We start from the raw sequence: 66,066 nt of genomic DNA, 5'->3' as shown, positions 1-66,066 counted from the left end.
CATATAAATATATTTCATATATTAACATAACATATTTTTCTTATATATATATATATATATATATATGGATGTGTTAGCATTTATATATATATATATACAAAATAAATAAATACACAGTATACACACATGTGTATGTATACATAAACCCTCTTTGGGAAGTCGTGGTTAGAGAGTTTGACTCCTAACACTAGGGTTGTGGGTTTGAGTCTTGGACCGGCAATACCACGACTTAGGTGCCCTTGAGCAAGGCACTGAACCCCCAACTGCTCCCCGGGCGCCGCAGCATAAATGGCAGCCCACTGCTCTGCGTGTGTGTTCACAGTGTGTGTGTGGAGTTTGGATGGGTTAAATGCAGAGCACGAATTCTGAGTATGGGTCACCATACTTGGCTGAATGTCACATCGCTTTCACTTTTTTTTCCCCAGGGTTGCCAAGTCTGTGGTTCTCTTACGAGAGCTCTCTCGTACTGCGTCTTAGCTAAGACGCTACGGGAAAAGTCTCTTTTCACGAAATACTGAAGCAAAAAATTATCCTTAATTTTGTATTTTTGTAAAGCGCATTTGCAGCAGTACACAGCCATAGGCGAGACGGCTCGTTCGCTCATTGGCTTGTTCTGCGGCAACTGCACAGCCTATCGAGCGCGGGCTGATGCAACATCAGACCAATAAGGGCGCTTCGCGCCCTTCTTGCCACTTCCCGCCGAAACGGGTGTGGCCCAACCTATAAAAGGAGCTCGAAAAGGCTGACTCACCTGATTTTTCATCTCTTCAGCGAAGCTCACGCATCGCTGGATCACGGAGGAAGCAAGCGCCGTCTGAGAAAGCACATCAGCAGGACGAGCCATTCTGAAGCTGCTGGCATCGCCGCCTTCCATTGCCGTTCCTGCTGCGCTATCCGGCGCCTATATCCTTTCAATCCTGTTATATACAAGCTGTTCTTTATGTGTGTGTGTGTGTTCGCCCTGCGACACACACTCGTAAAAGAGCTCGCGTCTTTTTTAAGATGCCTTCCTGCGGCTCGTCAGAGCCCCACTCAGCGAGGGAGACCGGTACGTCATCTGTGTCTCCTGCCTGGGTGAAGATCATGCAGCGCTCGCTCGCTGACGGCGGATGCCCCCACTGCGAGCTGTTGCCATGGTGACTCTGAGGACTCGCCTGGCCTTTTTCTCTGAGCCTGCATTCTCCGCTGCGCTGAGGCGCCGTAAAAGCATCGCTTCCAGCGGATTCCGGAACCGTCTGCAGCTCAACCGAGCTCGCCGGTTCGCCCTGCTTCACCGGCCCCCCCTGCATCGCTTCCCGGTGGGCAGCGCCCGCTGTTTGCCGGCGCGTCGTCCGAGGAAGTCGATCTCAGGGCCGCGTCGGGGGAAGAGGACACGCGCTCTCTGCTAGCTTCGGGCAGTGAGGGCTGGGCGAGCTCCGAGGATCTCGCGCCTTCTGCTCAGAAGCCCAGCAGACGAGCTGACATCGAGAAGGAGCCGGGGCGAATGATCGTGTTGGCCGCGATGAGTCTCGGCCGCGAGTGGTTTGCACCAGCGCCCCCCCCTCTCGTTCCCGGCTGGATGGTATTTCCCTTTTCGGATGAGCGTACTTCTCAAAGCCCGCCTCATTTCTTCCTGAGCTTCACGAAGAGGTGGCGAAGGCTTGGAACGCTCCATATTCAGCACGAACTCGTTCGTCTGTCTCACTAGCATTCTCCACACTGATGATGCTAAAAACAGGAACTACCACTCACTTCCGCCGGTGGAACAGGCGATAGCGACGCACCTTTGTCCGCCCTCTGCTGGACGGCGGCAAAAGCGGTGTTGCCATCTAAAGCCTCCTGTGTGACGCTGCGTCGGCGCTACTAACGATGGGTGCTTCATCGAAGCGCAGGTGTACGAGTTCCGCTGTGGCCGAGCTCTCACCCAAGCGCGCCGCTGTTTCAGTTCCAGGAATTGTGACTGTCTCAGCGTTTTCTGCAATGCGCAAGCCTGCACAGTTGCCCGCTTGCCTGCACACAAAAGCCGTTATCACAACAGCTTCAGCAACGCAGCTCGAAACCCCCGTTCTCGCTCTACTGGCCGTCGCCCCGCGCCGCGGGGACCGCGGCAGAGGATTACGGTGAGGCCGGGAGCCCCGAAGCCATCCTGGGAAAGCCATCTACGCATGCTGCATGACGCTGCGTCGGCACTACACACGATGGCTGCTTCATCGAAGCGCCGGTGTACGAGTTCCGCTGCGGCCGGGCTCTCACCTAAGCGCGCCGCTGTTTCAGTTTCCAGAGATTGTGATTATTTCAGTGTTGTTTGCAATGCGCAAGCCTGTACGGTTGCCCGCTTGCCTGCACACGAAAACCGTTATCACGGCTACCCAGATATTTCCCGAAAAAGGTGTAATTTCTGGTGTCCCGGCCACGGCCGATGGTGCTATAAATGTAGTGACGATGCCCACTGCTCAGTGCCCATCTCCGCATATAAGCACAGCCCTTCACACAGGGCTCGCGCCTATAAAAGCGACTCAAGTCGATCACGCGCACTACATAGTAGACGTGCCCACTCCTCAGTGCCCACAATCACTATGTCACACGCGTCATGTGGTTTCTGTAAAAACGAAACCCGTGCACGTTCGTCCGGCCACGGCCGATGGTGCTATAAATGTAGTGACGATGCCCACTCCTCAGTGCCCATCTCCACATGTAAGCACAGCCCTGCACACAGGGCCTGCGCCCATAATGTCGACTCAAGTCGGTCGCGCACACTGCATAGTAAACGTGCCCACCCCTCAGTGCCCACAATTACTATGTCACACGCGTCATGTGGTTTCTGTAAAAACGGAACCCGTGCATGCTCGTCCGGCCACGGCCGATGGTGCTATAAATGCAGTGACGATGCCCACTACCCAGTGCCCATCTCCACATATAAGCACAGCCCTGCACACAGGGCTAGCGCACATAAGATCGACACAGATCGGTCGAGCGCGCCGCATAGTAAACGTGCCCACTTCCCAGTGCCCACATACACTATGTCACATACGGCTCGGGGCTTCTGTAAAAACGAGGCCCGTGCACGTACATTCTGCACAGGCAGACAGCGAGTTTAAAGTGGTAAAAGTGCACACATGCAGCCCACGGTTACTCGCAGATATATCGAGTCCCACGGGACCCGCTCAGCCTCCCTCCAGTCGGTTAAGCGCCGGAACGGGGTCGAGGAAGAGCGATCTGCCCGCTGTGATCAGCGCGCTCCCCGCCTCAGATGCGCAGCACACTCGAGCGCCGCCGTTGCCCAGTCAACAGAGCGCGTTTCGCATCCAGCCCTTAGCCATTCATGCAAATGCATGGTCAGTGCTTCCAGGGGTTTCGGATTGGGTGCTAGGCATTATAAAGAGAGGCTACATGCTACAGTTTTCTCGACGCCCACCGTGCTTTTCAGCGCGCGTCGAAACTACGGTCAAAACAGAAGTAGCACACATACTTCGGGCCGAAATATCAAAACTGTTGAGCAAAGGGGCTGTAGAGCCTGTGTCTCAAAGCGAGGGGGGGCTGTACAGCAGATACTTTCTGGTGCCCAAGAGAGACGGGGGTCTCCGGCCCATACTGGATCTAAGACAGCTGAACAGGCATTGATGAAACGCAGTTTCAAAATGCTCACGACCAGGAAGCTCCTCGCGCAGATTCGCAGAGGGGACTGGTTCATGTCAATAGATCTGAAGGACGCGTATTTTCAAATACAGATAGCGTCAAACCACAGGCGATATTTGAGATTCGCCTTCGAGGGCCAGGCATACCAGTTTGCAGTCCTGCCATTCGGCTTGTCCGTAGCTCCTCGTACGTTTACGAGGTGCATGGATGCAGCGCTCGCTCCTCTTAGACTCAGAGGCACACGAGTGCTGAATTATTTGGACGACTGGCTGGTTCTGGCCCGATCATGAGCGGAGCTCATGGACCACAGAGCCGTTTTACTCGATCACCTCGAGAAGCTCGGCCTCAGTGTCAATTGGGTGAAGAGTTCGCTGAACCCCAGTCAGACGATCCTGTTTCTGGGTATAGTTCTGAACTCGTGTTCCATGACGGCGCGGCTGTCACCACAGCGCGCGATGGGCATTCAGCGTGCAGCGAGTTCTTTCCGCTGTGGCGCGACTGTGTCGCTCAAACACTGTCAAAAGATGCTGGGTTTCATGGCCTCAGCATCTCCGGTTCTGCGGCTGGGCCTGCTCCGCATGCGCCCCCTGCAGTTCTGGCTGAAGGCTCGGGTGCCGCGCAGAGCGTGGGCGTCTGACCGGCTGCATTTCAAGGTTGATCAGAGCTGTGTTGCGGCTCTAGCATCTTGGACAGCGAACGGCTGGTACCGATCAGGTGTAAGCCTGGGGACTTCCCCGAGTGTGAAAATGGTGTCGACGGACGCCTCCACTTCGGGATGGGGAGCGCTGCTCGAAGGCAGACCGTCCTTTGGCCTATGGTCAGAATGGGAAAAGCTCCATCATATCAACTGCCTGGAAATGCTGGCAGTGGAGAAAGCGCTGACGCGCTTTTGTCCCCATATCAAGGATCACCACGTCATAGTCCGTTCGGACAACATGTCCGTGGTGTCCTACATAAATCGCCAGGTCGGTCTCGGGTCCCGAAACCTGTGCAGGCTGACGGAACGCCTCCTGATTTGGGCTCAGCGCAACGTGTGCTCGCTGAGAGCAGTGCATGTGCCTGGACTGCAGAATCTGGGTCCAGACAGGCTGTCCAGAGGCAATGTTCCTACGGGCGAATGGTCTCTACACCCGCAAACAGTCCGGCTGTTGTGGCAGAGATTTGGCATGGCGGAGGTGGACCTCTTTGCGTCCCACGAAGACGCTCACTGCCCCGCGTTCTTTTCCAAGAACGAAAGCGCGCTGTCACGGAAATGGCCGTGCTGCCCGCTTTATGAGTTCCCTCCCGTCTCCCTCCTTCCAGAGGTGATAGAACGGGTGAGAGAAACGAGATGTTCAATACTGCTTGTAGCACCTCTTTGGAAGAACCAACCATGGTTCCCAGATTTGATGCAGTTAGCAGATGTCGCCCCGTGGCCGGTACCATTGAGGAGAGACCTCCTCTCGCAGGCCAGGGGCTCGATTTGGCACCCTCAACCGGAGTTGTGGTCCCTCTATGTATGAGCACTCAATGGTTACCCGCTGATCTCGCAGTGAGAGTGCTAAATACCATCACTCAGGCTAGAGCTCCGTCGACACGACGTCTGTATGCCTCGAAGTGGTCGGTGTTCTCCAGCTGGTGCACAGCTCGAGGTTATTCACCCCTTAGTTGTGAGGTGACGGAGGTCCTCTCCTTCCTTCAGGAGCTGTTGGATAAGGGCAGAGCCCCATCCACGCTCAAAGTTTATGTGGCTGCCATCGCGGCGTTTTCTGAAACGGCGTCTGGTCAGTCAATAGGAAGGAATGATTTAGTCATCCGGTTCCTCAGAGGAGCTAGGAGGCTGAATCCTCCCAGACCTCCGTCAGTCCCTATGTGGGACCTCGCGGCGGTTTTGGAGGCCTTGAAAGGTCCCCCTTTCAAGCCTATCCAATCGATTAGCCTTCAGCATCTGTCGTTCAAGACAGTATTCTTGTTGGCTCTCGCTTCTGTGAAGTGTGTGGGTGATTTGCACGCGCTCTCGGTGAGCCAGTCGTGCTTGGAGTTTGGGCCCAATGACTCAAGAGTCATACTCAAACCTAGGCACGGTTATGTGCCGAAATCCCTCAACACACCGTTTCGGGCTCAGGTTATTGCCCTGTCTGCCCTGCCGGTGTCAGGGGAGGATGGAGACTCGAGTCTTCTTTGCCCTGTCAGGGTTTTAAGAGCTTATGTGTCTCGCTCTGCTGCCTTTCGGCAGACGGAGCAGCTATTTGTCTCGTTCGGTGGGCGTTCCAAGGGAATGGCTGTTTCGAGACAGACTCTATCCAGATGGATAGTTGACGCCATAGCGTTAGCTTACGCTTCCAGGGGCCTTCAGTGCCCGTTGGGCGTCAGAGCACACTCCACAAGAGGCATCGCCTCGTCGTGGGCGTGGTCTACTGGGATCTCCTTGCAGGATATATGTATGGCGGCAGGTTGGGCCTCGCCGTCTACATTTATCAGGTTCTATAACCTGGAGGTTCCCGCCTTGCAAGCAAGGCTGCTGTCGGTATAGGCGAATCAGGGCCCTGAGGGGAATTCTGAGTTCACGAGCGCTATGCGCTGCCGACTGTTATATGGGCAGTATTGCGTAAGACCCGCATTGCCACATTGGTCAGGCCTTGCCTCGGCTGTGTGACGTCATATTGCCGCATCTACGGATGCTGCTAGATATGGGACGGAGGGCTTTTTCCCTTTTCTGTCCTGGACTCTCTGTGAGTCCCTCAGGTGACTGTGCACTGTAAATCCTGGGCGTTGCTTCAGGTTTATTGGTGTGTGATCCCTGCGCGCACGGCGTTTTATATTGGGTTCCCGTAGCGTCTTAGCTAAGACGCAGTACGAGAGAGCTCTCGTAAGAGAACGTACTCGGTTACTAAACGTAACCTCGGTTCTCTCTAGAAGAGCGAACGAGTACTGCGTTCTCTGCCGTGCGCACGATTCACTCTGGTTCGCTTCGGCGATGAAATAAATCAGGTGAGTCAGCCTTTTCGAGCTCCTTTTATAGGTTGGGCCACACCCGTTTCGGCGGGAAGTGGCAAGAAGGGCGCGAAGCGCCCTTATTGGTCTGATGTTGCATCAGCCCGCGCTCGATAGGCTGTGCAGTTGCCGCAGAACAAGCCAATGAGCGAACGAGCCGTCTCGCCTATGGCTGTGTACTGCTGCAAATGCGCTTTACAAAAATACAAAATTAAGGATAATTTTTTGCTTCAGTATTTCGTGAAAAGAGACTTTTCCCGTAGCGTCTTAGCTAAGACGCAGTACTCGTTCGCTCTTCTAGAGAGAACCGAGGTTACGTTTAGTAACCGAGTACGTTTTCTTGTATAATTTTGCTGCTTTTGAAGTGTTGCTGTGGATTTATTTATTTATTAATTTTTTACCTATGGGTTTAAGGTTTGAAATGCTGCATGAATTATATTTGGCTGAAATGCCTGTATTGAACCAATGACAATACCGTTTAATATTATGTTAATAATTTATTTATTTATTTTTGGAAGAAGAGTTTCTGGTAGGGAGCCTTTAAGTTGTGTTTATGATCATAAGTGTTTTCAGCTTGCGCAATAGTGACTATTTAAATATGCACTTTAGGGATGGGAATTGCATTATTTTAAAATTTTGAATGGCCATCTTAGGGCTAGTTTTGCAGACCTGGCAACCCTGCGCATCTCCACCGCTTTGATCTAAGCACTGTCATTCATCTTACTAAGGCTCCTCTGTTAGAGCTCACTGTGAGGGGGTGTTTGAGTGTGTGGGTTGATTTGTTACCTGTTGATGTCCAACAGCCTGTCATGTCTTTCTGTTCTTTCATACCACAATTATTTTATTTCAGGGCGACCCGACCCAGAGCAGTCTGCCGCGGCAGCTAAATTTGGGCTCTCAGTCGCACATTCTTGATCTGTGAAGCCACTGTGTGGAAGATCCTGAGCTTTTAGGAAAATTAGTGCCATTCCTCATTAGCAAGCCTAGGCAGAGTCTGCTTATGTATGTCACTTTTGTTTCACAATTTTTTTTTTTTTTTTGTCTATACAATATACAAGTCAACTGGGTCAGCCAACAACTCTAGCACTCACTGACTTTCATTGTACATGGGGAAAAATAACCTTTAAAGCATTTTTAATTTAAAAAATTCTTTAAGCATTCTTAAGCAGATAAAAAAAAACAAGTCTCTTTAAGCAGTTTATGGTTAAGTTTAGTTCATTCTCCAGAAATTGGTTACTGGCAAAACATCTGCTTTATTACAGAGTGCAGCAGTCGGCTTCCTGAAGTGAAGTCTCATTTTCTCCATATAGAAATAGATTTTTAACGGAAACTTATAAAGCTTTAAAGACAGACCCCAGTACTGTGACTTCCAAGGTTCTTAATCAATGGTATATGCTTTTTATTTAAGCCACATTATTAATATTTTATTATTATTAAGATTGACTTAATATATTGTTTCTATAGACATAATCAACAACTTTGAATAGTTTTATATTTCTCAGTGGTTTTTAATTTGATTGTTATTTGTAATGCTTCATGGGATTGTAGTTTTTCCCTCACTGGGTGTTAAATACAATGTAAGGTGTAAAAGTGTGTAGTGTTGTGATTCACCTTTTAACTGGTTGCTTGGTTCATTGCTTTTAATGCTTTAACAAAGACAATTGAAAAAAAAAAAATGAGTGGAAACCAATGTCACTGCAAGTACAGGCGGGCACTAATGCATTCTTTAATAGAATAAATGTTCTTTAGATGTTATATTAATTTTTATTTTCTCTGAATATGTGGCTACTTTTGAATGGCTGTCAATGGAGAAAGAAGCTGTTGCCCTATATGCTGTAGCTGTGTAGTTACAACATCTACCAACAGGGACTAACTGGACCAAGCCAGCCGTCCAAACCTTGACCCTTTGGCTCATACAGCTATTACAGATTTGGACCAGTGAGTGCTTAGTCACTTTTAAAAGTGAATGAATGGCAAGAAATGTTCACCAGATGTGTCATTAAAGCTTCTTCGTCTTGCATTTGATTTCTGTCTTAATGCTTTTTAAATCTGGTCTGCCAAATACATCGAAATGTCAGTCTGTTCTCTTCTTTTAGAAGAAAACAGACATAAATAATTAAAACTGTTTATGTTAATAGAAAAGGAAATTTGAAAACTCTGAAAGACGTGGTTAGTCCCCTTCTCTAATTTAAAAGGATATGCCTCATACAGAATTTTCAAGAACTTCTTTGTGTTGTATGAAATTTGCATTTAGTTGTGGTTGAATAGAGTGATTTAACTGAATTCGCATTAGTCACATCATCTAATGCTGCTTTCAAGTCATGTTAGAATGATCATATTTACAAGTTGAGCGCATGAGCAATAATTACCAGTGGGAAACCGGGCTTGTCAATTATTTTGTCAGAAATTATGGCAGAAGCTGATTATTATTGATCATAATACGTTGTACTTCTGAATGCTGATGATACATTTTAGTTTGTAAAAAGCTTGTCAGAAAACAGTCAATTAGCCTAGGTTTACGGAGAAACCAAATTATTTCCACTTTAAAAAAAAAAAAAATATTTTTCTCTGGCAACACGAGAATGAGAAAGCATAATTTGTTCATCTAATGTGATTCTTTTGGTTTCCAATATATAACATTAGTGCAAAAAGCTCCCTGCTGCTGACGAGAAAAATAAAAAAGAGAGCAAAATATAAAATTGTACCATGACTCCATTTAATTTCAACCAAAATCACTTGATCACAACTGATGTTGTAATATAATTTGTAATGAGTATGAACTTAACAGGAGGACTTTATCTACACACAAGAGACAAACCAGATAATTTGTTAAAACTACTGTAATACGCTTTACTGCAAGTTTACATTCTTACTCATCAAGGGCCAGATTCACACTGTGGCAGAATATAGTCGTTTTGGTTATTTACAGAAGAGACAAACACACTTTAGGCTATAACTGAGCTCACACCGGCAAAGCCCTGATGTGCGGATGGAAGCGTACAGGACAACTATCTGTCACATTATGTAGTGCGAGAGAGCTCTGCACTGAACGTATGCATTTAGTGTGTGGTTTGGGTAACTTGCAGGACATTTAAAGATTCACACCTGTAAGTAAATGTGGTTGTCAATCCCAAACACTGACAGTGTGAACGCAGCCAAGGTCTTCAAAGATGTCCCTGCAGAGTTATTCTAGTTAACCAAACATGTTGAGTGCTGCATTCCATTTAACTCATCCATCAAGCTTCCTTTTTGGAAGATCACAATAAATTGACTTTTTAAATTGCAAAAGAATGGTTTATGATCAGGGGAGATAGATATTGAAGTTTAAAAATCCCACACCTGACTTTGTATGGAATGGAGAATACTATTCCCAGACAGCGACCAGTTTCAAATTGGGTGGTTCTCAGGGTGGTTTTCACGTGAGCCAGATATGGACCGCATCAGGGCCAACACTATGTTGCTCTCTGGGTTATAACTGGTAGTAGATCCTAATTGGCTAAACAGTATGGACCAGTCAAACACAGATCAACCACAGCAGCTAAAATGACAAAAGGACACTACAGGAAGTTCATATGGATCGTTTAATGACAGATAATAGTGCTACACTCTGGGGTTACTGAACAGGCTTATGGAATAATCACATTTCTCTTCTGCATGTACGTATACACACATTTACATGCTCTGAAACATCAGGATCTGAAAAAAACAAGCACGAGATCATGGTAGCTGTGACACCGAGTCATTACAAAGGCAAAAGACAGAAGACCAAAACCCCAAAGTTTATTTACAATCTTTCTGCTGCACTTCAGTTATGCTATTTTTGGCGTATGCTCTGTTCAACAAAGGTTTGTGCCAATTTTCTCTCAAGCTCTCAACGCTTTAGGGATAGTTCATCCAAAAATATGTCGTTTTCATAATCATTTACTTGGCTTTATCTCATTTAAAACCTGTATGACTTGATTTCTACTGAAGAATCAAATAGGTTATACAAAGAAAGTGAATGGGGTCACTCTGTCAAGCTTGAAACAAGACTCGAAGCTGTTGCATTCACATTGATTCACATTAAAAAATTTATTTTTTTTGAAGCCATACAGGTTTGGAACATCATGAAGCTGACTATAGAATGTTCATTTTGGGATGAACTATATCCCTTAAGAGTAGATTAACTGGACATCTTAACTGGTTCTTATGGACGCATAGAATAAAGCTAGGGTTGCATTCCTAAAGCATAAGTAGGTCAGATTTCATACAGTGCATATAAAGGAGCTCGTAATTTAAAATGTTCCTGCAATTGCACACAAAGGACAGGTTTTCGGGACACTGATTCATTCAGGCTCTCCACTTAAATGGATTTTCCCCAAACAATCATCTGGTACGTTGACAATACAGACCAGGATTTGACTTTAATCTGCATTTGGTCGACCATCCCTACAGGTTGGGTTACAGTGACATCATCAAGTTATCATGACAGCCTAAATTTAAAACAAAAACCAAAGAACACAAATTGCGTAAAATCCCTCCATTCAAATCCCAGTAGCCTGATGAAGTTTCATCCGACGAACCGTGAAATGGAGGTTAAAGTGTGCCCTCATCTAGGAGTTTGTTTACCCCATCGCAGATCTTCCTCAGGTTAAGTCTGTACTCTTCAGTTGGGCCGTACAGCTCGGTCAGGAAATCCACATCTGCGAAATGGTTGAAAACATGGTCGATCCGCGCATGAGAGCGTGCGGTCAAGTGGTGCTCTACCAGCTCATGGAGAAGGTCCCTACATTCCATCAGCAGCTCGGAGAGAATGCCACGGTCGAATGTGTACTCCACCTCGTAAAAGCTCACCACCGTCATGGCCGCCTGGTTCATCTTCTTTTTGAAGCGTTCGACGGTCTCCATCTCGTCAGGACTGAATTGGTGGTTTCGATAGAGAATGCCAATCTTCAGGGCAATCTTGATGACATCTTTGATGATCTTGTGAGCTTCCTTCTTGCTTTTGATGTATTCGCGACTGGCCTTGTAGAGTTCGTCCAGAATCTCGCTGCTGGTATCGTCTGTGAGGAGATTTGCCACGGCCATGGTGGCCATTTTACTCAAGATCTTCTTTTGGGCCTGAAGGGCCAAACTCTTGGAATTGAAGCTCTCCTGGCCTATACAAACAAAGAATAAAGTAAAATTAGCCACTCCAAGAATTATTTTTTTCTCTCTCTCTCAGAAACAGTACAGACCAAAAGTTTGGAAACATTACTATTTTTAATGTTTTTGAAAGAAGTTTCTTCTGCTCATCAAGCCTGCATTTATTTGATCAAAAATACAGAAATAAAATTTAATATTTTGATATATTATTACAATTTAAAATAATTGTTTTAAAATGTATTATACTTTAAATTATCATTTATTTCTGTGATGCAAAGCTGAATTTTTAGGATCATTATCACATGATCCTTTAGAAATCATTCTAATATGATGATTCATTATCAAAGTTGGAAACAGTTCTGCTGCTATGTTTTTAAAATATAAATATTTAGTTATAACAATATACACTACTGGTCAGTAATTTGGGGTCAGTAATTTTTTTTTCTTTCTTTTTTTTTTAATAAAATCAATACTTTTATTCAGCAAGGATGTGTTAAATTGATAAAAAAGTGATAGTAAAGAAAATATATTATTAGAATATATATTATTAGAAATTTTTTTATATTTTGAATAAATGCAGTTCTTTTTAACCTTTTATTCATCAAATATATTAGACAGCATAACTGTTTCCAACACTCATAATAAATCAGAATATTAGAATGATTTCTAAATGATCATGTGATCGACTGGATGTTACATGTGACACTGAAGGCTGGTGTAATGATACTGAAAATTCAGCTTTGCATCACAGGAATAAATTATTTTTTAAAAGTATATTCAAATAGAAAACTATTATTTAAGTTGTAATAATATTTCACAATATTACTGTTTTTTCTGTATTTTGATCAAATAAATGCAGGCTTGATGAGCAGAAGAAACTTCTTTCAAAAACATTAAAAATAGTAATGTTTCCAAACTGGTCTGTACTGTAAGTCAGTTTGAATGTCAACAACGTTCAGTTTTCAACAGCACATTTTTCTGTAAATAGGCTACAGCATTTTGAGTACCCAGGTCAAGGGCGGTCTAACAGACATCTCTTTCAATATAATACCATGCTGAAAGGCTTAAACATTCCATCTGTCTTTCAACATGTTTCGCTCAGATAAGTGTGGATGTTTTTTCTGAACCTTTATTATTGTGGAAACCTCAAATGAAATGTTCAAGCATTTTTAAAAGACTGATACATTCCTTTGATCTTGAATTCTGTATCTCCTCTATTTTCATTTCAAATCTGAATTGAATGATGAAAGAGATGTTTTCAAATAATACATTATTGACATTTTTATTTAATTTGTGCTGATTTACTACAGAAAAGGATGAAGAAAGGAGATGGAAAAATAAGAGTGGTTAGTGACATCAGCAAAAAAAAAATAAATAAATAAATAATTTCAGGCTGCATGAGTAAGTTTTGATGAAATATCAGAAAGACCATTTATTTATCTGTTTGCATAATTAGAAAATGAGTTAGAAAAGGTAGAGCATCATCGGCCAATACAACAGATTTTATGTAACATAATGACGTTTATAGTCTTTTTTTAAGAGGTACTTTATTGAGCCACTGTAGGTGTGTCATAACCGTATTGTGTGCAAATGGATGGCAGCAAAGCTGTTGATTTACTAATGATTTATACAGTGTCTAATGGACTGTGATAATATTAGTACAAGCTCCCTAACCAGACTAGACAGGCTGTATGTTCAATAACTCAATAAGAAGTTTTGGGCCAAAAATAGGAGAATGAAAAAAATGGACTGCATTCAGAGAAGGCTGAGGATTTATGAATCTCATGAGGGATTCCGTGACTTGAGAAAAAGATTGATGACGGTCTAGTTTTGGCAAGTTTCTCTCTCTCTCTCTCTCTTTTGTGAAATGTCCACTCTGGAAACAACTAACATGAATATGTTTACCAGTGTTTCCAGAGTTTTGTCACCCTTCACCATACACAATCTATGGATTTTAATCTATATGAAATTTAAACTGTCCAATTTTTTATTAACAGCATTAGTACAATTTATTATAAAACAATTGTGTTTTGGACAATTTTAAGTTGGTTTAAAACAGTTCTTGCTTCACTTTGTTTCAGACGTCACTGAAATTCAGTATGTTGGTTCAGTAATCACTCTGACAGAATCAGTGAGTTAATTTAATAAATTATATTTTCTGACTTATTCAAATCATTTTATTAAAAGAACCAGCTCATGTGAGTCATTTGTTGGTGAATCAGAATACACTGTTACTTTTTGCATGCAGCCCCTAAGGACAGCTCAATAAAAAGATGTTTTCTTGCCATTAAATAGTTTTTTTCTTTTTTGCATACAGCTCAGACTAAGCTAAAAACTCTTGTTATTTTTTGCCGTGGCACTGTAGATCAATCAGGGGTGAAGAGCAGTGCAGGAAACACTTGTGTACTGCACATTAATTTCTGGGGAAGTCCACACTCAAATGCCTCACAGAAGTACTTTTCAAGAGCTCTCATGTTAGCATGCTGCAGAAACTCTTTCTGTCTTGCCATGTTCCTCTTTTTGCACATTTTTGTGTTGTATTTTTGCATCATCTATAATAGTCCATGATAATGTGTAATATTTCTTGAGTTGAGTGTGTGGGTTTATCTTGGGCTGAGCTGGTGAGATGGCACAGGAAGGAGGGTTTTGTTTTGTCGTGTTTATCTGTAGGAGGCGTGGGCAATCTGAGAGCAAATTGTATTTGGATACCTCCTATAGTTCAAATTACACACTACAGACATGATTAACATCACACAAACAAATGCAGAGAATCTTTTCTTTCCTGGACTCCTCTGTAGAGAGCCGTCACTCTCGTTTATTGCCTCACACAAATCACTGTTATATGTCAGTGGGGTGGTCTGGAAAATACGTCATTTGAGAATGCCACTGAATGCCACAGAATGCCACACAAACGCCCGACCCAGGCTCCAGTCTCTTTTATTTCATGTAAAGAGAGCCAGAGTGAAGTTGACCTCTGTGCGCACACATCCGGCTTGCCAGGTGAGATGGTCTGACCTCGATCTGACCGAGGCATGACCTTTAGCTAGTGTCTCTGACAGGAATGATGATGTTCACTCTCAGTGACAAACTGGTTTAAGCTTACTGCTCTTGTAGCTCAGCTGGTAGTGCATGACACTAGCACCACTGAGGTCATGGGTTTAATTCTCTAGCGTACTTTAAAAAGAGTATTTATAACAGATATAATATACTTCAAAGGGATACAATTAAGTGCATAATAAATGTGTTTTTGGACACTTAATTGCAAGTTGTTTACAATTAAATTCAAATACATTATAGTTTAGTTTTAAATTAAATATTTTAAATGCTTCTATTAAATATATTTAATTTATATGAAATAAAATTGGTTGAAAGTACATCATAACTGCTTATAATACTTTTGAAATATGGTTTTCATTTGCATTTATGGTGAACTAAAATATACTTTAATGTCATTTCTGTTGAAGTTTGTACTGCATGTCATGTATTTATATATTTTTGTGACGACACATTTATTACCATTTAGCACATTTAGTATGTTTTAGTATGTAAGTCAAAATAAATGTACTTCTTTAAAGAACAACAAAACATTATTACAAGTAATAAAGTAATAATGTACTGTAAAATAATAATATAATTAAATAATAAAATGTACTTTTAAATAAAACTAGTTACTTTAAAATTGAAAACTGTAAAGAAAATTGTGAAAAAAGTGTCTTTTTATTGTATATAAAAATAAATTATATTGTATATAAAAAAAGTTTTGAAAAAAAGAGTATGATGCACTAGGTCATCATACTCTAAAACATTGTCCTAACCAGGCATGACATAATAAATGTTAGCGACAATTTAATTTATCTTTCCACAATGAAAGCAGAAATGGTGTGCGACCTAAAGCACAGCTGTTCAGAGTGTATTTGATGTTTAACATACAAGTGAATGAAGCAGGCTTTTTTCACAAATGAGATTTCTCTTTGGACAAGGCTACCAAATGCACCAGAAATAGAAAGCAGACCAAATGTTGTTGCTTTGCTTCAATTCAGATGAAAAGGAATTGCTTGTATTGCTCAATCACATCACACCTCGTCAGGATATGTCTTAACATTCCACACAATGTGAAGCTTTTTTCCCCAGTTCATTTATTAAAACTAAGTTGCAATGGCTTGTTCATAAATCAGCATTCAAGTGGCATCACAACCATTTACATAATCTAGCCCAGTGGTTCTCAACCTTTTTTTTTCCAGCGGGCCGCACTATGGTCCAAGTGCAAGTCTCTCCAAGAGGGTCTGGCTGCCGACTTGCACTCTCAGACTTGCCCTCTCAGACACTTGCACTTCTGCTATGACATCACTTGCAGTCTTTATTTTTTATTTTGTTGAATTTTTTGATTACTTTTTGTTTGAATTTCCCAACATTTTATAACAGTAGCCAGGTGACGAAGACAAGAAAAAAGAAACTAAATTACAATGTCACTTGTAATCGCTACTTGCACTCTCTGCTACCTGTGACGTCACTTGCAATCAACACAAATTGTGCATGTTGCCAATGGAGACAAGACGCTGTGGTGGTGATTAAAAAATTAAAACTAATTTAGTACTATAACGTACAGGGTCCTGCAGGGTTCTATTTGCCTGAACTTCTTCAAGTGAGTTGCGGGGCAAACCAAAAATCCAGCACTTCTCCTTCACTACTGATACTGCGACCAGGGGTGGATCTAGAAAAATATTGATGGGGTGGCGAGAAGGGGGCAGGAATTTTTGAGGGGTGGCAAAATATGGCAGACATATATATATACTGAAATTTAGTCAGTTATCAGTTTGATTATAAATAGTATATGTACACACTACAAAAGGCACAGGCTGCCATTTACAAACTTAATCTCATGCAATCAATGTCTTGCATTTGAAACAGTTCATAAAAGAAATAAGTGACCATACAATGTGATCTCACTTAATAGGAGATAGAAGTGTGACAGAAGTAAGGGGCATTATCACAGGAAAGACATTAAGGTTAAGAAATAGGTGATGAGTGGCAGATGTGTGAGAGGGGAAGCAAACTGTTTTTGACTGTGACTGTATACAAAATAAGAAACATAAAAAAAAAAAAAAAAAAAACACTGCTTCATATTCAGCAGGATTTACACCATTTACACCAGGGTCACATTTTAAACTTTGTTTCTCACTAATGCATACAGTATGCATCGACATGTAATTGAGAGCATTCTGAAAGATTAAGTGTTATCAACATGTCAATTTATTATAAAAAAACAAGACTTTAACAGCCAATGACATTTACAGCTGGGGGAACTCAACTGATTTTCTACTGTTAAGTGTTAATCACCATCTCACTCAACCAGTCAAGAGCTACATTTAGCATGATGTTATATGAATATGGCCCCTGAAGCATAGGTTTTATTAGCTGACAATAATAATAAATAAATAAACATTATAGGTACAAATACAAATGTACTTTTAGAAATTGTTTTTGAAAAATATGGTGTTATTGTTTTGGCAAGTTGAAATTAAAACATCCGTGAAAACGTGTGTGATATTCCTTTAAAAGAACGTTTTAGTAGATATTTTTTTAAGTATAATTTACTGTGCAATTTCTCACATAATTTCTTTGAGTTAGACCAAACTTTTATTTTGGTGGGTTGTAGACATTTGTGGTGGTGGGTTGTAGACAGCGTTTCTGTGTTTTTTAATATACTTTTATTATTATTAGCTATTAGGCCTACTTGAATTATATCATAAACTACTGTGCAATAGTACTATATTTCTGTTTAAATTTCTTGAAGTTATACCGAAATTTTATTTTGACAGGTTGTCGTAAAGACATTGCAGTTTATGTCTGCGTACGATACGAATGAATGACGATAGTTTTATCAAATGAAATGGTGAAATCCTCTCATAGCGCGCTGGCGTGCACATGTGAAGCCTACATCATGTGTCAATATAGTGAAGAGCTATATTACACATGCTTCAGTGTGTGTGTAGTAGTAGAGCACATGTAACCCAGAGACGTTTAGAACAACAATTACAGTCTCTTTGACCTTTAATATTCACAGACACTAGTCCATATCAATGTTTGATTAAATGTACAGCTCTACTTTTGATTTATTCATTCAAAAATGGCCGAATTCCACGACGTTCTGCTTTATACAGCAGCATGCTGCTGCATTCACTGCAGTCGGACATTGGAGATTCGCGCTCGTAAATTTTCAAATTGGCCATAACTTTTAATTCGTCGCTGCCAACTGGGGTGGCAGCTGGGGTGTCAAGGCTTTCTCTAAGGGTGGCATTTGCCACCCCATGCCACCCCGGTAGATCCGCCCCTGACTGCGACTATTCTTGTTTGTAGGCCTACGTGTTAATTCGCTGGCATTTTTCACATTTCTTTTTTTCTCCCTTAAAAACAAATTTGTCCATTCTGATGCTCAATTTTACCTTAACTAATGGCTGTTGATGACTATTTGAATTGAATTCTGCCAAAGTGCGCGCTTGTATGTGTTCATTAAATGCGTAAGGTTATGTGAGTAGGTCTGCTCATGTCTGAAAATAATATATGAAAAACAAAATAATTTCACATAAAAACATTAGGATATAGCTTATATTTCATTAGTATCTTAATTTTTTTAATTAATGTAAAAAATAAAATTAATTGTAAAACAGAAAGCCGGCGGGTTGAGAGAACCACTGATCTAGCCTATAGAAGTCTTAAGGGAACAGTAGCATATTTTTACACTGCGTTTAGGTCTGGTGTTGACACAGTACAAGGATCAGAGAGATGGTGGAAAAAGTTATTCAAAAAATAAATTAAGGTGCCCCTATTATGGATTTGTGAAAATGACCTTCATGCAGTATGTAACACAGCTCTAGGTGAAGGAAAACATCCTGCAAAGTTTTAAATCTGAAAGCAACGTGTATAAAATGATTGTCTCTCAAAAGAGTCGACTCTGAATCATTGAAAAAAAGTCAACTTGAAACATTAACATATTGCCTGCCCTCTTCATTCTTTGCCACTAGGTGCTGCTTTTGGACTGGTAAAAATATTGGTTTCCCCGGTAACGCTGTACACAAAGCAGTGCTCACAAATGCTGCTTTATTAGGCATTACAGGCATGATGAAATTAAAATGTGTTTTTTGACCTTGAATGCATGTCAACCTGTTGCTGGGGTTGCCCAAAACCAAAATATGAATCTTTTATTACCCATAACAGGCGAACTTTAATGACTAAATAATTTATTTTGATCTATTATTAAAAGCTGTAGCATGCCATCTGTCTGTGGTCTTTAATGTACTATTATTATTTGTCTTTTGGTCAGGGCTAGTTTATGACGTCACATTCAGAAATGAAAATTGTAAATAATTTATTGATTATTGTTCTAATTCTGATTCATCTTCACAATTTCACAATACCATATATTTTGTTTAGATATAATAGTAATAATAATAATAATAAACTATATAATAAAAATTTTTTGGTGACATGCTTTACTACAATATGAATTTGATTATTATAGTTTATCTTTAACCACATATTGCCCAATTATTATGTAATTTCAATATTAAAAATATAACAAACCTTAAGTATGTACAACATAATTAAGTTTGTTTTCATACATAATTTTATTGTGAGTCAGATATGACTGTGAGGAATGGCTTGTGGTTTGAGTCAAATGTTAATGGCGCAGCCATTTGATACTGATTTTGTCTGTGACTCATACAGTACTGTATGTGAGTTTTTTTTAATGATTCATTAAAAGAACCAGCTCATGTAAATCAATGGTTTGTAATTAAAACTACAATGAAGCCATTGTGTTTGATGTTTTGTGCAAACAGGGAGCACAAATCATGTTTTGTCTTTCTACATTTTCCACTGTATTATTTTGTGGTTCCATAATATTCAGATTGACCAATGCTGAGTTTTCCAAAGCCAATTTTTAAACTCTTAAGAACTGACTCTGACACCCCTGGCAGTTGGTTTAGCAGTGCAAAAGCTTTTGACTGTTTCTGCATCTGTGTCAGTGATGTCACAGTTGTTGTTGTGAATCGAGGCTTTGTTCAGCATCTCTCTCTGTGATGATGTAAAGTCAGTGAGTGACAGACACAACCTGTGGCATCAACACACACCAGACCAACCCGACACTGACCCGGCCACATAGAGTTTCTGCTCTTTTGGCCCATAAAACTGTCAGGGCTTTAGAAAATAGTGAAAAAAAAAAAAAACATGTTGTCTGATTGTGTGCATGAGGAGTTCTCTCATAATGCATTTCACTGACAGTGTCTATGTGCATGAACTTTCTGCGTTGTTTTCGAACAAATTCAATGAAGCCATTATGCAAATCAGGTAAAGGGATAAACAATTCCAAATAAATGTGTGCTGGAAATAGTTTGCCGACTAACAAAATATAGCATGTGACACTCTTCTCCATTATGCACTGAATAACGGCCCTTGAATTATTGATCATGTTATAATGTACATAAACTGTTCACCATTTGCATTCAATTGACAATGCTAAATTAATTGCTCCTCAAAGTATGATTTGAATGAAAAAGTTGCATTGTAACTGTAACTCGCTGATTAACTACCATAGTACAGTGTAATGTTGGAGAAACTGACCAACTACAGTAGACAGTACTGTTTCGAAAACCTGTAGTAGCTTGGTCACACCATAATGGTTCAACAATATAAAATTGTTGTTAATAACATCACATGCAGGAAGTCATTGCACCAGGCCCACATGTTTATGATGCTGTTTGCACGTTTGTTTGAATAATGGTGTCGGGAAACACTGAATTGTTGAAGTATGTTGTGATATCTGATTAATGATGCTTTGGGAAACAAACTCCTGATCGTACGAAAAAAAACACAAGTTATGCATCACTGTGAAAACTAACTAGTAAAACCTGACTCTAAACCACATTAAAACCTAAACTACAGTTTATATCTCATAATTATGGCTTAATAACATGCAATTGTGAGTTATAAAATCAGAATTGGGAGACATAAACTTGCAACTGAAAGACTTTTTTCTCAGAATTGAACTTTATATGTAACTTGCAATTGCAATTTAAATTCTCACAGCTGAGTTTATATCTTGCAATCCTAATTTTATAACTTGAAACTGTGAAATAACATCATGCAACTTTGAGGAAAAAAGTCAGAATAACCAGATGTAAACTCATTTATATCCAGCCATTTTGACTTCATAACTCACAATACTGACTTTATAACTCACAATTGTTAGAAGTAAACTTGCAATTATGAGAAAAAAGTCAGCAAGATAAAGATAATCACCAATACATTTTATTGTTGTAGAACTGTTGTATGTTTAAAAACTTCTGCTGTAATGAACATGGCATCTGATGACGACTTTACTTCGCTGTTGACAAGCTAAAATATATAAATTGAAGTTTACATGTCATAGTAACAAGAAACTATGCTTCTAAACAAAGGTTTAGAGCTGTAGTTACGATCACAAAATTTTGCTGTGCTGTTCGCAAATGTTCGTTTGAACCAAAGTTTCGGGAAATGGCAAATCACTGAACTCCGTTGAAGATGACTAGAACTTGAGACCATTGGCAAACAATGCTTATGAACCCCTGCATTTTGAGAAGGTTTAAAAACATAACATACAGAAATAATCCACGAAAAGTGGAACAAATGTTTAGTGAATTATCCCCTTAAAAGGGAATACACAAGAGATGTGGATATTTCGAACTTAATTAAATGGCAGTAGTTCAAATTCTATACTATTTTCCAAAACACAGGTACCAGATCTCTCAACAAGTGGCATGTGTATAGTGTTAGGTTTTCTGCAATCCTTATTGGGTGTTTGGAAGAACAATGAAGGCTCTTGGAGCCTACATGACCTCCACACACTCACCAAGAAAACCCACTTATGACTGATTTGTTTACATCCGACCAATTAAAACTAATACTCAGACTCTCTGTCCCTGTCTTATTCTCCTCTGACCACATTGTTTTCTTCTGTCCTCCCCAGACTGTGTTTACTGTGTTCATGCTGTTGCTTCAGTGTGCAGAGATCAGACGCTGCGTTGTTGGTTAAGTGAAATCACTAATTCTGTCTGATTTCAACTAAAGCATATGTAAAGTACTTGGTTATAATTTTAACATATCATCATATTTACCACAAATGCTTGTCTGTACATGATATTTAAAAGACAACAAGATTGTAAATAATTATGTAATTTCATATGAAATTACTTAAATGGGCACTTTAAAGTTCAAGCTACTTTGAACTACATTTTCATTTGCTTTAACATACAGTTACAGTAAGTGTCCAAAACATTACATTCAGATCGCACTTAAGTGTATTCTTTTAAATTTCTGTATATAAATTCCTTAATATGCACTGTAAGTGTAATATGTGATATAGCCAGTTTTATCAATTTGTTTTATGATTTCAAAAAGTTGTTTTTATGAAATGTTTGAAAAGTGGTAGCCAATGGATCTTTTGTGTGTTCACGTGTTTGCATATTGACCTTTTAAATGACCATCTGTAGGAAAATGAGATGAACTGGTTTTAAATACAGGACACACCTTTCTTTGTTTGATAGACAGGTTTATTTTTCACAAAGATATTATAATTATCTTTGTTATACCTTTTGAAATATATACAGCACTTGAGCCAAATGACTAAACAAACTCCTAGACTCAAATACAAATCAAATACCATATCTTTATTTTCCCCTCAAGAGTTTCCGCTCCTTGCCATGTCAAATACTTCATGAAGGGTATAGTGAGAGATTTTATTTCTCATAAGATGCTCTTACAAAGGTCAGGAAACTTTTCAGAACCTTTCAGCTGTTTCCTTGAAGAATCAACTCTTTGATTGGAGAGTTTGTTTTGGTAGCTTGCTAAGAGTGTTTTGTGGCCTTAAAGAATATGCTTACCCAAAACAGATATGGTATCAGATAGTAATACAATGTCACTTTGATAAATACCATGGTATATCATAAGGTACTTCAAGGAATCCCTTGTGAAAAAGAAGAGTGCTTAAATGTTTTGAATGTGCACATGTAGAGTATTTTCAAACTTAAAAGTTCATTCTTTAAATACTGTAGTTGCAGATAATATAATATTAATGAAACAAAACGCCACTAAAGTGTACTTAAAGAGCCTGACCATTTGTCTACTTTCATAACGTATTTCCTGTTTTTGGCCCAAGTACATTACATTCAGTTCGCACTTAAGTATATTATTTTAAACTAAATGAATTTCATAATAAGTACTCTTTTTATAAGTGTACTCAGGGGAGCGCGGGGCACAAACTGTTATATTTCCACACATGCTAGAATGACAAAATGTATGGTATTTACTGGTGGCCATATCAACACTATATAGAAAAGAATTTATCATCTTAGTTTTTGTGTTAATGTAAAATTAGACAAATTTGCTATTATTTTAATCTCCAATCTGTTATTTATGTATCTGTTTTTTAATGCTTCGGTAATTAGCAGAAGACACTAACAATATTTAAATTTCAGTTGCGCAGATGGTGAACGTTGTAACACTTGTGTTACAATGTGCCCTGCTATTATTAAACTGTGGTATTCTATGACATTATAGCAATGTAATTTACACTATTTATTGATTATTTCAAGTAATGTAAAGCATTTCGGCTCGTTTAAATGGGCTGTCCCAAGCATGGTTGCAATGTGTTCATTGTCAAACTCCAAAATAAGAATATTTTTAATTCTTAAAACAAAAAACTCACGCATTTTCAACATGGAAATATCATAACTGTCCCATACCAGTCCAAAAACATTGCAGTATTGTGGTACCATGTCAAAACCCCTAATACCATGGTACATTTTGATACTTTTATGCGTTGTGTCTGCAGTGGGTACGAGTTCAGACTGATCTGGATAATAATGACTGAAGTGTTTCTCAGTAGGCGAGCAATGAGCCTGGGGCATTCCATTACCCATAATCCTCCTGTCATACCAGTCATTTATGATAGCGACACAGAGAGAGAACTGCTAATGACTACTGTGGTGTCAGAGCATCACACTTAAATTCACCTGACAAGCTCGCAACTCCAAATTCGAGAACTGGTACAAGTGGCCACGGGGGAATGTTTGTGTGTGTGTGTATGTGTGTGTGTGCAACACAAAAATACATTATTAGGAGTTATTTTTGGTCCTCCAGCATTGTGTTTGTGTTTGGGAGTGGGTGGGTGTGGGTGTTTGTGTCTCTGGGAGGCTTGCTCTTCAGTCACTGTAAATTTAATCAGCAGTTTAAATAACTGACTGATGAAACATGCAAAAGAAGAAACATGCATAACATATTATATTGTAAATATAATTGAGTTAACCTTACTAGTATTAAAAAACAAATTTAACTTATAGTAGGAGGAGTTCATGGTAGTATGTGTGTGTGTTTACTGTGTGCAGGTTTATTTATATTTGTGAGGACCTATATATATTTTTTTAATGACTTTTTGAAAAAATCGACTTCTAAAGTGTTGCACATTATATGAAAGGCTCATAAAAAAATAGTTCCCTTTCGATACTTCACTCATACTGCGTATAGGGAAAAGCTCCTTTTTTTCCTCGATACTGAAGCCTTTTCAATAACGCAGTGCAACTGCACTGCCATTGATTTAATCTGTAAACTTTTTTAAACCAATGACAGCGCTGCGTAGCTGCGCGAGCCTTTGACGATGCAGCACGCCAAAGCCCGCCAAAATGGGCGGGTCGAATGGCTATATAAGCAGGCAATTGCCAGAGGAAATCAGATCTTACTCCTTCAGCGACGACTTCACTTTGCTGGATCTTTGCTGAATGCCTTCGCCTGGAACAAGTTCTCGCCGTCGAAGAGGCACCGCAGCAGACCAGCTGAGACCGCCGAACGCCTGCAGCGCCGGCGTTCTCGCAGACAGACGCTCTTATGCTGTGTTCACACCAAACGTGGCAAACACACATACCTGGCAAGACGAATCTGGGAGCAGACATGCTTTCGCGGAGCAATTTCCCCTTGGACGAGTGGATGCTCCATCCCCAGACGGTTCTCAAAATCTGGGAGATTTTCGGGAAGGCAGAGGTCGACCTCTTCGCCTCAGAAAGCAACTCATTGCCCAACTTATTTTTCAAAGGACACAGATGCGCTGGCCCAGCCTCCTCCTTTATGATTTTTCCCAGATCGCTCTGATCCCTCAGGACATCAGACGAGTCAGGGAAGACAGGCACAGAGTTTTCCTGGTTGCCCCACTCTGGAGGAGCCAAGTTTGGTCTTCGGAGCTATTCAGGTTTTCCATGAAAGCCCCATGGCCGATCCCCCAGAGGCGGGACCTCCTCTCTCAGGCGAACAGGACAATCTGGCATCCACAGCCAGAACTCTGGGCTCTGCATGTACGGTCCCTCGATGGGAGCCTCTGAGCCTCCCCGGGGACGTGCTACACACCATTGCTCAGGCAAGAGCCCCGTCTACAAGAAATGGTCAGTCTTTGTTGACTGGTGCTCAGCACAAAACGAAGACCCTGTTGAGTGTGACGTATCTCCAAGAGTCATTTCTCCAAGAGCGTCTAGACAGCAGCATTTCATGCTCCTATTGCTGGCCAATCAGTGGGTCGAAACAGCATCATTGTGTGTTTCCTGAGAGGCTCTAGGCGGTTGAAGCCCCCACGTCCTCTCACTGTTCCCACTTGGGACCTTCGGCCCATAATGCTCAAAACCGCTCTGCTACTTGCTCTAGCATCGGTCAAGTGTGTTGGCGATTTGCAGGCCCTCTTGGTGAGCCCTGCATGCCTTGAGTTTGGGCCCAATGACTCGAAGGTCATTTTAAAACCCAGTCATGGCTACTAGTGATGGGCATTTCGGCTCTTTTTCGTGAGCTGGCTCGTTTGACTCAGCTCACTGAAAAGAGCCGGCTCTTTTGGCTTACAAACGGCTCTTTAAAAAACAATAATGTTTTGACTATGAAAAACAATTCTTATTAAATTATTAAATGAAATCATACTCACAATTTCTTTAAAAATGCATTGATTTGTTATGAAAAAAGAATACTATTAAACATTTGCATTTAAATTACAACTTTTGAATGTATAGAAAACAACATTACAAAACAAATACAATCTGAATCTGAACAACATAATAGAACCCACATTAAAGAAAAATAAATAACTGAAAGGATTAAACTGGTCCCTCTTTTTTGGCATGTTATATAGTCAGCATGAACTCTCAATAGTTATGTTTTGTATAACTAGCATGAACACACACACACAATGCTGATCATATTTTAATTTTATGAGAGATTTGCATTCAGAAATGCAAGGGGCTGATGATCATTAAAATGATTCCAAATGCTGCTAGGCTTCCGACTCACTTTCCTACTTTTGTTTTGTTTTCAAAAGCTGTTGTTTTTCCTCTCCTCCGAGTTTGACACTGCATGTGTGGTGTGTGTGTGTGTGTGTGTGTGTGTGTGTGTGATGTCTTGGCCCCTCCCTCATGCCGTATAATTGGTTGACACCTCGTGTATGATTGACAGGAACAGAATGTGAGGCTGATCAGACAGTCGAAATATATATTTTTTAGTTCTTCGAATTAGTCAATTATTTTAAATAAAATAAAATGCATTATTTCATTATTACATAATGATTTCATTTCTCTAGGCTATATTATTTTTTTTAAATAGAGTCGGCTCTTCAGATATGCGAGCCAGCTCCCGTCGTTCACCGACAAGAGCCGGCTCTTGGAGTCGACTCATTCGCGAACGACCCATCACTAATGGCTACGTCCCTAAAGTGCTCTCGACGCCATTCAGAGCACAGGTGATTTCCCTCTCAGCTCTGCCTCCATTGTCAGGTGAGCGAGAGCTGGATTTACTCTGCCCAGTGAGGGCTTTGAGGATATACATTGAGCGGTCACAGCCGTTCAGGCAATCTGACCAGCTTTTTGTCTGCTTTGGTGGCCACACCAAGGGGTCTTAGGTCTCAAAGCAACGCCTCTCGCGTTGGATAGTTGAAGCTATCGCCTTATGTTACTCCTCTATGGGCCTTGAGTGCCCCATAGGAGTAAGAGCCCACTCTACTAGAGGGATGGCCTCTTCATGGGCCTGGTCTAGTGGTGTCTCTATCAAGGACATCTGTGAGGCGGCCGGCTGGTCCTTGCCGTCCACTTTTGGCAAATTCTATAACTTGGATACCCCGCCTTTGCACACTCGGGTTCTTTCGGTTTGATACGACGGCCTCCATCAGACTCCGTCATCATACCACCTCCAGGGAGCTAGCTCCCTCTTAGCAGTGTAGCGTCAAGGGTTCCCCATACGCAGTATGAGTGAAGTATCGAAAGGGAACGTACTCGGCTACGAACGTAACCTCGGTTCCCTGAGATACGGAACGAGTACTGCGTATGGGGAACCCTTGACGCCCATTTTGGCGGGCTTTGGCGCGCTGCATCGTCACAGGCTCGCGCAGCTACGCAGCGCTGTCATTGGTTTAAAAAATTTTACAGATTAAACTAATGGCAGTGCAGTTACACTGCATTATTGAAAAGGTTTCAGTATCGAGGAAAAAAAGGAGCTTTTCCCTATACGCAGTACTCGTTCCGTATCTCAGGGAACCGAGGTTACGTTCGTAACCGAGTACGTTATGCTTTTAGTTCACCAGCAAATGAATATTCTGTCATTCCAAACTAGTATGATGTTTTCTTCCGTGAAACATAAAAATATAATTTAAGAAATGAATTATCCAACAAGCTATACTTTTCAGTGGAATTTCAGTAGCATGTATATAACCTCTTTACTGTTTAGACATTTCTTTGTATACTCTCAGTTTTAGATTACATTTTAGTTTGCCATTTTCATTAGCCTTTTTAGCGTTTTTTCAGTTTTAATTTCAGCCATTTTTAGCACACACACACACACAAACACTTAACCTAACTGAAACATTTAGTTTTATTTTAACTTTATGTTTTATGTTTATTTTATTTTTATTTGTTTTTAATAGATTTAGTCATAGTTAACACTAGCACTGATAGCACAGCACTGATTCTCTGGATTCAAATTTATTGCTAAAACTGGTGTATATATATATATATATATATATATATATATATATATATATATACTGTATATATGGGGTAGAGACATAGGTATGTAAGTATATACTGTTTAACATATATGGTATGTCTGCAGCTAGATACATTTTTGTGTATGTATATCTTTGAGGTCTGTACAGCTGTAGATCTTTTTAAATGGATGGGAAATACATTCATGTAAAAAAAGAACGAAGTTTGTTTTTCTTGGCCTTAAAGCAGAAAAAAAGAAGGATTTAATCATTAGTGAACTTCCCTGTTCATTGAGCTGGCTCTGTGTTTACCCATGAGACCACCAAACCCAAATACTCTAATGTCAGAGTAGGCTGCATGGTTTAAACAAACCTCTTTGGACAGCATTGGATGAACATTAATTTTTATTTTTATTTATTTATTTTTTCTGGTGATGTCACAGTATTTATAAAAGCAGTAGAAGTCTATGCAGTGTCTCCATTTAGATAGTTAAGTAAATGTGTGTGTGTTTGAGCAGAGTGAGGCGATGTTCATCAGATGCAATATCTTTGTGGGTAAAATTTAATCTTGGTGTCGAAATTATCGTCTGCCAATGATTAAGTTTTTTTTTTTACAGTTTACATTAGCAATAGGGATGGGTATCGTTAAGGTTTTAACGGTATTACTACTCTTACCGATACTGCTTAACGGTCCGGTACTTTAACGGTATTCTTATCGGTACTTTGTGTTGTGTTACTTTGTGTTGTGTTAGGCAGTCGAAAACTTTGCATTTCTCTGTCTGCACATAATGCACTTTTGAAAGATACTTTGACATATTGCTTGTGTTTCCGCCCTTACATGCAAAAATGTTGTTGCACTTATGACAACGAGCGTTGTCTGCATCAACTCTAGTGAATTATAACCACACTTTGGAATGTTTTGCTCTCTCCGCCATCGTCACTCTTTGTATTAAGCGGGAGTTTTCGTACTGTAAGGGGCCGTTCACATATCGTGTCTAAAAACACGTGGAAAACGCTAGGCACACCGCTTTCTGATTTTTTTCACAAATCCTTTGTGCACTTGCGCTCCTGAGGCTTCTGCCATTGCTAAGCAACCATGACCTGCTCTCTCCATGAAGACGCAGAAATTTTGGCAATGGATAAATGGATTTGCAGCACTAAAAATTGCTTGCAGTAGCTCTGCTACTAAATTAATTTAAAAATCCACATACAATCCACATTTTAAAAATGTTTGGTGAGATAAAATGTGCACGATAACATTATTAAGCAAAAATACATAGTACATAATTTTTTTTCCCTCTCCAGTACCGAAAGCAGAACAGATACTGTCAGATCTTACTGATACTACGGTCTTTCATAATTTAGCCCCAGGGCCAGTTTAATACCGGGTTTCGGTACCCATCCCTAATTAGCAAGTGTTTATATCCTCACCCACATTACCCACAATTCAGTTATGAATTCACAATTAATTTATAAATAAGCACGGTAATATACATGATGTTTTACAGCTGCTGACACATTTCAAAAGGGAATAAACAGTGGTTAAACTTAAAAATGACTTTCATCATTTCATCATTTCAATCATTTCATCATTTCATCATTTCATCATTTGTGAAGAGTTATTTTTATAAAGCAGTCATTTCAGTACAACACAAAATATATACAGTATATGCAAGAATAAATAAATAAATTGTGCGCACGATTTACTAATTTGTTCCCTCGATGTACTAAAATGTGCATGCAATTTTATAATTTGTTCTCTCGAATAAGTCTCCTGTTTGCTTGTGTGTGTTTTTATGTGTATGTGTGTTCATTCTCATGCATCATTATTATCATGCTTCCTGATAGTTCTCATTTATATAGTTATATTCATCTCTAACCATATCAAACTGTCCATACCAAAGTTCATGGTGTAGCAATCAATTACTAAATGTGCCTGATGTTTATTGCTCATACTAAACAAGCAAGAGTCAGAGAGAAATAGAATAGACAGCTTTCCACATTTGGAAAATGAGTCCTTATAAGGCATTACAGAGAAGGATATTATTAGCTGTCTTTCCTAATTCAAGCATTACTTTTAATATTGTTTAAATGCAGAGACTTTAAGAATAAATGAGATATAAAGTTATAAATGCATGCCTCAAATTTTGCATTTATTTTGATTGGTCTTATGAATAGATGGATGATAAAATTGACAAAAAAGTTTCCTTAGACCAGGGTTACTCAATAGGTGGCCCTAAATAGGCTTTCCCATGAGAGAAAAATGTTTGGCCCGCGCTAATTTCAAATAAGGTGGCATGAAAATTCTACATCAGACACGAGTGGCATGACAAAATACAATAGAATATATTTTAATCAGTGATGCTGTCTAATGCTGGATTATTAGACAGCATTATTAGACAGCATCACAGCATCACTGATTATTGAAATCATCACTTACAATATCACTGATTCTCAAATTTTTCAAGTCAAGAACCACCTTTGATTGTTTGATTAAATCCATAGATACCACAGTTTTATTCTTTCTTTTTAATACAAGAAAAAAGTGTAACTATAAAATAAGTTCTGACTTTTTTAACGTGTATTTGACATTTTTTTCCCCCGTAGTTTAAATTGATATTACATTAAACTCTATTTATAGAAATTTACAATTTAAACAATTTTAAGACAATATGATAACTATAAAAAAATATAAATATAAATTTAAATATTCTTTAAGGGTGTTGAAGTGTTTAAGCACTTGAATGTTTAATTGAATTGAATATAAATTTAAATTATCATACATTTTTATGTAATTGTAAATAACATGCAGTAAAGTGTTTGAAAACATCACAATCAGTTCAAACTTCAGTAGATTTCTTTAAATTACATATCCTTTTTAAAAGTATGCTAAAATATCATTCTATTCACAGTCAAAAGCATCATTGCAAGTATGATTTGTAGTATTTCTTTCTGTATTTTTTTTTCTTTTTTCTTTTTTTACATGCTGTCTGTTGCATAAGATGCTGCACACGTATATTAAAGTGTGATTTCAGCTCTTTTTTTTGTGTATGAATGTATGATGCTGTCGACTGAGATTTTTTTCCGAACACTAAAGAATTAATTAAAAAGGTGTTGAAAACATGACTCTAGATAAAACACAGACCCCTGCAGTCCTCTCACACCCCCTCCATACTGGTTTCTCTAGAACTCGGCTATATCTCGTCTATAACACGAAAACAAATATGTCCTTTTACATAAACAAATAATGTTGAGTGTGTGTGTGGTAATTGGTTTGGAGGTGAATATATTATAAATATGGCTGTAGAAAGTAGGGGTCAGAAATTAAAAGGACACACATATGTCCCATAACACCCTTGGGGTCACTACTTGGCATTCTGGGGGATGAAATCTGATTTTCCATTAACAAGATTGAGAGAGACAAATATATAAATATATTTCACAAGAGCTCATAATTCAATGAGGAAATCTCAAAATCTCAATTTGAAAAGCTCATATTTCAAAAACATATTTCTAAAATAAGCAATTCAATCTGCCATGTGTTGTTTTTCATTTTACCCTCCAATATCAATTAAAAATACTATATTTCAGGTCAGTCCAAGAAACAGGAAGATGCAGAGCAGAAGCTGAGCTCAAGTTTCAACCAACCAGTCACTTTATTGCTATTTCTATTGTATACAAACTGCCATAAAAATCAAGTGATGAATATGAATTTGAATATTTGTTGTCATACACTGAATCTTTTCAGTAATTCCAGTTACCAGTTAAACCAAGAAACATATTGTTCTCATTACAATTCCACCAAAAAGTGTAATGTTATTTATTTTTAAGAAACTCTAGTTCAGTGGAAATCAACATAGATTATTTTTGTGGAAATATTTATATTGGTAATGCCGATGTTTTAAAATAATACGATTATATGAAATGCTCTTTGTTTTCTCTATTTTCCTGCAGCAATGTTTTTGGCCTTGCATTGAAGCATGGAGAATGTAAAACAAATGCATCAGTAAAAAAATAGAGAAGTGTCCTACAAAATACTACTAGGATTTATCCAGTTGTTGTTTGGGAAAGATTTTAGTATTTCATATATTTGTGAAATATACATACATTTGTTTTATCCTTGCATTTACTCAAGATTATTATAGAAATCCATATTAGCAGAAAACGTTGGTGTATGATAGAAATATATTTATTTATTTGTGTATTTTGTTGTTTTTCAGAATGACATTTGTGAAGAACAATATATTATATAAATATTCATTAATTTCTTAGGCACTTCACATTTTATAAACTAAATTATACATAAATCTTAACTAAAAAAAAAAAAATATATATATATATATATATATATATATAAATGTTATAAAAGCAATGAACTTGAAATCTATTTTATTTTATTTTTCAAAATAAAAACAGAAACTTCATTCAAATCATTGTTGTGCAAGTATGAATTGTTCTTTGGAAGTGGAATTGTAGTTCTAGGAGGAGGAACGTCTGGTTATGCGTTTTCACATAAAAACAGTGTAGGCAGTTCAGTTTATGGTAAGTTACATCAGGTCCTTTCCTGGTATCCTCATACAGATATAAAAAAAGTAATCAGGATTAATTTTCTAGATGGTCGTGAGTTACAAGCAGCTAATATTTAAAATGTTTATTCACATTGCTGCCTGCCTGCAGGACTTCCGTTATAAGTGTACATGAGTAAACATGTTCACATTAATTTACACACAGAGTTGACACTAGAACAACATCTCTTTGGAAATCTCATACACTCACAATCTAATAAGCTTTAATAAAGATGTGTTCAGAACTCATGAAAGTGCATCTGAGAACAGATTTGTACAGGGAATTCCTGTTTCTGAGGAAGAGTAGACTCGTCTTTACTTTGCTATCTCAAACCTAATGTTGCCATAGGCTACCTCTCTCCTTCCCACTCGTTTTGCTCTCTTTGTCTCTCTCCCTCTTCTGTCTTCCTCTGAGGAGAACACTCTGATTTCTGAAAGCTTCTCCAGTGAGGTCCCTGAGGGACAGACTCGACATGAAAACAGCTTCTTCTGCTGTTACTCTGTCCAACTCTGAACCAGCAGCCATCACGACATGAACGATAAACGATAAAAACAGACAGCGAGTGATGATCTGGCTTCTGGAGCTGGAATCTCATGTAGAATGTGAGAGTTATAATTTGGAAGTCAGATTGCATTTGCAAGAAAACACAGAAGCAGCACTTACAGGGAGCAAAAGAATACTGTGCAAGTTCAATTCACTTTACAAATATAGTACTGTTTGGGTTATATATAAATACAGTATATATAGGATGAAATTTATAATTTTATTCAGCAAGGATGCATTAAATTGTTAAAAAGTGGCATATCAAAAAAAACTAATTTAAGCTAATACCTGTGGCCCTGACAAGATATTGAGGTCTTATGAAGCGAAACGATTATTCGGTGCAAGAAATGGAAAATTATTTACAACAATGTTACCTATAATATAATCGCAGGCAAGCAGTCTAGAGTGATATCCAATTTGCGAACAAATCATTCTTTTGAACTGGTTCTTTTTGGTGAACTGATTAAATTAGATTGGACTGAACTATTTGAAATCAGTTCATGGCTTGAGCAGCAAAGATATAGGCATACAAAACTCATTTTCAGAAGTGTCTGACAGTCACTCTTCAATTCATTCAGAGCTTCAGTTCCTTCAACAGTACCCTGAACTGAAGAAACAGTTTGAACTCAGATTGAAAAACTGATGAGCTGGTGATATCCACAGGCGTGAACTTATCACTTGAATGAATGGGCAAAATGAATGTTTTTATGATTTATCATTGTTTATGTAAAAAGGTGAGCTGTTGAAGACTACTTTATTCACTTTATATGCTTTAGACATGTAAAACATACATGTTCCACATCATAATTGGGTGCTTTAATAATATAATTATAAAGAATCTGATTTCCACACTTGCCTGAGGCTCTCTGCATGATAATATATATATATATATATATATATATATATATATATATATATATATATATATATAAAGACACAGAGCTCTATTCTTTCAGAATGCAACAAACTTTTTTTTTTAACCTTCATGTCAGGGAAACACACACACACACACACACACACACACACACACACACACACACACACACAAACACACACACACACACACACACACATATATATATATATATATATATATAAATACATATATATATATATATATATATATATATATATATGCCAACAACACCTCTCAGTGGTCTCTGCTTAAAATGTAAGAAAAACACCTACATGAGACGCTGCTTAATAATTTAACAGCCATTAACAAAGGAAAAAATATACACACAACTTAACAGAAAAACATATATATATATATATATATATATATATATATATATATATATATATAAATCTGCTAAGAGTGCTTTCCAACAATAATGTTGTAAATAATATTCAGTTTATTGCACAGATTGATTGTTTCACTTCACAAGAGCTCAATATATTATCAGAAGCCACAGATATTTTTATTATAATTATTATTTTGCTTTTTTGAGGCGCTGACTGGCATTTCATCAATCACCAAGGAAAACGATTTCAGCTAAAAATCTTCTTGACTTTTCTACTGAACAAAAAATAACCTTCTTGGATAACCTGAGGGTGAGTAAATTAACAGCAATTTTTCATTTTTGGGTGAACTGTCCCTTTACGGCTGCATGAACTATAAGGTTTATGTGGCTTTATTTCAAAGGTTTAAGTTTAAGTGGCTTAACAAGTTTAATAATCAAGGATAGGGCATAAGAAAAAACACAAAGCAAGAGGCCTGATGAATAGCAACACATTGTGGTTTTGCAAGCACTGTAATAAAGTCTGTGGTGTGATTAGTTGTGTGTGGCAAAGCCGTGGGCTTCCTCATCTGGGATCAGCACCAACTCTGCAGTGACGTTTATTCCTGTGATGAGCTGTCAACTTTCAAAAGCAAACAGCAGAGATGGTTCACTGTGAGTGAATGCTTGGCACAACATTGTGAGTCTTCACTATTTCCATACTGAAAAAAGACAGAGGGGAAACGCGCATGGAACAAAAATGGGTAAAATGTAAAAAAAAAAAAACAGAGAGAAGAGACAGAAAAGGAAAGTGTGAGCAATGATGGAGGGTAAAATTCATTGGAAAGACTGATCTAGGCTGCTTGGTTTTCAATTTGATGTAAAGGTCAGAGCTTCTTATATAATACTGAAGAAAAAAACAGAGATCACAACAGAAAAGTGCATAGATTAAAAGAGGGAACGTCAGACAGGAAAGAAAAAAGGATATTTTGTTTCTCATCTGCATTCAAGCAAACAAGTTAGATTAAAAATGTCTAATGTGAGCAGTCAAAAAAAATCTATTTACATTTAAACATATTATGTTTTAATAATAATAATAATTATAATAATAATAATAAGAAGAAGTATAATAATAGGTGCTCTTTTTAAAAGTATGCTATAGTGTATTTCTTTTTCTCAGTGGCAGTCACAGAAATAAACCATTCCTCGGAGTATAAAACATCTGATCTCTGGCAGTGAAACCACTAAAATGAGCTAGAAACCAGAAATCACTCCTGTTCTTGTTTTTCTAAACATATGGGACATGTTGATTGCTTTCATTATTTCTCATCATCTGCAGCCCAAATACACACTAACAGGAAACACTGATTCCGAATCAATACCCTCTTCTCTGACGACACAGTTCAGATTTAGCAGCATGAACTCATTAGCTGTGTTCCAAACCCTAGTGTCCAGGCATCACAAACACACTCTTAAGGCAAAGACTGATCCAAACAAGCTGGAAACATGCTATGCTGTTTTAACAGATACCTCATTTTGGCCTCCACTGAAAAGGAGTTCACGAACAGAATGCACTTCAGTGAGATCAGTTAAAAGTATTCAAAAACATTATTTTTTTAAATATTATTATTTCTATTTATCTCTATGTTTTGTTACATTTCACTATGCTCCACCAATCTGTTTTTGACCTCAAGAACACGTTCCGTGTTCTTGTTCCTAACTTCTCTTTAGTGGCCTATTGAAGACAATAGTCAGCGAGGCGGCTCACTAGGATTTGGAACAAAGCCAGTATCAACACACATCTCTGTGCGATCTGATCTGATATCAGTCCAGACCAACACATACTGACCTTTGTCTGAAAGTGCAGAAGGTATATGGGTTGTTCTCAGTGTGTGTGTGTGGTTTGCACTAGCCTGCGTATCTCTAATGTGTGATTAAACATAAAGGTCAGCTGTCAACACTGTTGGATTTTGCCCTGTGGTGATTTTTTTAAATCAATTTATTGCATGGTAATAGAGATATCTCTGATTGACTGACTAAATAGGTCATGAGATAACACTGGTACATTAAAAGGAATTGACGTCAGACTTGTTAAATGTGTTTTGTTTGAGAGAGACTGATGTCCTTTGCTCTGTGAGGGTGTTAATTTGGTTCACGGTGTTTAATTTTACACAAACTGCTGCTCTGTGTTATGATTTTACAAGATTCTTTATTGACTGAGAGTTGTGTCATGCATTAGGAAGTGTTCAAACTCTAATAGAGTGCCGCAGGAAGTCCTGAAACACAGAATTGGGTAAACATTTTTGGACGTCCAATTCCATTGTCCTAAAATTAGTGTCCCCATTAGGGATATGCCAGAATCAACTTTTCATGTTGCAATTAATTGGTAATGTTTTTATGACCATATACGGTATTATCACAATACTGAAATGTATTTAATAAGTGTTGTCATATAACAGGTTTAATATTTTGTTTTTCTTATCATAAAAAATAACAGAACATTTAAATACAATAAAGTAATACACAAAAATGTATAAAGCAGAACATTTTACACAGATTAAAGTGCAAAAGAATTATAAAAACCAATAGGTATCACTTTACAATAAGATCTCTTAAGTTAACCTTAGTTACAACTCTTAGTTCATGTTAGCTCATTAAATAAGACAGTTGCAACTTGATTTGAAGAATGTTTGTTAATTATTGCAATTATCTACCTAATATTAATGAGTGTTTAGAATAATTTTTCATTGGCCGTTTATGTTAACTAATGAATTAACTAATGTTAACTAATGAAGCCCTAATGTAAAGTGTGACCGAACAATAAAGAGTCAAAGCACTTTCATCTAGGGCATGTTGTGGTCCAGATTAAAATGTAAAAAAAAAGTATAAAGATAAAAGGCTAATTATTAAGTCTAAATATTTAAGTATTTAGCACTGTGATGAACACCATAGCAAATACAAAAATTTGTACGGCTATTTAAATCATTTAAACACCTCAGAAACAGAAAGCTACTTTGTTTACAGGGTTTCCGGGGGTAACAGCTGCATTATGTTTAGCGCCATCTACTGTCAGAGAGCGAATGTGCTTTCATCGCCTCATTCAGAGTGAGCATGTGTCTTTGACGCAGCACAGATCAGTGTTGTGTATTGTGACCTGATTGTGACCAGGTGGTGGGAAAAGTATTCTTAAAATGCATTCAAAATTCTAAATAATTTGTAATAAATAATCATTCTCATTGTTTTGAAGTGCCCACGATATTTATATCATGCTCATTGTGATATATCGCGTTACTGAACACTGGCACATGTCCCAAAAAACAATTCTGCATATTTGAAAAAAAAAGAATGCAATCATCAACAGTAAACAGCATATAAATTAAAATTGCCTAATGTTTATACGTGGACTACCACATCTTTGCTTAAATCATTGTACTATATTAAAATGCAATTTTCTCAGCATTTTGCTCAAAATGTTGCTTTTTTATGAAACCTTCATACATTCAAGTTTTGAATAAAAAAAATAAAATAAAAAAATTGCCTGAAACTAGAAAACTGATTGTTTGTTTGTTTGTTTAAAAGTAGAGGCTCTGTTGTACTGTATCTGGACATGTATTGCATCTACAGATATTAATACAACAAAATATTCTGGGGGCAATGAAATTTGAATGAAAATCATTAAAATCGCTGGTGGTATCTGGCAACTTTTTTTCATAAACGCTGGCAAAGAAAAAATTTACTAATTCAAAATGATTAGTACTTTGGGGGTGGGGGGGGGGGGGGGGGGGGTTAATGTTTGCCCATTAAAATCTTATGTGTAAGGGCTAAATAACATGATTTACTAGAAATGACATAATTTCCTTGCTGAGAAAGAATTCCAAAAACAAAGTAAGTATTAGTCATAAGCTTTTCTCTCCTTTCCTCATTTTTAGAAAACGTATCTAATAGCGTGAAACAACATGTCCACCCTGTTGTCTCTATTGAGTCTGAACATGAAAATGTTTACTTTTTTTCTTCTAAATTGTGTATATATATATATATATATATATATATATATATATATATATATATATATATATATATATAAATTTATATATTTTTTAATTTTCTTGTAGCATGTTGTTCTTTGCTAGTTAGTAATGTGCTTAAAACAATATTTTTTATTAAGGTGATAAATGTGAGGGTGGACAAATTTCCTGTTCCGCATGAAAAATATTTGGTCAGGATTATTAAAGTAGGTTATGCCTTAGTTTTACTAGTATATTTTTTCTGATAGACATGTTCTCCCTCAGATAAGAAAACTAAAATAATAATAATAATCATTTAACAGAATTCAATAAAGGTTTTTTTTTTTTACCCACAAACCTGCTCAGTCCAAAATACAGTAAACTGATTATTTTTTTTTTTTCTGTGTAAATGCACACTGAAAGTGCTCTTGACCGCATTGATGACTGCAGTACCAAAAACTTACAAAAAAACATATTCCGAAAGTGGGATGTCAGTTTGACATCAATTATTACAAATGGGTTTACATGTTTTATTCTATGTACTATTCCAAAGCAGAAGCTTATTTAAATTATGACACAGGATTCTATTCTGCAGAAAGCACTTTAACTCTTCAAATGCTGTGTGTTGATTCAGGTCAGGTTCCCTCCATCAAAAATAAATAAATAAATAGAAGTGAAGTGAAGTGACATTCAGCCAAGTATGGTGACCCATACTCAGAATTTGTGCTCTGCATTTAACCCATCCGAAATGCACACACACAGAGCGAATATATTATAGGGATAATTCTTATAGCAAAATGGAACATTGCCAACCCTTATGAGTAGTTCGACATATTTAGCAAAATGCTTTTTTAAAATTTTATTAAGGCAAGATGTCAGGAACTTGTGGTATGTGAATTATCATATTTGAAATCACAGTGAGATTCTTCCTAGTTGTTTAATATCTTGCATATAATTGTCAGTTTTAAAAGACCATGTTATTTGCCCAGTGGTAGGGGCTCAACTAATGACTGACAGAGAGAAGCTAATCAGACACTTAGCATGAAATCAGATCTAATAGTGGCTCTGAAGATACTCAGCGCTCCAGATATAATGACAGATTTAAATCTTCATCTGCTGTTTGTGATATCACTGTGAGCAGCTGCTCTGTGATTATTTAGACTTTGGTGAGTCTAAAAAAGGACAACAAAGGAAGAAAATCATGAGAAGAAAGATGACTGGCCAACCAACGTCAAATATAAGTGTCCTCCTCCAGAGGAGAAGCCAGAACAGCCTGGGATGATTATGCGGATTTAAGGAAGCCTTTGAGGGCAGAGTTTTGCTCCCTCTCGTCTGGCTTGCACGTGCGTTTTCCAGACTCAAAAACCGCAAGAGGTTTGCACCCGGCAGCTGATTTTTAAATGGAAGCTAACAGTTTTTATGCCGCTCCCTGTAGATCTTGAAATGCCAGACGAACCCTGATACCTTTATGTTTGTGTCCTCAAACTTGCTGCTTCAGTGCTGATGGACCCACAACACAAAAACTAGTGAGAATAGCAAACTACAAAGAAGTAAAGCAAGTTTGTTCTGATCTGCCAAAAATCACACTTCACAGTTAAGATGCATTGACAGTGTAATGTCAGCTACAAAGAACTAAGCTTTCAACTTTGTGCAGTTTTCGCAAGGAAAGTCAGTGGGGACTTTTCGGTGACACATTTTTCAAAATACCTTCTTTTGTGTTCCACAAAAGTCATGCAGGTTTGGAATAATATGGGGATGAGTAAAACACGACCGAGTATCCATTTCTGGGTAAACAACCCTTGCGAAAAAAATAAGTGCACTTAATTGTCTTGAATGAGCACTTGTACTTTAGATCTTAAAAGTATATTTTTAGAAAAGTGTACTTGCAGATAATATAATAACAATGTAATAAAAGGCTACTTCTTAACACACTTAAGTACACTTTAAAATCGTAATGTCAAACTAAAAACTTTAGTACATTTTAAATTACGTTTTTTAATAAATTTTGTTGTGCTTTAAAGAATTACACTTATCGTTATGTGTTGACTAACATACTAAAGCACATTTAAAGTACTTGATTACAATTTTTACTGTAATGAGCTATTGAATATTACATTAAAGGGGTCATCGGATATCCATTTTCCATAAGTTGATATGATTCTTTAGGGTCTTAATGAAAATTCTATGACATACTTTGGTTAACATTTTTCAATGGTAGTGTAAAACAACCTTTTTACCTTGTCAAAATCAGCTCTTAAAACATAGCAACCCTTTTTGTTGCATGTCTCTTTAAATGCTAATGAGCTCTGCTCACCCCACCCCTCTCTTCTGTGGGCTGACTAGCAGAACTTTTTACTTTAGATATTTCAGTTGACCATAAATGTTTGTTGGTACATTTGACTGTACACTTATTTAACCTTATTTCAATGACAATAAAAGTAATTTTGACATAAAATATAACGATTTCTTAAATCCTACTTAAGTGGTTCAAAAAAGCTCTCAAAAGATTAGCTGACTGCATTTAATGTAATGTAAATCATAACACATTTGATTCATTATTCATATTACATTTAATTTTCATGCAGTTAAATGTCCCAAACTACATTAAATCTAACGTAAGTATACTCGTTTAAAGTACATTATTTCTGTAAAATATTTGTAAAGTATGCTAATGTATACTACTTTTTTTTTGCATGACTGTATTTCTCATTCTGCACCCTGTATGCTAAAAACATTAATGCTACCTGGAATCATATACTTCTTCAAGTGATCTTACGCAGCATAAAAACAAAATACTGTAGCTCAACGGAATGTCCCCACCATTATCGAAAAAGCAAACGTGTGTGTTCGTGCACATTCCACAGGCTCAAAGCCAGCAAATTTGTGGACACACCAGCAATACCAATGTTTACTGTCTGGATCTCTGAACAAACCCCCTAACCCTAACCATGAACTAACTATTAAACTTACAAGTATTAAACTTTGGCTTGTTACTCATAGCTTAAACAGTGCTTTCAACTGTTGAATGATAAAGAGGATGACAAAATCTCCACAGACCATCTCCACAAAATCTCCAAAATCTCCAAGTGTTCCACAGACAAAGAGTAAGTCTTTCAGGTTTGAAATGATATGAACATGAATAAATTATGACAGAATTAAAATTTTTGGGTGAAGTAATCATAATGAGCTGTTATGACTAGGCAACTAAGTAGATTCCCATTGTAACAACCACCCAGAACAGTGTGCCAAACACACACACACACACACACACACACACACACACACACACACACACATACACACACACACACACACACACACACACACACATATACATGCACACACACACACACACACACACACACACACACACACACACACACACACACAGACACACACACACACACACACACAAACACACACACACACTTAACTGCACCCTTCCATCAAGGTTTGCATTATGATGTTAGAACCATTCACTTTTCCCCCAGAAAATTTAAATCAAGTTGTAAATGTAGATAAGCCCTAAGCCAAACCCAAAAAACTTTGGCACTTTTTATTTTTAAAGCATAGAGACATTATTCAGTCTTTCATGATGCAATTTTTTTTTGAGCTTGTCTAAAGGAGGTTTTTACCAGAGTTCGCTTCTAGGGGCACTTTTGTATAAATATATTAAAAAAAGTATAGCTGGGTCAGAAGGAAACAAAACACATCTAGGTACAGACGACTCATGTGACTAGCGTAGAAACTGCCCATCCCCCCCTGACCACAGTCTCAGTCTCAGTCTCATTCTCAGTGGGGGACTTCCTGTCCAGAAAACCTCTCAGCCTGAATCACTCCTGCCAGCTTCCTCATAACCCTGATGTGTTTGTGTGAGGGTTACTGTCTCACTTTTGGCTCACACACTCTCACATCTCTCCAAGTGGTTGCTTTTATAATTATAGAAGCCATTTATTCTATGAGTTATGCATATTAATTTTGAAAATGGAGCCGTCGGGTACAAATCTGTCTGTCACATCGAGAGTAATATCGCTTGTAATATTTTGGATGCATAAAACATCTCAGGAGCCATAGGACTTAAATATATACACCAATATACACCGTAAAACTATTGTATAGATCCACAACACATTGAAAGAAAGAGGATGTGATCCCAAAGGAATATGTAATACTGCTTACTGTCCATTATTGTATACTGCCTACTATTTTTTGCCTAATGTGTACTGCTACTATTTTTCACATGACATACTCTGAAATATCCGTGTCAATTCTCATGAGCTTCAGGTGCTGATATTTGCTTCAAGTAAGAACTCGTGAACCCATGTATTTAACGATGGTTTGTAGTTAAAAAGTTGAAAATGTTAGTATTTTCTTCTCACATAACTATCGTTTTGCTTCTGAAGTCATTGATACATCAACTGTAGTTGTGCACGTTCGCTTTGTTTGGTTTTTGAAGTGTCAACTTCGGAGATCCTGTTCACTCACATTATATTGACCCGCAGAGATGATTAAAAAAGAAAATGTTAATTCTTATTAATCCCTTAATGTCATCCAAGTAAAAAAGCCAATTGGACTGCAGCTGTTGTTGAAAGTTTCAAAGAGCATTGAAACAGCCATAAAATGCTTGGTGTCGTGAGCCTTTTGCAAGTTTGAGCATAAATGTTGGTCATCCTTATATTTGACTATGTATTTAATACAGAATGTTCACATTTTGTCTTTGGTATACATATGGAAACATAAATAGTATGATGAATAGTATGCTTTCAGAGATAAAATTTGAATTCAGATCTCCTATTGGCTTACACTGGTCACATGTTCAGCATTCAAAACATTACCACTGGCTATGAGGACATTTGCATACTGAATTATTCTCGCACGCATAGATAGCTTCAACTTATCTGAAACTTCAACACTGTTCTTTTGCTGCTTTTCGGACACAGCTAATTCCTTCAGGAAATACTAATGTCGTTATTATTGTCATTATCTGAATTCAAACGTGGAGGCTAATAAAGCCCTGACAGACCCCAGGCAGTTCTATTAACAGTGCTTTACTATAGCATTCCTCTGTTTAATAGGAGAGAGCAGTGGAAATGGCTGTGGTACGCCTCAGGGAGAGTTTATAGTCACTCATACTTTTGTCTGTTTTCACTGATGTGATTCTTGTTAAATGTGGATGAGAAATGTTCTCCTATTTCAGCACAATTTCTCTCTGTCTCTCACTCTCTTTCCCCCCTCTCTCTGTCTTTGAGCTAAAATTACGACTATTTCCTTCTTGCGGAATTAAATATAGAGTGCCAAAAAGCTCAGAAGAGTGTTTAGAGGGTTATTTTTCTCATTTACGAACACATTTTTCATGCTGAACGAGGAAAAAGCTCTCTCACATTCTCTTTTACTCTCTTGTTTTCCTTTTATCTTTTTGGTGGGGCTGATTTTCCTCTGGAAGGACACAGAGGCACAAACAGAGAGCGGTTTGCCTTCATTTCTGGTCCGCATGTGGCTTCACTGTCTCTCTCGGCAATGTGTCGGTTGTGTAATGACGAACTGCTGGTTGGTCGTGTGGTACTACAGGTCATATATCAGTGAAACAGATCAAAAAGAAGTTTGTTACTGTTTTGTGGATTGAGGTGGTGATTTAAGAACAGCTGGATCTCACCTGGCTCAAAACTGGACTTAACTTAGTTAAAAGTAAACTGTACACTTAGGCCTGTTGATTTAAAGCCTTCATTTAGTGTGAGAATACTCCCTCTGGCCCTTATGCAAATTCCAAAATAAGTAATTTTCCTACTATTGGACCATGTTCACATTTAGCTTTTCGATGGTGGTCTGCATGTATACATATACTAAAAACTAACAAGTCTTAAAAGACTAAACTGAATGGATTTCTGTGGGCCATAGATCAGTGATAGCTGTATTTTAAATAATATGAAATAAAACCAACAATATGCTAAACACTAAAATAAACAGATGCAAGAAATTAGTTAACAGGCTACTGTAAAAGAAAAGGTATATTCTAACCATCTCACTACTTTTATAGCACAGTGGTTTAAACAATTTTACACAGAGTTTTAATGCTGAAGTGTGAATGATTTAAATATTTTGTTGCAGAAAGTTGTTTCATGAATTGCAAATGTGGTACATTCACTGGAAAATGAATTCAGGCAATTGTATTGCAATTTAACAGGTTTCAAGTGTGAAAGTGGACGTTGTCGGATTGCCAGACTGCTTTGGTTCAAAAAGCTTGCTGACACAACAAACATGCACCCACGCTAACTCATCGCATTTCTCCAGAAAGAGAATCTAAAGATGGACACATGTCCCAGGAAGTAGATCAAGACCTTTGATTACTAAAACACACACCCTGACCCAATGCAAAACATTTCAGCAATATCCACCGAAAACTGCTGGGTTTTGGAAAAACTGACATTCCAAACAGTGTCTGCAGTTTTGAATTCCCTACTGACTAACTAACACACAGACTCAACACAAACAGTCTGAGTACATCTGTTCTTATGGGTACCTGATGCCCAATCAGACATAGGCTTTTAGTATAGGTTATGTTTTCAGTCACTTAATTGTGTTAATAAAACTATATTGCAACATTATTGCAGTTCAAAATTATATTAAATGTACCTGTACTTAAGTACATCGTTATATGTAATTTCATGAATACTTTTTATATTGTCTTGAAATACATGTATGGATAAAAGTGTACTAAGTAACAGATGCACTGACAAGCATTTATAGAAAAATAAAATGTACTTTAATGTTGAATCTGGTAAGTCATCATGTACTTAAATATATTTGTAACTACACATTTTTAATGAAGTTGCAATTTCGTACATTTAAAAAAGAATAACTTTAAATGTAATATTGCATAACAAACTACAATCAAGTACTTTGTATGTGCTAATGTAAGTCAACTCATTAAAATAAGAGTACTTCTGTAAAGCATGACCAGTTTTATTAAAACAATAATTTTAAAGCAAAACGTTTATTTTTGACATAATTGCATTGTCAGGAAAGTGTACTATCTTTAAGTCATCTTAAGTAGTATTTTATTTCCTTTTAATTATATTATCAGCAAGTGAAGTCTTTAAAAATATACTTCAAAGATGTGAAGTAAACTACAAGTCCATAATTAATACAATTCAGTGCACTTATTATTCACAATGGAAGACATGTTGGTTTCTAAATTTCATGTGAATTCTTTTGTTGTATATTTAATAGATCCCTGCTGATATGAGAGAGGAGAGACCAGCCATAGGAAAGAAATCTATAGTTCGCACCATATACAAAAGCAGTAAGTAATGCAGAAATGCCTGCGTAGTTCTTTCCAAGATATTCAGTTCTGCAGTTCTGAGATCTTTAAGAGTTATGAAATGTTCTCTGAGCGGTAGATGTTTCATCTTGAGTTGCAGAGTCACATGTGGCTTTGTGTTCTAATGTCTCTAATCAGCTCTGCAGTTACTCATCATGAGGAGAGCATGTGTATGTAAGAAAAAAAATGTATGTGTGCAGGGTGGGACAGAAACGTCTCACTTCCACATGCTCCTTGTCCTTTACTCTGTGTACTGAATCTAAGGCAGCGGAGTTCTGCTTTATCTGGCATACCTTACTGAGACTGTACAGACTCTATAGCATCTCTCCACCACTGCAGTCCAAGCACCTTAAATGAAGTTCTTAAACAAGGAGTAGGCCCATCTAATCTTCTAATTAACCACCAGAGCTTAAAAGCAGCCATTTACATTACAGTGTGTCAGTTGCTCCTGCATCTTGCCACCTCTACAGTTTAAATGCCTTGCCTTATATAATCTACTCCATGCATTAGTAATCCCATAGAGGGAATATAAGAGCTCAAATTGAGTCTACTTCATTGGAGACGGAAATCTAAACTCATTTAACCATGCGTCTATTCTCCAAATCTATTCTAGGGACTCAGAGATGCCCATGGAGCCCATCTCAACACCTTGGGCCATAGGCAAGGAATATTTTGGATGGATGGCCAGTCCATGACAGGGAAAAAAGTGTTTAATAACCTTTACAGCTAAATTATAAGTTGGCTGTCAGAACTCATGAAACTGTATTTAAGATGCTTTAAAGTGCACTCATCTTCACTGCAACTAGATATTTGAATATGTCTTCTCCACTATTTGGAAAACTACTGCTGATGGTTTCCAGTGCAGGTAGACATATGAAAAAACTAGCATGTCTTTGTTTCTTGAAGTTGTGTAGTGCATCCAATCAGACTGAAACAGGCAATTTCCTTCAGAACTTGCAATTTTTTTGCCAATGGATTTGGGTGGTCTGTGGCCATGTCTTCTGAGGCTGAAACTGGAGGCAAACTGGTGGCTTATTCAGCTAAGAAGATGGAGTGAAGATAAACACCAGAGTTGATCGGCCAATGGCAGAGCAGAAACATGAAAGAGCATCTCCCTCTCCAGGCCACAACTCCAGAGATCTTTTGAGTGAGACCATCAGCCAAACCTCACAGTAGCTGAAGAACTCAAGCCTTCCCTCAGAGGGCCACAAAGCAGCTCTCAGAGCACAAACTTACAGAACTGAGACAGTCTGTCAGACGCCCCACCAATGTAATGACTTACACATACAACTTACATTACCACATTTACGCTTCATCAGCAATGGATGGAGGGTGTCATGCAGTTAAATGAATAGATCTGTCAAAATGTGAAAATTTGGTCATCGTACATTTACTCTCTCGCGTCTTCTCAAACCTGAATGACTTACAGTATTCCTCAAGTGAAACAAAAAAGAATGTTGAAGAACAAAATATTACCATATAATTGGTTATATTCTTATTAGTCTTCCAAAGTCTTTTTTTTCAGGTTGAAACAGATCAAAGTTTATATCATTATTTACTGATAATCTTTTCCCTCAATTCTCTAATGTAATTGCATATTAAAAGTTGGAATGTTGTGGCTGGTTATGAGACGTGAGAAACAGTTGTAATACTGACGTCAGTAACCTGTTTTTAAGTTTAAATTTGCTTAAAGGGGTCATTGGATGCCCATTTTCCACAAGTTGATATGACTCTTTAGTGTCTTGATGAAAAGTCTGTATCATAGTTTGGTTAAAAAATTCTTAATTGTAGTCTAAAACAACACCCTTTTTACCCTGTCAATAAAAGCTTTTTTTAGAGCAAGCCATTTTGTAGCCATGGAGAACCAATGAGACTGTAGTTTTACTCTGTCCATGACTAAACATTTTACCACAGAAAGGTCCCTGAAATAAATTTTCTGGAGACGCACTCTAGGTGAAAAATTTTGTTGTAATTAAATGAAATGAAAAATCAGGTGGTCCTAGGTAAATTATTTTATCTCAAGAAAACTGAAGGATTTTGTTTTTGAGGAGTCTATGTGCTAAATACAATGATAGCCTACTGCAGAATTTTGGTAGTCGATTGTAAAAATGCTAGCATGTAATTTAGAAGTTCTTTCAAGGTTGTTATCCTTAACATATATGATGCTGGCATACAGAAAGAGTATCTAAATGGACATCGCACAGCTCAAGTCATTTGGTCTTGGAAGGATTTGATGACTTCACGTGAGATATCTGACTTTTGATTCAAACTGTTGGTAAATTGGCAATACTGAGCTCTTTCGAAACTCCTTCAGTGAGATTACTTTTATTCTTTATCGTGACCACAAGGTTGTTGTAGGTTTGTCTGCCAGTTTATATCGAGTCTGTGAACCTTGCCAGCCATAAACCAAAGTGCTGTCAAGTCAATTTTCCACCGCCCCTTGTGTTCAGCCAGCTCAAATATCACAGATTAACTTCTCCCCAGAGAGCAGAACCACAGACACAAAGCTCTGAAGAGACACCACAAGCACTTGGCGGATGGACGCCCTGTCACAGGCTGTCACGCCGGGCGAGGAAGATGTGTACGATGATGAATGTTAAATGTGTTAATGAGAAAAGTAGCAGCACGTGTCTGTGCTCGCCTGCACCGCCAGACAACTGTGAACAGAGTTTGAGAAACAGAAGACGAGAACTAGAGGACTGATCCCTTACCTGGAGAGAGCTCTCCTTCACTCTGTTCCCCAGAATCTGAGTCCATCTCTCCACAAAGAACCTCTCCTCTCCTCTTCTCTGTTCACACCACGTCCTCTGTTTCTCTGTCTCTGTGCTTTCTCTCTGCACTGAAAACTGTTTTCTTGAGCTCAAATGCACCGGCTCTCCGTGTTCAGAATATCACTGACTCAATGAGTGCGTGCTGTTTGCCGAGCGCCTTTTCTGTGCAGTCAGACTGCCTTCTTTCACTGATACCGTCTTGCTTCCACTTTCTCCTCTCGTTTGCTTCCTTCCCCTCCCTCTCTCTCTCTCTCTCTCTCTCTTTCTCTTTCTGTGTCCCTCCTCCCACTTCTCCCCTCGGCTCGACATTGTGATGCCTACAAAAACATTAAGAGGAGGAAAACTCTATCTCTCTCTCTAAGCTGATCTCTTGCCTGTGAGGAATGTTTTGTATGTTGGAGAGTTGTTGGGTGTTATTTCAAGGGCAAGTTTGGTTTTTAATGTTTGAAAATGCTTTTTGGATGGACATGTGAATAAGAAGTGACAGTGGTGTTGAAGGTGTTTTATTAGATTGACTTTGCCACATCATTCAGCTCAAAAATAATAGAGTTACATAGTGCCATCAACAGGTCCAGACTGGTTTTGCTGGTTAGTGTGGTTTAGTTAGCCCCTGCTGTTAGATGATGTAACTACACCATCATGAGGGCAAACAGCATCACTTTCTTTTGATGGTCATTTAAAAAAGCTGTGTATTGTGATGAAAGAACTCCTTTTTTTCATTATATAAAGTAGATTGTAAAGTTACCATGTTACCATGCTTGGACTGTTTTCCTTTGTCTCCTGCTTTCAGACCTGAAGTTGATCTGTGCCATAAGTTAGTTAAGTGTCATAATGTCATTTTCCTGCAGCTTTTGATTGATTTTTCATAGATCATAAGCTTGAATTTAGATTGATTTTTGCACCTCCAAAAGTAATTATACAGATTATTTCATAAGTATGACCAAAGTCTTAGTGGCTGTATTCATGCAAGCACAGTTCATCTGAATGAAAACATCAAAATAATTTGTCTGAATTATATTTAAAAAACATGTCAAATCAGGTATAAAATCTGACAATAACCAGAATATTGATTTGATGGGAGATGAGAAGGGGTGACATGTCTCTTGTTGAAAAAATAAAATGCCCAAAAGCATCCCCTCTGTAAAACCACCATGCTATTTAGATGAATGGTTTAGTGTTTTATATAAAGCATCTAATGAAAATATTTATCATTTTTTACATATATAATTTACAAGCTATAAATAATGGCTATTGGCCAATCAGATCTCAATATTCCAATGAGCTGTGCACAAGGTCATATAAGTATTTGTCAGATTTTAACTCTTTAAAAAAGGCCAAGAGGACAGTGCATCTTTTGAAATTCTTTAAAAAGAAGAGAACTGTAGGTAAGTAAGTTGTTTTTTTAAGGACATTCCCCAACATTTGAAAGAGTAACGGACATAAGATTAAGAAAGGAATCGTTGTCAAGGTTTCATTTAATTGTTAATAAAGAATGCAATCACCAAGGTGCGCGCATATGCTATATAAATGTACATGCGAAAAAAGTCAGATTTTAGTCCCTGAAGTGTTGAGCTATTTACTTACACAACTGTTTAAGTAGTTTGCACTGAGAGACAGTTATTCAAACTACAGCGTTTACCATCAGAAATGACCACACTGTCTTTGTGTGTCATCTGCTGTGAAAGCTTTGGAGTGCAGAAAAGTTTGGGGTTCAAAAATGATGTCATTTGGGACTCACTTTTAGAGTTTTATTTTTTATTTTTTAATTATGTTTAGAATGACTTTAGAGGCAGCATATAAATGCTTCCCAAAGTGCCCTCCTATGGCATAATTCAGGTTGTTTGTTACGCAGGGAGTGTGTCTAAGAGAGAGTCTTGTGCTTAATCATACAAGACTTAAGTTACTTAAGTACATCTGTAATTTCATTATTTAATAATAATTAATTACTTCGACCATATTTGAAATGTGGTTTAAGTGTACTTTCAAATCTACTGACAAGCATTTATGGTAAACTAAAATCTAATTTCTACTGAAACTTGTATGTCATGTATTTATTGTAATTACACATTTTTAATACTGAAGTTGCATTTTAATACATTTCATATATAGGTTAACTTTAAATTTAATATAAAACAACAAAAAATACAAAATCAAGTCCTTTGCTTGTGCTTGAGTATGCTGAGGGCAACACATCAAAACAAGTGTATTTTAAAGCATGATGAAAGATTATTGAAACATAATGATTTAAAATGTACATTCAAGTAAAACTTTTAATTTGTTATTATCACAAAGTGCATGTTAGTGTTAAAGAAACAGTCATAAAGTATAGTTGTTGTTTTTTAAGTACACTTAACACTCTTTATTTCATTAATATTATATTATCTGCAAGAGCAGTTAAAACTTGAAGTGCATTACAGTTGGGTCCATATAATGTGCAAACAGTAGTTCCCTTTCAATACTTCACTCGTACTGCGTCGAAGACGCTAATGGGAAAAACTCCTTTTTTCTCCTGAACTGAAGCCTTATTCAATCACGCAGTGAAACTGCACGGCCATTGGTTCGATGGCCCGGCAGTGGTGCTGCACAAACCTATGGCAGCGAAGCCCGTCAAAATGGGCGGGGTATCTGGCTATATATTGGCCGCTTCGCCCCCGGAATTCAGATTTCTTCTCCTTCTGCGACGACATCACATCGCGTCGCTGATCTCCGCTGAACTGCTCGCCGTTGACACGCCTCACACTGGAACGCGACTGCCGGTCCCCGCTGCAGATACATCGCTTCCCTGCGGCCATCCGGTGAGAGAGCAAATTTCTCTAAAAGAGCCTTTTCTACGGCGTTGTTTCAAATGCCATCTCGTCATTGCAGCTCGTGCAGAGCCCCTCTGCATGCTGATGACGGGAACAGCGAGTGTGTCGCGTGCTTGGGGAAACCCCACGCGGATGCAGCACTCGCGGGAAATTCCTGTTCTCATTGTGAGAACATGAATATTGCCTCTCTGCGCTCGAGAATCGCTTTCTTTTCAGAGAGCGATCTCGCTCCTCGCGCCCTCCCGTTTTCTTCCTCCCGCGAGCCGGCAAGGAAGAAAAGGCATGGCAGAGGATTAACGCAACAGGATGAAAGCGAGCTCACGCCGGCTCAGCTCCCGCGTGCCTCGTTTTCTCTGCCCAGAGGGGTTTCTCCAGTCCTCTTTATTCAGCCAGACCAACGTCCCTCAGCTGCCGCGAGTGATCTGGTCATGTTTGGAGGGACTGAGGAGGAACTGCAAGATGACAGCATGTCTCTAGCTGCTTCAGATGCTGAGGAGCTGTCGGGCTCGCCGGACCCCGCTCCCTTGATGTTATCTGAACCCAGCTGCACGAAATGCAGGATGGATGCCGAACTTATTCGCGTTCTCTCCAGGGCAGTGGATGAGCTGGGTCTGGAATGGTCTCCTCCAGAGGAACCATCTCGTAGCCGTCTGGATGAATGGTTTCTGCCGGGGCGCCAGCAAGCCCCTCGTCAGAGAACTGCCCCGTTCTTTCCGGAGGTCCACGACGAGCTTACAAAATCATGGCGCGCCCCCTACTCAGCGCGCTTGCATACTTCATCTTCATCTGCCCTCACCTCGATTGACGGCGCTGAAGAGAGAGGATACGAGCGATTACCGCCACTGGACAAGTCTGTGGCCGCGCATCTCTGCCCGCCCACGGCTATTGGATGGAAAGCCAAGGCCAACCATCTGTCCAAACCCTGCCGTATGACGTCGGCACTCGCCGGGCGTGCTTATTCATCGGCAGGGCAAGCAGATGCGGCGCTCCACTCCATGGCAGTGCTACAAGTCTTCCAGGCCAAACTTCTCACCGCCACTGATGAGTCTGGCCCGGATGTTGCCACGCTCAGGGAGCTGAGAAGTGCAACGGACTTGGCACTGCGTGCTACCAAAAGCACTGCACAGGCTATAGGGCGCTCGATGGCTAACCTGGTCGTCCTGGAGCGCCACTTGTGGCTTAACCTCACGGAGATCAAGGATGCTGACAGAGCCCAGTTCCTGGATGCGCCGATCTCCCCCAGCGGCCTCTTCGGTCCAGCGATTGAAGGCACAGAAGTCGTCCCAGGCGATGCGACACTTCTTGCCAAAGCGCGCTTCATCTGCCACTGCCAGTCGCCCCAGACAGGTGCCGACTCGTCAGCCTCCCAAGCAAGCGCCCGCTGCTACCGCCGCTGCCCAGCCTGTGGAATCCGAGCCCCGACACCGTTCTCGCTCGGCCACCAGATGGTTTCAGTTCCCTAAACGCATGGGACCCCGGCCCAAGGTAGTGCTGGACCCTGCACCGCCGCCGTCATCCTGATCTACAGGCAAGAAAGAGGAGGGGGCTAAGTCTCGCTGCGGCCGGACCACCCCCCAAACTGTGTGTTTTGCCGTCCATCTCCAGGTGTCGACGAAGTTGTTTTTGCTGCAAACAATGGGCCCTTTTTAGCACCCAGACAGCAAAGCATTGTTATAGCGCACAAAAAAAAAAAAAAAAAACACACTCCTTCACAAAGAGAGCAGTTTTCCTCACATAACACTCACGAGTGCTAAGTCCCCACACGGCAGACAAACACTCGAGTTAATCCAACCTCTGTCCATCCGGGCCTCACAATGGCAAGCCATTCCCGGGGTATCAGATTGGGTCATGGGAATAATAAAACACGGCTATTCCCTTCAGTTCGCACGACGACCACCACGCTTTCGCGGGGTGGTCACCACACTGGTGCACAATGAGAACGCTCACGTTCTTCGTGCCAAAGTAGAAAATCTGCTGGTGAAGGGAACTATAGAAGTCGTTCCACCAGCGCACCGCGACTCAGGGTTTTACAGCCGTTACTTCTAGTTCCCAAGAAGGATGGCGGGCTGTGCCCCATCCTCGATTTAAGACCTCTGAACCGTGCCCTCATGAGACAGCGCTTCAGAATGATCACGTTGAAACAAATCCTCTCACAAATATGCTCAGGGAATTGGTTCTTTTTGCTGGTTCTGAAAGACGCTTACTTTCACATCCAGCCCCACGTCACAGGCCGTTCTTGAGATTTGCCTTTGAGGGTGTGGCTTACCAATACAAGGTCCTTCCCTTTGGGCTGTCTCTGGCGCCTCACATGTTTACAAAGTGCATGGAGGCGGCTCTCTCCCCTCTCAGGCAGAAGGGAATCCGCATTCTCAGTTACCTCGACGACTGGCTAGTTCTAGTTGAGTTACAGAACTTTGCTCCTCAGCCATCTGGAATGCCTGGGGCTCAGGGTGAATTTTTGCCAAGAGTTCGCTGTCCCCCAGCCAACAGATATCGTTTCTGGAACAGTGTTAGACAATGAGGGCAACAATGGTGAATGAGTGTGCCGCGGCTCTACAGCGACTCGCGGCCTCTTTCAAAATAAAGGCTTCCCGCCCCCTAAAAACATTCCAGAAGTTGCTGGGCCTTATGGCAGCAGCATCGCCGGAGCTCGGGCTGCTATGTATGCGCCCCCTCCAATTTTGGCTGAAACCAAGTGTTCCACCTCATGTGTGCTGTCACGGATGCCCGAATATCAAGGTGAGTCAGGACTGCATTCGGCCCTGACCCCTTGGAGGAACATGCAATGGATGGAACGGGGTGCCCCGCTTGGTATGGTCTGCAGAAGGAAAGTGATCTCCACAGACGCGTCCAACAAAGGATGGGGCGCGCTATGCGAAGGGAAACCTGCTTTCGGCCGATGGTCGAAAGAGGAGAGCAGGCTTCACATCAACTACCTCGAGATGATTGCAGTTCAACGAGCCTGCCAGAGCTTCCTGTCAGACCAAGTGCTGGTCAAATCGACAGCATGACAGTGGTCTCTTACATAAATCACCAAGGTGGGCTGTCATCGACGTGTCTCTTCAGACTAACGTCACTACTGCTGGAATGGACCCAGAGCACGGGACTCCCTGAGCGTGTGCTAAACACAATTTCACAGGCTAGAGCTCCGTCTACACGACGCCTCTATGCCTCCAAATGGTCTGTGTTCTCCACATGGTGCTCAGACCATGGCGAAAACCCCACCTCCTGTGACGTATCAGTGATACTGTCATTTTTACATGAGCTCTTGGAGAAGGGATGATCCCCCTCCACGCTCAAGGTCTACGTAGCGACTATAGTGGCGTCACACGCCCTTATAGCAGGCCAGTCGCTGGGCAGAAACGACTTAGTCGTCCGGTTTATGAGAGGTCCCAGAAGGCTTCACCTGCCTTGCCCTCCCACTGTCCCTTCATGGGACCTGCCCACGGTACTGAGAGCCCTAAAGAGGGCCCCCTTTGAACCGCTACAGTCCATAGGCCTTAAGGCCCTGTCGCTAAAGACCACTCTGCTGTTGGCTAATTGCCTAGAATTTGGGCCTAATGACTCGAAGGTCATCCTGAAATCAAGGCATGGCTATGTACCAAAGGTGCTCTCCACACCTCTCAGAGCACAAGTGGGCACTCTCTCTGCATTACAAAACACAGAGGACGATTGAGGGCTGAATCTGCTTTGCCCAGTGAGGGCACTTAAAGTCTTCATAGAGCGTTCTGCTCCGATAAGGCGATCAGAGCAGCTCTTCATATGCTTTGGAAACCACGCCAGAGGGTTACCGGTCTCAAAGCAAAGGCTTTCGAAGTGGATTGTGTACGCAGCCTACTCTTCTTTGGGCCTGCAAAGCCCAAGTAAGAGCCCATTTGACGAGAGCAGTGTCTTCGTCCTGGGAATGGTCCAGTGATGTGACTATCGCAGAAATTTGTGCGGCGGCTGGTTGGAACCTGCCGTCCACATTTACTAGATTTTATAATCTAGATGTCCCGGCACTTCATGCTAGGGTACTTTCTGTGTAAAGGTCACCTTTTTGTTCCTCATTTGCATGCTCTTGGCCATTCTTTGCCCAAGACTCAAACTCTGCTCGTATGCACTCGGTCCCTTTGGTACTGAGGCGATACGAACACAGGAGGATCAGGCTAGGACAGACGTAACCTCATTGAGCTTATTCTGCTCCTAGTTGCTATTGTCATATCTTGGTATCACAGATCAAGTATGGTTGTGTTGGTCGTCCCCCCTTCTTAGCATGGCGTGATTGAACTGGGTTCCCATAAGTATTGAAAGGGAATGTACTCGGTTACTAACGTAACCTTGGTTCCCTGAAATACGGGAACGAGTACTGCGTTCCTTGCCATGCTAAAAGGCTGCACGACTCAGTCGTCGCTTCAGTCGAAGTAACCTGAATTCCTGTGGTGAAGCGGCCAATATATAGCCAGATCCCCCGCCCATTTTGGCGGGCTTTGGCAGGCTTCGCTGCCATAGGTTCGTGCAGCACCGCTGCCGGGCCATTGGTTTGTTTTAATAACACTGCACGAACCAATGGCTGTGCAGTTTCACTGCGTGATTGAATAAGGCTTTAATTCAGGAGAAAAAAGGAGTTTTTCCCATAAGCGTCTTCGACGCAGTACTCGTTCCCGTATTTCAGGGAACCGAGGTTACGTTAGTAACCGAGTACATTTGGCTCTTTTTAACTGTAAGGTTGGAGTTAAATAGAGCATTACGATTTCTTTCAATACAATACAGGCTCTACAAGTGGACCATCTTTTGGTCTCATTTGGTCTCTATCATAACAGAAAACCAGCGATTCAAATAAACTCCACCCACAATGAAACATCATTGGTCCAACATTACTGCAAATTAAAGTCATATATGTTCTGATTGCCGTGAAGCTTGCAGAATTGAGTTTTCTTTAGAAGCTTCTCTCTGTCTGTCTGTGCAGCTGTCGTTGTGTCTGTCCCGTGATCTGTTTGTCCTTCAGGAGTGTCTGATATCTCGTGGCTCTCAGCAGGGTCAGTGTGGTGGCAGATGGCGTGGAGGTGCCTCAGGCTGAGGGTGTGTGTGGTCAGCTGTCACATCTTAATAGACAGATGGTCATGAACTTTCTCTCTTTGAGTCAAATTTATGTCCCAGTTCAGTCCAGTGAAGCAGTCAATCGCTTCGACCCACTCACGCTAAAGTTCAGTTTAAGACTGATGGTAGAATTGTTCATAAGTGAAAGTGTTGTAGATTTTGGCCAATCACAGCTGACTCTTCGTCATTCATGTCCTTTTATTTTATTTGGTGGAACATCTTTTAGACCATTGTGGGTTTTCAAGGCTACAAATGTGTTGGCTATATTCGCAATGGCATTGACTAACATTTGCCCTTTTGTGTTTGCAAAAAGGTTATTCTGGTTGTTTTTCAACCTTCCTCGCACAGGTAAAGTACATTTCTTGCGATTAAAATGATATGAAGTGTGCAGAATGCTCACTTTTACCCTTCCAGTCAAATATTATGCACCAAACATCAACAACTTTAACTTGTCAATGCAAATGACAATATAAGAAGGCATGGTGAATGACCACACAACCCTCAGATGGGGTCCTAACCCCCTCGTGTTTTCTGCCTATGCTTTCAATAGGCATATGGCCACAAATGACAAAATATATTTCCACAGATCCAATTTGGTTAATTTGTCTACCTCTATATTTGCCTTTTAATTTAAAGGTAAGGTTCAATACAGTCATCCATGATAGCAGGAAATCCACATTTTCAGCACATTTATTCCAGTGGGAATACATTGCAACAGCCTTTTCTGACTGGTGAGATGTGCTTATGGTAATTTAGAGCAGGTAGGTCTGATTTTCTGGAGAGAACTATCATTATATTTTCTATCTTGCCAGGCCATCTCACATTAGTCAGAGTCAAGTACAAATCTCAGACTGATCTTGAAGTGAGAATGCTCCCAGAACTCAGAAGGTAATTTTGAAATGAACTTGAGACATGCAATTGCTGTCATTAAACACTCTCCATACAGTGCCACAGAAAAGTTCGACAGCCATGTGCATCCATTACAATATTAGGCCTGCACTGTATCGGATCATTATATGTATGTAAAATTAATTTTTACAAACACTTGAGCAAAAGTAATAATTTGCACAAAATAACTGGACAATAATCTCTGCTTATGCAACATGGGAAATGTCACTGCATACTGTTTCACTAAATAGCAGGTATATACAGTATACACTGTGCAGTAAACAGATATGAAGACATCATACAAAGTCTATTTTTAGGGGTAAGAATTTAACTTCACCCTCCCCTTTTAAGATTGAATAGCTTTATGTTCTTTAATGACCATAAAAATGAACTTTGATGTTTGTGATTTTTATTCTGTGCTCTAAATATTGGCATACTGTATATCATAAAATGGTGCCCTTCAGCATTATCATGCAATTTAGAGAAATGTATGGGGTGGTCAGTGGGGTGCAGCTGAAACACACTCTATCAATTGTACCCGCTGTAGAATGCTATTGTGTCAGATGCTGTCAAGACATAGACATTTAGGATGAACTAATGGAGGCCACAGCTGCCTCTGACACCACAATTAGTAACTGAATAAGAGTAAGTTGATTTATGATTATGTAAATGAATTAGTTACTCGCTGCCTGGGATAATGTTGTTTTGCTTTTTACAGTTGTACAATGAGCTGGTTTTTAACGGTTGAATATTTGATTTAAAACTGCGTTTTAGAAATGTACTATTGCTAATCTAAACTCTTAATATTATTTGTTCAGACAAACTAATATTTAGATGTGGATAAACTGAAAATAATAAAGAACAGGAATACAATGAAAATCTAAAATCAAATGTGTAGGATGGTATCTTTTAAGACATTCAAATTTTTGGTAAGGCTTTAAAGATTAAAGCATTAAAGATGAGTGTTTCAACTCTAGAATAGTTCTGAATTAACTGTACCCAATGTGACAACTGGAACAAAAATACTTCTCGTCTTTAAGAACCAACTGTGGAAAATATGAACTAGTTATTTTTAATGTAAAAAGCAAAAAGTGTTCCAACTGTGCACGGTCTACCCTACACTATTATTCCATTACGAACACAGCCAGCCAGGGTCACTGCCTTATGACTCAGCTAACAACATTCATTAATTACCATTAATCCTGTACATATAAATACAGTCTATTATAGACACACACACACACACACACACACACACACACACACACACACACACACACACACACACACACACACACACACACACACACACACACACACAAATGCAGCTGCCAGTGAGACAGAAAGAGATGAAACCCCACTTTAATGAGAGTTAATTGCTGTCTAATTCAGTCTTAGATTAAACCCTGGAGGAAAGGCACGGCTCAAAAAGTTACTGCCAAATACATTCCCTGAAACCCTAACATAAAAAAAATACAATGAACAATTTCCTATAAAAGCCTCTGATTTTCTGCTAAATGGCGAATGAATGTGCATGTGGGTGTGCAACTGTTATTATATATTATATTAGAGTTCCTGGTTATTCATAGAACTGCTTTCTCAGGTACAGTAGTTTGGTTTAGGAAGCTTACAGCTCACTTTTTAATTGCTATGTGCGATTTTCACAGCATGGTTGTTTCCTCCATTGAGGCCAAATAAATAAATAAATCACACACAGTGTTCCTAAAAAAATATAACAAATATAACAAAATAAATGTGATTAATCGCATGAGAGGAGGCAGTGTCTTGATGTCACTGAATAATATATGCTTATACATATGTATTCCCAAATGTAAACAAACCGGCTTAAATGAGTCGAACTGTTTAAAAATAAGGGCTGTTTCAAGTGTTAGCCAGTGGACAACTGATGTTGAAAATATGTCAGCTTGACATCAAAACCCATGTCAATTATGCAAATCAAACTGAGGTCAAAATCTTGAGATAACATTGATTTGATGTAAATTGAATGTCAAACATATTGGCCTACATATAGATTAAACCAATTTCAGCGTGGGATTAAATTCCTAATTTCCCCCAATTACCACTGGACGAAATTGCCATCCAAACTTGAGTTTATGTTGAGATCGTTACAGCATTTTGATCAAGATTTGACTAATATTTGATGTCAAATGGTGCCTGCTGGGAAACTACTCACTCACTTTGAAATCACCACATCATGTCTGAATTAAAGTAAAAATGGAAATGAAAATCTGGGAGCAAACGTTTTTAGCAATCCCTCAGAGTGGTTTATTGAGAATAATTAATTACTAATCTAGTTAATTACTAGTCAAATAAAGTCAAACAACAAGCTATATGAATTGCTTGTTACTGTAATATAAGTATTTTTTAGCCATATAAAATCTAGTTAAAAAGCTTTAACTAAATTTTGAGATTGGATGTGTATTGGCTTTAATAAATTATATATAATGTTGGTATATAATGTTCTGTAAATTCTCTTTATAAGATAGAATCATCCTTTAAACTTGAAACATCAAATGGAATTATATATATTTTTGGACTATGTAGAGGGTGGCCTTACCATGTTCAGAAAATCACAACACACCACTGGATCCCGGAATACACACAATTTAATTAAAAGGCAAATTGCTTCTAAAGGCTTGTGACTCTAGTCTCATAAATAAAAACATTAATAATAATAACATGCATGAAGTTGTTATGGGTTTTTTTCACACAGTAACTGAGGGCTCAGTATAGAGCCTTTCTAAAACCACAGAGTGTCTTGAAGATTTGATCTGTCTGACACCAAAGCCAGATCTGAAGTGAAATGTAACTTTGATGTGATCGCAGAACTGGAAAAGTGCCCATGCTGAATGAAAGAGCTAATGGTTTTCTATTTCTCTCTGTCTCTCTGTGCCAGTTTGATTTTAATAATAGGAACGTTATTCCCTTTGCTTTGATTAAATATAAAGCAAAGTGTCCTTGCCTTTGCCACAGAAGACATACATATCAGTTTAACTTTACTTAAAGGAACAGTTCACCCAAAATCAAAAATGAAGATACTTTCATAGTGCTTTCATATTCTTTTTCATCCTGGTTCATTTTAGTTTAATGGAAAAGAGCAGCCAGGATATTGGACTAAAACTATTTCTTAGTCAAAACTTTTGAGTCAAAACTGGTTTCACAAGAAACAACTTTAGTGCTAAGAAGAGTTTCAGGGTTAAAGGAAACATCCTGCTTTCATTTCCCTGTTTTCATAATGAAACCAGAGACGAGATATTTCTGAATACTCAAGGATTTTTGATATTCATTGATTCTGATGATCTCCTTGGTAACCAGTGATAACGTTGCAGTACAGCATTTTATTAATACAAAAAAGAGTCAAGGGACAGGGCACAGTGTGTGTGTGTGTGTATACACTTAGCCTATAGACAGGGGCTGTACAACCATCTTTACAGCTGCCCAGCATCTAAGTGCAGTTTGTGCATGAATGTCTGTGTGTGTGTGTGTGTGTGTGTTATAAAATGTACTTCGTTTTGAATGCTGTCTCTTTTTTTCCTATACCTGCTCATAGCTTCTCTTCACCTGCCATCCATCCCATTATGAAAACACACATCTTGCATCATTATTTACTGTTTATTCAACTGTAGATGTTTTCTCTTCTATATCGGCAACATTTTATTATTATTATTATTATTTATTTATTATTATTATATTTATTTCTTTTTACAAATTTTATGATTGTATAAAGCAGTTTCTCAAACTGGTTCCTGGAGGGACACATACACAACACACATTTGTAAACTTTTCCCAGTTAAAGGGGTCATGAACTGAGAAACCAAAATCCCCTTGATCTTTTGACATATAAGAGGTCATTGTATTATAAAAACACTGTAAGTTTCAGAACTCAAAATGTTCTCGTTAGTCTAAAAACAGTCTGCCAAAACGAGAACTTGTAGAATGTTCTACTCTGTGATGTGATAGTGTTGCTAAACACTGCCTCCGCAAAAGAAGATCAACGCCTGCTTCTACATCATCCCACCGATTCGCACATGTAGTCCAAAAAACGAGAAGGGGCGAATTAGGGCTGCACAATTAATCACATTTTTAATCGCGATTATGGATGCCACAATTACGTAATTGTTCAAAGCTGCAATTAATCGCTCAAAGTCCACTAATGTTATTCTCTGTGCTTAAGATGCATTTTTTTCCCTTCGACGTGTTCTCTTAAGGGTTTTTCCTCATTATTTTAGTTTAAGTATAACATTATACCATTCATATTTTTACTTTTTATAATTTAAAGAAGAAATCAATCTGATGTATAGTTGACATCTGAGACTTAATACTATAGAAAAGCACTAAAAGGTTTTTCGATTAGTGTTTTCATAAAAATATATAAAAATACTGCATGCAGTTGCATAAAACAATGGTATAAACAGCATTCACTGTAAATTGCGATAATCGTAATTAATAATCGCAATTACAATTTCAAGGGAATAATGCACAATTATGATTTTTGTCACATGCAGGTCTACGTAGAAATCAAATGATAAAGATGGCTCTAAAGACAACAAGATACTGTGTAGTGCACAGTCTTTGCATTGCAAGAGTAGATGAAAGTCTCAGACACTTTAAACGTTTTTGACTTAATCACGGCATGTAAAGGACATACACTGTGACAAGATTCCAGCAATAAGCAATTTGGCTGTCCAAACCAGATGCAACGTGACAGAATCAATCAAATATCCCAGCCAATAAGAAGCATGTGTGGGCGGGCTCTCCTTTGGAAGCACTCTGCAGTCACAACGAAATGGATTTATATTATAAATGGAAGTTTATCACATAAAATGATATTTAAACTCACATTCGATGCACTTAACTTTGAATAAAACACATAAACACCTGAGATTATCTACGGTCATATAGTTTCAATGTTTTTGTTCCAGCCACTACATTGCAGAAATAGAAACCATTTCTAAAATATAAATTTCATGTGTCACCTTCACAGCTAGTTAGGTAGACAAAAACTCTGATTAACATCATATTTTGTTGGTCATGGCAGTACTGTTGTTTCCTGTTGTTTTGTGTTTTGCAAGGCAGATTTCTTTATCCTCTGAACATTTCTTCCTGTTAAACCAGATAATTAAATTTATCTCTTGCAAAAAATCTATTTGCTGTTTGAGTGTGAAACTGATCTGGTCTGGCAAAGGTCATCTGAGAGAACAGCAGTCTAGATGGACATCTGTAGATTTCATCTCAGTGTGGGATTTACCACATACTGTAAGATACACATCTTATTTTTATTTTTTTTTTCAGGCTGATCAAGACATCCTCTCTAATCATAGAGCTTAGCTTGAATTAGCAAAGGAAACTTTGGTTATAGATATGTGACATGCGAGTCAATGACAAGTTAAAGTGTTCAAGATAATGAAAAATGAGCTTTCAATGCTGGTTTTATTTGGTTTTGAAAAACATTTTCAAGTTTCGAATTTAATGACTCAGAATGCGAAGTAACAACTGAATAATGAACCTTTTTAACATGATTAAATGTACATACTGTGTGACTGATACCATCTTTGTTATGGAACAGTTTTAACGTGCATGTTGCTTGAATTTATTTTCAAGGTCTGAAGTACACTATTTGTTGTTGCTTTCAGTATAACTTTAAGATCACATAAAATGATATTAATATGTAAACGATACCTTTTATCGAGTGTTGCGGTGTCGTGTTGCATGTAGTTAGGACAATGTGATAGGCTGTCAAACATAACAATGTTAGCCAATCATAGCAGTGGACGTTTACTTCCAAGTGTACAATCAACCACGAATATTCAAACAGGGGGTTTAAAACAGGACAGAAAAGTGCCTATTACCTCTAAATTATGATGTTTTTGATGTGAAAATCTTGATAACATTATAAGTCGACCTCAGAGAACAGTTTAAAAATAAAAAAAGGCAGTTCATATCTCCTTTAAACACACCTGATTCAGCTCATCAGCTGGTTAGAGACCCCAAGACCTAAAATGAATGGGTCAGATGATAAGTAAGATAGCCAAAATGTGTAGTTGTTGTGCCTCCAGAATTGGGAAACACTGGTATAAAAAGCACTAAACATCTATGTTTTGTCCCATAAAATACAGGCCTGCACAATGACAAAAATACAGCCATGGGGGTTTCATGAATACTGAGGCAGAGGCTTGTATTTTGATATTCTTATTTTGATCCTGTTAAAGATATATATACACACATTTTTGTCTTGACTTACAGAGTCATTCACAAGTTTAAACGACAAAATTTTCAATGTGAAACTGCTGCAAACAATTCAGCGCACGAGTGCATTTTCCAAATGAATTAAACTGAATCGCAAACCATTTCAGACCATTTTGCAAACTCGTTTGACTGATGTTAGTTCAAAACAAATGAGCGATCTCGCTCGTGAATCTTGCACAGCTGAGAGAAATGTTGTTGGTGAAAATGGTTTTCAGGTCATTATATGGTAATCTCTAGTGACATACATGTACATGGAAGTTATACTCTACCGGGGTATTTTACTAGAGTTTGTAATAGCTATTGCTATCAGTAATCCACCGTTCAGAACACCCGTCATATTTTCTTGGTCATGGCAGTACTGTTTCCTGTTGTTTTGTGTTTTGCAAGGCAGATTTCTTCTTCTTCTGAAGATTTCTTCCTGTTAAACCAGATAATTAAATGTATCTCTTGCAAAAATCTATTTGCTGTGTTGGAGTGTGAAACTGATCTGGTCTGGCAAAGGTCATCTGAGAGAACAGCAGTCTAGATGGACATCTGTAGATTTCATCTCAGTGTAGGATTTACCACATACTGTAAGCTACACAGCTTATTTCAGGCTGATCAAGACATCCTCTCTTATCATAGAGCTTACCTTGAATTAGCAAAGGAAACTTTGGTTATAGATATTTGACATGTGGGTCAATGACAAGTTAGAGTGTTCAAGATAATGAAAAATGAGCTTTAAATGCAGGATTTGTTAGAAATGTACTCTGCATTCATGGTGGTTTTGAAAACCACCTTCACTTCATTTTCAAGTTCGAATTGAATGACTAGTAACAGCACTCTGCATTAAATACATGAGAGTGTACACATCATATTTTCAAATAACTAAATCAATAAATTAAAATGATATCTGCATTCATTTTCATTCTATGGAAAGGAGCAGCGTGAACATTTTGCATTGTCTTTCCTTTTCTGTTCCTCTGAAGAAAGAATGTAATGGTTTGAAGCATTTTAATTATTGGGAGGTTATTAGCTCTTCTTCTTCTGTCAGTGTGTTTGATGATAAACGTTTTCCTGTTTCCTGTTTAGAGAGCATTGACATGGAGATCTCTGGATCAGGCAGGTGTGTGTTTTGTTCGAGTGTAACAATGTGTATTTGTCTACAATGTCGTCTGGTTGCCACTGACACAGCTGTGCAGGTTACCACGGCAATAACAACACATGCGTCATATTCATTTCCGTCTTCAGTGCTGGCCACTGATTCTATGAATGCTCAGCCTGATTATGATAATAATACATCAAAACAACAAATGCAAATGTAATTTAGAAATCATTTAGTATGCATTAATCTTGACTGTTTATATATGCTCATGGCCTATTAAGTGGTGTTTGTTTGAGTATGTGTGTGTTCATGGTCTCTATGTGTTGGCTGACAGCTTTATGGACCCCATATGGAAGAAATGGCCCCTGAAAGCTAATGGACCCTGAGACCCTTATGCTGCCTGCCAGCTACTCACAGGAGCTGTACAAATGAGGTCTGCTGAACATCTGTTGAGTCCAACTTGTTTTAAGTTCACTGAACTCATTCTAACTTGACTTAATTCTCAATCATTTAAATTAAAACAGTTGTGAAGTTCAGATCATGTATCCACAAGCAGTGCTCACACTGTCTTAACATGGTGGAATAGTGCCATCTGCTGATAAAAAAATCATTTATGGCAGCATACACAAATTACATTCTGGAAGTGTTTTATCATATAACTTAACACATACACCACACATTTGATAATTTATCAAGTAATGGAAAACCCCCTTTCCTATTAAGACAACACAAGGACTGTTGTGTTTTAGCAGTGCAGGGTTCTCTTACGAGAGCTCTCTCGTACTGCGTCTTAGCTAAGACGCTACGGGAAAAGTCTCTTTTCACGAAATACTGAAGCAAAAAATTATCCTTAATTTTATATTTTTGTAAAGCGCATTTGCAGCAGGTTTCGTTTTTACAGAAACCACATGTGCACTCTGCACAAGCAGACAGCGAGTTGAAAGTGGTAAATGTGCACATTTGCAGCCCACAGTTACTCGCAAACATATCGAGTCCAACGGGACCTGCTCAGCCTTCCCCCAGTCGGTTAAGCACCGAGACGGGGTCGAGGAGGAGCGATCTGCCCGCTGTGATCAGCGCGCTCCCCGCCTCAAATGCGCAGCACACCCGAGCGCCGCCGTTGCCCTGTCAAAAGAGCGTGCTTCGCATCCAGCCCTTAGCCATTCATGCAGATGCATGGTCAGCGCTTCCAGGGGTTTCGGTTTGGGTGCTAGGCATTATTAAGAGAGGCTACTCGCTTCCAGTTTTTTAGCGCGCATCGAAACTATGGTCAAAACAGAAGTAGCACACATACTTCGGGCCGAAATATCAAAACTGTTGAGCAAAGGGGCTATAGAGCCTCTGGTGCCCAAGAGAGACGGGGGTCTCAGGCCCATACTGGATCTAAGACAGCTGAACAAGGCGTTGATGAAACGCAGTTTCAAAATGCTTACGACCAGGAAGCTCCTCGTGCAGATTCGCAGAGGGGACTAGTTGGGTATAGTTCTGAACTCGTGTTCCATGACGGCGCAGCTGTCACCACAGCGCATGATGGGCATTCAGCGCACAGCGAGTTCTTTCCGCTGCGGCGCGACCGTGTCGCTCAAACACTGTCGGAGGATGCTGGGCCTCAAGGCCTCAGCATCTCCGGCTCTGCAGCTGGGCCTGCTCCGCATGCGCCCCCTGCAGTTCTGGCTGAAGGCACGGGTGCCGCGCAGAGCGTGGGCGTCTGGCCGGCTGCATTTCAAGGTCAATCAGAGCTGTGTCACGGCTCTGGCACCTTGGACAGCGAACGACT

The 66,066-nt window shown here is 39.2% G+C and overlaps 1 protein-coding gene across 1 annotated transcript; it reads right to left on the bottom strand.

Moving 5' to 3' along the window:
* Positions 1–10,155: 10,155 nt before the first annotated feature.
* LOC132101305 (tumor necrosis factor alpha-induced protein 8-like protein 3) lies at positions 10,156–48,390 on the bottom strand. Its single transcript, XM_059506164.1, has 2 exons — positions 48,105–48,390; positions 10,156–11,726 (listed from the first exon to the last, which is right to left on the bottom strand). The coding sequence occupies exons 1-2, from the start codon at positions 48,148–48,150 to the stop codon at positions 11,164–11,166; spliced, it is 609 nt and encodes a 202-aa protein (XP_059362147.1). The 5' UTR covers positions 48,151–48,390; the 3' UTR covers positions 10,156–11,163.
* Positions 48,391–66,066: the final 17,676 nt, after the last annotated feature.

This window comes from Carassius carassius, chromosome 23 (genome assembly GCF_963082965.1).
Source record: "Carassius carassius chromosome 23, fCarCar2.1, whole genome shotgun sequence".
Lineage (NCBI taxonomy): Eukaryota > Metazoa > Chordata > Actinopteri > Cypriniformes > Cyprinidae > Carassius > Carassius carassius.
This window is presented reverse-complemented; position numbering and strand designations above follow the sequence as displayed.

What these genes read in the sequence shown, in the direction of transcription:
- LOC132101305 (XM_059506164.1), bottom strand. Translation starts at nt 48,150, where the DNA reads ATGGACTCAGATTCTGGGGAACAGAGTGAAGGAGAGCTCTCTCCAG. An exon ending in TGAAGGAGAGCTCTCTCCAG is followed by an intron (nt 11,727 to 48,104) that starts GTAAGGGATCAG and finishes TTGTTTGTATAG; the next exon opens with GCCAGGAGAGCTTCAATTCC.